Source organism: Acipenser ruthenus, chromosome 5, assembly GCF_902713425.1.
Source record: "Acipenser ruthenus chromosome 5, fAciRut3.2 maternal haplotype, whole genome shotgun sequence".
Taxonomy (NCBI): domain Eukaryota; kingdom Metazoa; phylum Chordata; class Actinopteri; order Acipenseriformes; family Acipenseridae; genus Acipenser; species Acipenser ruthenus.
In genome coordinates this window covers 32,450,850-32,522,938 of record NC_081193.1, presented here as the reverse complement: position 1 = coordinate 32,522,938, position 72,089 = coordinate 32,450,850, and the positions used below count along the sequence as shown (strand labels likewise).

The 72,089-nt window shown below is 36.6% G+C and overlaps 5 protein-coding genes across 6 annotated transcripts; all 5 read left to right on the top strand.

Annotated features, from left to right (window-relative positions):
• The first annotated feature begins 14,025 nt into the window (after positions 1–14,025).
• On the top strand, positions 14,026–15,103 carry LOC117972453 (trace amine-associated receptor 13c-like). The gene has a single exon (XM_059024779.1). The coding sequence runs from the start codon at positions 14,072–14,074 to the stop codon at positions 15,101–15,103; it is 1,032 nt and encodes a 343-aa protein (XP_058880762.1). The 5' UTR covers positions 14,026–14,071.
• Positions 15,104–24,741: 9,638 nt separating this feature from the next.
• Positions 24,742–25,955, top strand: LOC117403179 (trace amine-associated receptor 1-like). The gene is made up of 3 exons (XM_059024778.1): positions 24,742–24,982; positions 25,055–25,225; positions 25,313–25,955. The coding sequence occupies exons 1-3, from the start codon at positions 24,742–24,744 to the stop codon at positions 25,699–25,701; spliced, it is 801 nt and encodes a 266-aa protein (XP_058880761.1). The 3' UTR covers positions 25,702–25,955.
• Positions 25,956–29,686: 3,731 nt separating this feature from the next.
• Positions 29,687–30,721, top strand: LOC117403258 (trace amine-associated receptor 13c-like). The gene has a single exon (XM_059024771.1). The coding sequence runs from the start codon at positions 29,687–29,689 to the stop codon at positions 30,719–30,721; it is 1,035 nt and encodes a 344-aa protein (XP_058880754.1).
• A 10,848-nt stretch (positions 30,722–41,569) lies between these two features.
• Positions 41,570–42,607, top strand: LOC117403180 (trace amine-associated receptor 13c-like). The gene has a single exon (XM_034005183.3). It carries the CDS (start codon positions 41,570–41,572, stop codon positions 42,605–42,607), a length of 1,038 nt encoding a protein of 345 aa, XP_033861074.3.
• A 5,571-nt stretch (positions 42,608–48,178) lies between these two features.
• LOC117402401 (syntaxin-7-like) lies at positions 48,179–66,275 on the top strand. 2 transcript variants are annotated; one of them, XM_034003491.3, is made up of 10 exons: positions 48,179–48,274; positions 49,502–49,608; positions 55,783–55,852; positions 57,678–57,768; positions 58,667–58,804; positions 59,418–59,458; positions 61,935–62,031; positions 63,112–63,184; positions 64,278–64,360; positions 65,233–66,275. In XM_034003491.3, the coding sequence occupies exons 2-10, from the start codon at positions 49,524–49,526 to the stop codon at positions 65,326–65,328; spliced, it is 774 nt and encodes a 257-aa protein (XP_033859382.1). In that variant the 5' UTR covers positions 48,179–48,274; positions 49,502–49,523; the 3' UTR covers positions 65,329–66,275. The 2 variants fall into 2 exon arrangements, with proteins under 2 accessions (XP_033859382.1, XP_058879988.1); XM_059024005.1 differs by lacking the exon at positions 48,179–48,274 and adding an exon at positions 48,849–48,930.
• Positions 66,276–72,089: the final 5,814 nt, after the last annotated feature.

Below are 72,089 nucleotides of genomic sequence, written 5' to 3'. Positions count from 1 at the left end.
GTGTTGCTTTTACGCCAAACATAACGTTTTGCATTGTTGCCAAAAAGTTCGATTTTGGTTTCATCTGCCCAGAACACCTTCTTCCACATGTTTGGTGTGTCTCCCAGGTGGCTTGTGGCAAACTGTAAACGACACTTTTTATGGATATCTTTAAGAAATGGCTTTCTTCTTGCCACTCTTCCATAAAGGCCAGATTTGTGCAGTATACGACTGATTGTTGTCCTATGGACAGAGTCTCCCACCTCAGCTGTAGATCTCTGCAGTTCATCCAGAGTGATCATGGGCCTCTTGGCTGCATCTCTGATCAGTCTTCTCCTTGTATGAGCTGAAAGTTTAGAGGGACGGCCAGGTCTTGGTAGATTTGCAGTGGTCTGATACTCCTTCCATTTCAATATTATCGCTTGCACAGTGCTCCTTGGGATGTTTAAAGCTTGGGAAATCTTTTTGTATCCAAATCCGGCTTTAAACTTCTCCACAACAGTATCTCGGACCTGCCTGGTGTGTTCCTTGTTCTTCATGATGCTCTCTGCGCTTTAAACGGACCTCTGAGACTATCACAGTGCAGGTGCATTTATACGGAGACTTGATTACACACAGGTGGATTCTATTTATCATCATTAGTCATTTAGGTCAACATTGGATCATTCAGAGATCCTCACTGAACTTCTGGAGAGAGTTTGCTGCACTGAAAGTAAAGGGGCTGAATAATTTTGCACGCCCAATTTTTCAGTTTTTTATTTGTTAAAAAAGTTTGAAATATCCAATAAATTTCGTTCCACTTCATGATTGTGTCCCACTTGTTGTTGATTCTTCACAAAAAATTACAGTTTCATATCTTTATGTTTGAAGCCTGAAATGTGGCAAAAGGTCGCAAAGTTCAAGGGGGCCGAATACTTTCGCAAGGCACTGTATATACAGGTATATATATATATATATTGTAAGGGATTGTCCGGAAGGATAATGTCTCTTGAAAAATCTGCTGCAAAAAAAAGTGTTTATTTTTTTAATTTACAGTTCCCAATTATTTTACCCCTGATTTTCTCACCATTCTAAACTGTCCAGTTATGTTCCCTCACCACAGAAATTCCCCACACAGCTCAGGAGAACTGAAGGTTCAGTGGGCATCCTTTGATCCTACGACCAAGTTTCCTCTTGTACACCCAGTAACTCAACAGTGGAATGCAAGGACAACAAGGGTCAGCCCTGTAGGTATCTGCTAGAGCTCCCCAGGCACCGGGTCAGTAGGGTCTGCTGTAGCACGATGATGAGCAACAGGCTCTGGCAGATTTGCCTCCATAACCCATGGGTGTGCTACAGCCAATGCGCCTATTCCTCCGAAATCCCCATTGAAGACCATCGACTTCACACAGCCAGGACGCGAACCTGCACTCTCCAGACCATGTGAATCACCGAGGACCCCTCAGACCTACATTACTAAAAGTAATTTAATTATACAACCACTGGAGATTAACCCACAACCTTTATATTGTACTCATGGGACCAGCTGGTTTGCCTTCTAACCTCTGCTTTCTTCTAATTAAAATGTGTTGTTTTGTTGATTTATTAATTAAGCTACAAGTTGCTTTTTGAATAACCACTAATCATGACAGGCTTATTTAATTTACCCTGGATGGAAATATGTCTTACTGTTCCACACAGTGGCATTGCTCCCCTTTCTTATTTATTGTATAACACTCCCCATTCTAACCAACCCGATCACTCCAGTGATTTTTGGTACGAAATACAAAATAAATAAATCATTCTGTCACTAAGGCACCATGGAGACGACTGCAGAACAGAGCAGTGGAAAAACTGTAACATTTCAAGATTTATTAGTGTCCAAGAATGAAGAGCAAACGAATGTGAACATCACACATTTTAAAGCCTTGTTGTTTATGAGATTTCTGAGAGATTACCCCCTTATACATTGTACATACAAAAATATGTTACTTAAGTATTCCACAGCTTTGTGTTCAAATCAAATTCAATTTTATGGTATGGTACATTTGCTATAGTTAAAATTCTAAGTGGAAATATCATTCATGGGTTTTGCCAGTTTATATTCATAATTTCAAAACAACTATTGTATTATGTTTTGTATTGATTTAATTTAACATATTACAATACCATGTTTGATATGAAAATCGCTGCTTGCTGTACCTCCTTTTTCATTGGAGGGAAGTAAAAAAAAAAAATCAAATAAACCTGGATGTGACATTGTGACTTTATTAACCTGATAAATCACTATTTTCTTTTAGTTTTTTGTTTCTAAAAATATAAATGTTTTGGGTGTGCAACTATTTTATTATCATGTATAACTCAATGTTCAAGGATACACGCTGAAACGTTGAAGCCTGACAAAGTATTTCTGTAATACAGTTTTCACATGCAAACTTTGAAGTCCATTGTCTCCACTTATCCATTTTCTTGCATTTATTTGTTGTTTATCTTGGCAATACAGAAAAATATTTCTCCATCAATATTACAATAATATAATGGAGCACATTCCTGTTTTGTTTATGAGTGCATATATTGCACAATTTCTGTATATATCCTATGTTTATCCTATGTTTATACATGCAAAGAAAGCTTGACAAATAACAAAGAACAAATAATAAAAATACACAACCACCCAGAAATATTTTTAAGGTACTTCCATATTCTCTTTTAAATGTACTGCCAAAAATATGTGTGTCTTAAACTAAACGTGTTATTCTTTCATTGTGAAATATATTGATGCCCTTATCAGCTTAGGGGAACACCAAAAATGCAGGGCATTTCAAAACAGGTATATTTTTATGACCATAATATTTAGAAATGTATAAAAATCTATATATTAGTCTATGCAGAAGACTATGTTAACAGTGACCATTTAAAGGGTAAAGTTTATTTTCTTTTATTTAATTGCCTGTTTTGCACAATTTGCTATTGGGTTGATGTAAAGTGGGATAGTTAATTGTTGTAATTATAGTATGAGTATATTTATAATGCCTGAGTCTACTGTATTTATATCTTTCTTTATTGATGCACAAAATGGCTTACTGTTTGTAAAATGAGCTGTGTTGCACAAACTATATGTTGGGAAAAGGACTAATTATCCAAGGAGCCGATTGTTGATAACCACCAGGTGAAACTTGTTTCTTCCTGCTAATTGGTCTCATTGAAAGTCTAGCATAAATAGTGAAGGGAGGAAACAGGAAGCAGAGCAGAGCAAAGGATATACAACAACTGAACACATATGGTAATCTGACTTGCATGAAAGCAACACAAGGAAATACAAAAAAAGGAGGAAATGCTAGTAACAAAAACACAGTTTATTCATTTCATGGTGGAGGTGATAAACTGCACAGCACAAACAAAAAGCAGAACAGATCAACTTAAAATAATTCTGAAAGCAGGAGAAAAATAACTAGAGACGACAGGAACAGAACAGATACATGCAAATACTGGACGTGGCAGTCAGGCGTCGACTGTATGATGGGTATAACAATATTGCAATGGAACGCAAGACGTCTCATTGCAAATGGGCAGGAATTTAAGAAATATATTGAGAAAGAAAAATACATGTATATTTTATGTATGCAAGAAACATAGTTGATTCCAAAGCTTATTTTTAAAATTCCAGGATTTGTACTAATTAGAAAGGATAGAGAAAGTGGGAAATGAGGGAGGTGCTGTCTTGGGATTAGAGAACATTTAACATTTATGGAAGTTAAGGTAGAGACGAGGTTTGAAGTTAATGTAGTAATAGTAAAGGTTGAAAAAATAGAGGTGAAAATAATACATTTCTATAATCCATGTAAAAAAAATTACTAAAGGAGATATATTAAAATTAACGGAAGGAGAAAGGCAAAAAATTGTGGTTTGTAGTGACTTTAGTAGTTTGTAGTTTGTAGTTGCGCGTCAAATATCTATTAATTTTCATGTAATCAGTACCACCCTCGGTTTGATTTATTCATATATATTTTTAGTATTTTACCATATCCTGTTTTTAGTATATATTTAATTTTAGTAATAACTTGTCAGTATTAATTGTTACCGACTCCCGGTATTGTGCTCAGTCTGTGTTTGGTGCACCTCCTAGGGGGGATAATTGGCCTTGACAAAATAAGGGAAGGAGAGGTTTGCCTCTGCTTTTGCAGTGGCAGCATGTCAGCCTTACACTACTGGGCACTGAATAAGGTAATTGGAGTCAGTTTATACTTATTGTTGGTCCCTTGTGTGGATTTTATCATATGCTTTTATATTATTGGCTTGTGTTAACTTAAATTGCTGCATGGAAAATAAACTGTTTAAACTTGATACTGTTGCCCTGGTTTGTTGCCTTGGTTTTCAACTGCTGCCCTTTGCACCATTATTCGAACATAATAGTATTATATAAATTTTTTGCACGTTCTGTGTGCTAACGGGGACCCGGTAGTCTGTACCTTTTCCCCCGTCTCATTCATACAAAACTGTAAAAACTAAAGCCGTTTTTAATTTAAAACTAAAGTAACATGTTTTCTCTTGTGAGTGTGTCACTCGGTGCAGCACAGAATCCAGGCTGAGCTGCTGCAGCCTACAGCTTTGCAGTTTTCTGATTGAAATGTTTCTGCCAAAGCACTGTGGCTAGCTTCAATATGAAATCCTTGTACAAAACAAAAGAATTGATGGCTGCCAGGTCCAGTAGCGGTAACAGGTTTGTATATAAAAATAAAATAGAATATTTTAGGTTTTATTCAAAATATTGCTCTGGCGGTTCTAGGTAGAGAGGATTATAACTTTTTTTTTTTTTTTTTTGTGATCTTGCCTTTCAAACGCCATCAGGGTATTTAATACATGTATTTAGGAAAAGTCAAGAACAGACAACCGCGTAATCTTTTACACACGCAGTGAAAACTGTCAAAAATGATTGCCGTGACGGTTCTAGTGTTAAATAGTTCAGTGAGATATGTTTAGCATGCACTTCGTTACTGCAATATGTCAGTAGGTGGAATTTTTTGTATTAAACTTTACACTTCCTTCTCTGCTTGGTTGTGGTTGGTTTTCTTTGCAAAGTATATTTATAATTGTTTCAAGTATTGTTAGTAAAGCACACTTTATGACTGCTTTTTTCTTCTTTTATTCCTACATGTTCCTTAAAATAATTCTACAGATGCCGAGACAGTAGCTAAAGTGTATTCTTAAATTCCCCTTACTGTGCAGCACAGTCTGTGCTCTTGAATTAAATAAAGATAGACAAGTGTAAAAGATGAAAATGATAAGGATCTCTGCTGCCACCCAGACCTATGCTGGCTTAAGTCTGAGGCAGTTTTCGAGCTTTCTAGAGTGAGCACATAATTTTGCCATCTGCAAACAAGTTTAACAACAACCAACTTGATTGACAACAACTGACTACCTTGACTTGCTAGTATGTCAGTGTAGCACCCGGGAGGGGCACTCGTTCTTTTCGATCAGGGTGGGATCAGTCAGGCAGAATACCAGAAGGAAACAAACTAAGATCACAACAATATACAGGGCAATGAATATAGTTTTATTAAATACAGGTGATTAACTATATTTAACAAACAGGACAAGTCTAGAATACACAGTCACGGCATGGGGTTTGCACTGTTCAATAAAAACAATACATGGTCAATTATAATTAAAAACAAAGTGCAGTGCTGCTCGAGACAATCACAGAGACGAGGCAAACAACAATAAAACCAATACCTTAAGACCTCCCCGTCTCCAGCATTCCTGTAAAACCCCAATGCCTTTTAAAAAATACTGTAATCTAAAACAGTTAAAAACATGCACACACACCACACACAGAGGGAGACAGGAAGCACAGCAGGAGCCTCGCTCTAAATGTCAGTAGCTGTTTTCACTCATTTTTCTCCCCAGTTTGTTAAAATAAAACTAACTAACTAATATCAAATCAAATGTGACAAATCAAAATGTGAATATACTACAATAACAAAATCAAACGTGCCTAAATAAAGTGGGTCACCCTGTTACATCAGTACTATCAGTACAGGAATAATGAAGACTACAAATCATTCTATGAGTACAGAGAAATAGCAAGCTAGCAATTCGCAGAACTAAACTAAATGGCATATATGTAAAGTATACAGTCACCAATAACAAGAAGGGTGGAGTGTCTATAATACCTCTTGGATTTAAAAGTAGTTACCCTTTAATGTGGAGGCTGTGTGGTCCAGTGGTTAAAGAAAAGGGCCTGTAACCAGAAGGTCCCCGGTTCAAATCCCGGTTCAGCCACTGACTCATTGTGTGACCCTTAGCAAGTCACTTAACCTCCTTGTGCTCTGTCTTTCGGGTGAGACGTAATTGTAAGTGACTCTGCAGCTGATGCATAGTTCACACACCCTAGTCTCTGTAAGTCGCCTTGGATAAAGGCGTCTGCTAAATAAACAAATAATAATAATATTGATTGGAATGTTCTGCTAGAGAATTTAAGGAATTACCTTTTGAAGCGCATTAATGAATTGTAGGTTTATCTTATATTTTACCATACTGTACCATGCTTGAAGTCACTATTTGCAACACAGTGTTTAACAACTACCAACATAGGTCCCACGTACATTTTGGGGAGTAAATCGCATTAGTTTATTGAGCAATAGTCTATACTTTTAATTTCTACTTGATGCAGTAAGAATTAAATAACAAAACAAACACCAGCAAAGTAAACATTTAAACAGGATAAATTTCTGAAAGCTTCACACAGTAAAAGAGGGTTAAGTTACTAACAATGACAGATAAGCAGGCCCATGGGTTAATATCAGTAACACCTGTCCAATGACACGCTCAGGAGGTTAACTGGGGAGTAACCTGATGTAATAGTTTTGGGAATAACTAAATAAATTTGACAGCCTCAACACACTATTTTTATATTCTAGGAAACAGATTAATGAAGCATTTGGATTTCAAATGTTACACAGTATGAATTGTGCAGGTAAAAAAGAAGCTGCAGTGGACATAACAGCAAAAAGGTTTTGGAAAAACAGTTTACAGTGACAATAAAGTGAGATTTACAATATGCTAACAAGCTATGAAGATGTTAGAATGACCATGTTAGAAAGATATATGCATTTATATTTGTATTAAAAGTGTCTGTCTACTGCACTTACACATTTTGTTTAGTTCTATTCAAATTCATGGATGTGTTTTCTGAATGAAGATACGTAGAGTGAGTTTTCTACTTCAGTGTTTATTCCACTCACGGAACAAGACTTGTATAGTGTGAAGATTGACTGATGATCAATTATTAAATTTCTGAATGTGCAAAAAGAATGTGCCTGTTTTTTATAGTAGATAAAGACTTCAGTTTCAAAGATCAAATAGCCTGATTTTGTGGTTTTGTGTTTTAGTCTTACATAATGTGTTATAACAGGCACACTGTGGGTTACATTCAACTGTGTGATCTTTCTGTACTCCAATCTGACTTTAATTACAATTAAACTATTGTATACCTTGCTTGAAACGTCAGGTGTGTCAAACGCCAGTCCTTGAGGGCTGCATGGTCTTCTGGTTTGCATTCCAACCCAATTAACATCATTTATCTAATTATTTGTTAAATTGGACATCTAATTTGATCAATTATGTTAATTGAGAGCTTAAGTTGGAATGAAAACCAGAATATGTGTCAAGGTCTTTTACAGTTCATGATTTTTTTTTTTAAATGCGCTTGATTCAAGAGAAGTGTTACATTTGTCAAACGAATCTTGAATTTAAGACGCGAATTTCCCACCCTCAATTTGAGGGCAAAATAAAACATCAAATAAAGATGCATTTACAAAGATACAATTATAAGAATTATAAGACAGCGACATATGCAGGCCGTTTTTGGCTGTCTGCTGTCACACAGAGCATTACAGTTATGTGCCGCTCATTTCCAGTCTACTTTACTCGCACCTGTTTTTCTCCCTTTTTGTGAATTGTGGTATTGCTTGGCATGTTGAAAAATACAGGGTCAGCATTTCCGATCTGTCCAAGCTGGTACTGTTTGTTAGACCTGAGCCTAATCACTTCCAGTTTCTCAGGAAGCTAATGACGCTTCTTTGAAAATGGCTGCTTGCATGTCATGGATGATTCGATATCGGGCAGTAATATTTTTGTTCATCTTTTCTCGGCAGTTAAGACTGCTAGACACCAAAAGTGATGCGGGAAGCAAAACTGTGCAGTGATGCGACAAAAAGAATAGAACCTATACTTTTGGTAAGTATCTTTCACACCACTGGCGATGCGACAAGCGGCACTGGAGCAACATGAAATAAATAGGATGAAATTGGACGCGTGTCAACTAGGGTACCGAGCAATCAGAGAACAGCTTAAATGCACGTGGTCCAGCAGGGTGAGCAGTATTCAAAATGATGGAGGAAACAATAATACTTGACATTAAAAAAAAGAAAGACAATATATGGGAGTCAATTTTGAAGGAGCTGGATAAGCCAGGTATGTATGATTTATTGCCATATGTGTTGAAATACTGTCAGAGAAGACATTCATAATTACTACATCATGTTGATGAATATGTACCAGTCTTGATCATAGTTTTGTCAATAGTAATTTTTAACAGTTGTATAGTTGTGGCAGTTTTCAAACCTGTCGCACCACCTCTGTCGCTTCTGGCGTGTGTAGTCATGTCGCTGCGAAAGTGTCTTGTCAACAATTAAAAAATTTCATTGCATCTGGTTTGTTTATGTACTTGGGCAGTCACGTCTTTTGTTGGCAATTTTAATACACGCATCACTATACTGGAATTTAAGACGCAGGTCATTTTTGATAAGAAAAAATTGGTTTAAACAGTGTGTCTTAAATGTGAAGGAATACGATAATTAGACCAGTTAAGTAATTTAGAGCTCGGGTGGAATGAAAACCAGAAGATACTGCAACCCTCCAGGAACTGAGTTTGACACCCCTGAGTTAAGGTGTGGTAAAAGCTGGTTCTTCCTGTTTTGGTCAAACCATGTCCTCAAATACTACACTGAACCAATTGAACCTTGACCAGCTCCTAAAGCCCTTACAAATATAATTATTAAACCAGTAATACAATGGGACAAAAGGATTGGAAGTCTGTGGTATGTGGTAGACACTTAAATAACATATACAGTGAATTTTGTTACAGTGTACCCCAATCCAATCAGTCATCTTTAACAAAAAGGGCAGGCAGCCAGAAATACAGTACCTTCATGTTTTTGCTTTTAGTGGCCTGTGTTAGATATATATATATATATCTATAGCTTTATTTTTTTCACAATGCATTCTTATACTTGTACTCCTGCACACATTAAAGAAAAGAGATGAATGTGATGTGAGAAATCAAAAGCCGTGGTCACACTTGTTATTCGGTTCTCATGTCATCAGTGCAATATACATGTATTCACCTAGGTGAAAAGCTTTATATAATATTTAGAGGTAGATTACAATTTGAGATTAGATCTGTGGAATACCCCATTCACTTCCCAATTGAAAACAACCGCCCAGTCCTGTTTGTTTGTATTGCATACTATGTGATGCCCAGTTGAGTAGTTTTCTTGTTACTCATTAAAGATAAATTAGACTATGAGGTGGCATTCCACTGGGGGTGCTAGACCACTGCTAACTGGTGTGTGCCTGATTTTTATTAACCCCACCCCTGTTTTCTTCCCGTTTAGTGGGGTATGGTTAGGTTGGTATAAAAAAGGTGGAGACGGCTTCGTGAACAAGTGGGAGGGTCGGGTACACCCAGCCAATAAAAAGAGGAATTCTCAAGCATTTTGAGGGTTGGGCTGTATAGGTTGTGTGGCAAAGTGGTTTGTAGTGCACAGGTGTAGAGGTGACACAGTGCTCAGTAACAACAATCCAAAAACTGAGCTTTATTATTTGCTTTTAAATAATAATACTGACTATACACAGCGATGTGTAAAGTCAGTAAAACCACGGGGTTCAGTCCCAAAATAATAATAACACACACTATAGACAGACACGGTCACGAATCCCAACAGTGAGTACTTCTTGTGTAAGTGGTGAATTCTACAGCAAGAGTGAAACAGTAGTGCAGTGTAGTCCGGGGTTGATTCTGGCTGATTAGCGACAGCTCCCAGATAGTTTAGCAGTCTAACAGTGACAAATACAATTATTAATAGACAGACAAAAACAAAACGAAAAACACTCACGGTTTAAATCACAGTATGTCCTTTACAGGTCTTTTCTGTAACCATAACAAAGGAACAGATTGCTTGGCTACATCCCCTGATATACCTTCATTCCCGCCCCCTTCGGTAGCGAGTGCAATCGCGTATCCTGCAATCCATAACAGATACCTCGCCTACCGGATTAGGACGATGACTTCTGGAATTGTGGCTCCGCCCCCTTCCTGGATGGCTGACTTCCAACTGACCCTGGAATGAACTGTCAAACCATCCTGTTACACAGCTGGAGGGAGATTGTTGACTCTGATTCATTCGCTCTCTGTCACAGTTGCCATGGCAATCTCAGTAAGGAAGCACTTTTCTTACCTTCTCTTTCCTTCTGCACTGTATTAGAACCTGTGGGTTTATCTACAATACTTTTTTCTTGGGTTGACATTCAGTAATATCTCATTAATACAATGAACATGAACTCACTCAGATACGTAGTGGTCCATGGATGACCTACTCTATTGTGGTGGGAAGATATCCATGTTTCTAATTAAAGACAAGACACTTCAAGACACAGCAAACAGTAACCATTTGTAAAGAAAAATGGGTGCATTCCATTTGAGACAAAAACACAAACCACATCTGAAAGAACATCTCAACTAAATTGGGTTGTGTTTTCACATCCCTCACATATAGAACAGTGCATGATGCACCATGTAAAACAGAAAGTGTACACAAACCAACAACTTTTTGAAAAATAACTGCTGTAATATTTATTTATGTAAAAGACACTGTATAATACAATACAATGAAAATGAAAAACAAAACAAAATATAGACAGAACCTTATAGTTAATTGTAACCAATAATATCAAGGCACTGGTAAAACCACCTTGAGATACTTGTCATGAAAGACACTATTGTATTAAAATACTTGACCACATGTTTTTTTTCTCCATATTTCAAAGTTAGATATAACACAGAAGCAAGCTGATGAAGATTTATTATTATGCTGTGATGGGCTGATGGTCCAATAGTCAAGCTTTGGCACATGAACAAAACAATTCTAGTATGATGGCCTGGGGTGCCGCTTTTTCTCATAGATCACTAGGGTCCGGTTTTTCAAAACTTTAAATCTGGACAACAGTGAGACGGATTCCATAGTCCTATATTTTGTGATCGAGATTACTTTTCTCTGGATCATAATTCACTTTTAATGTTACTGCACGTATAAACCATGCTAAATATTTATTTTATTTACTTAGTCGAAATTAAATAACTAAAATGAGATGCACAATGGAACGCATCAACGGGGTGCTTAAGAGATGATCCGCTTGTCTGAATTACCTGCGTATGGGACCGCTACGAGCATGCAACACAATTCTAGGAAAGAATGTGTCGGATGTCAAAGTGAATATGAGAATGGCAGTCAGTGATGAAGCTGCTTAAAAAAATTAAAAGCAGACCAGACATTTCCATTAATGAATTTAGGAAATCTGGAATTTATGATGCGATCAGAAACTCTGAGGCTGTAAACTGCACCTGCTACTGTGGTACCTGCAGGACTTTTCTTTTTTAGGTTAAGCAGTTTTGTGTTATTTTTTTAATTTATTTTTTACAAGGGGTTAATTAAGTAGCAGCCAAAATTGTTTTATGCCAGACTTGTTAGAAAATTTGTAACAATGGTGCAAATTTGTGGATTGTTATTGTCGATACGTGTAGATACTACTATCCACCGTGCAGGTATCGCAAAGTCCTTTATAGTAAAATACGGGTTACTTACATATATGCATGAGTGTATGTATAAACATTGCATATTTGAGTACATTTTAATTCAGTTTGTCTCTTTTTACCGACACACAACCAGTAGTGCCATAGTTTTTAACGTCTATCAATAACGTTTGTTAATATTTATTGGGGGGGGGGGGGGGGGGGGTATATATGTCATGATACAATGGTTGTAAAATAATTCTGACCATCACAAACGGGCTTTTCAGGCTCAGAAATTGTTTGTAAAAAAAAAAAAAAGAAAAAGAAAAAGCACAGACAGGATCGTCGCTTCAGAAATTGCATTGATTTACCACAGCATTACTCATCACCACAGCTACTTGTCTCAGGTAAGATTAGCCTCTAACCTACCATGATACAGCTACTATTTTCTGGCTTGCAAGTTCAATTGCTAGAAATATCAAGAGCACAATACTCTATATACTGCATGATTATTGATTTGTACCGAGACCTGGTGGTATTGTGTTAAACTTACAGTATACTGCAGTAATATGTCCGGGTTTGGTCTGTGGAAAAGGTGGCAACCCTACAAATGATACAGTGTGCAAATGTGTCCACGTTTGACCATAATAAAATAAATAAGACCTAAAGACATTTAAGTACACCAAACTAGCCTATTTATGATGTATTTATTGTTTCTGTTTTTTTTTTTAAATGATGTCAGTAAAAAAAAGGCCACTGTAAATTTGTATGTCAGTAAAAACAAAATTGGTTGGCAACCTGGTTGGCAACCTGATTTGACTACACAACAAGTATGTTTCTTTTTTCAATATATATTTTTGTAGACTATAAGGGACCTACAGTTAGTGGACAAAGGTTTGAGCACCCTCGAAGTATCTTTTTTTTTTTTTTAATTGGATAAAAATGAACATATGTTGTTCTTGTCCATATTCGAACTGTTGTATTTTTTCTATTTGGAATTGGCAAATAAAAAATAGCGGTCGGCAGTGGCATAGCCTGGATTCGAACTGCTGATCTCCAAGCTATAGGGCGCATCCTGCACTTTGCGCAGAGTGCCTTGACTGGATGTGCCACTCGGGAGACCCTGAACTGTTGTATTTTCATTCAGTAAATCAATGTGGAAAAAACATCTCAAACATTAATCTCCAGATAACTCCACTCTTCTTCAACCAATAGTTTTGAGAGAATCCCCTAGACACAGGGCTGTCCCCGAGCATCACAGGCCCTCTGCTCGTTTACAAAAGCATGACTAGATATAAGTCAACTTTTCAGAATGTGTTGATGATCAAGGGGAAGAAGAAACAAACTTATAATAGATCTTCATCTACGAAGGACTTGTGCAAGGTACAGTAAAAGTGTTTTGTTTTTTTTTAACATGCTACAAATTAGTGTTGCATTTGTCATTGGAAATTATATTTTAATAAACATGAATTGGTAACACAACATTTAATTTACAAATATAAAAGTATTCATTTGTAACTTATTAAAGTATTGTATTACAAATCAGACTTTTACAAATAAATAGTATAGATAGATGTACTGTATGACTGATTGAAATTTAAGACCATTACATTTATTCCATTTTTTTTAAAATACAGGATTAACAATTTAAACAATAGTTCACCTGCTATGATCATACATCTAAAAGATTGGTGGAATGCTGGAATTTCTTTGTAGGCGAGCTATTCATACCCACAGTGCTTTTGTAGGTGCTTTGCTCAGCAAATCAGTTCTGAAGATATTGGCATATGTAGGAGCAAAGGATATGTTTCTGTATTACAAATTCAATTAAAAACAGGATCACAGTTGTTCACTTGGTTACTCATTGTCACAAATAACTGCAAAATTGATATTTTGAAATTATAAATGAAAAAGTAATGCATAATATATAATTAATAACAACAGATTGTACTATATAAGAAACATTTATGTTGGGTTATTTTAATTGAAAATATGATATTAAAGGTAAACAGTGAAATATTATGAACATATAGTTTACTAAACAACAAAAAAGATACTTGTAATAGTTAATAATAATCGCTTCATTATAGTAACTACCATTAATGAGCTTCTGTTTTCAGTATGAATTGCAAAACAAAAATAAATAACATTTTCTCTGCTACTCCAGTGGATGATTTTGAACTTTGTGTTTGGTTTGTCTCTTTCAGATTCAGTGCTGACAGAAACTTGCAAGAACACAGTTTGAATTTTTTCCTTAAAACAATGAATTCAACTATAATGGAAATGGACTCTGTAGAGTACTGCTTTCAAAATGTGCACACATCTTGTGTAAAGATGTCTAGATCTGTTGGTGTGAGAACAGCCATGTATTTTGTGCTTGTTTTGACTGTTCTGATCACGATAGGTGGAAATCTAGTTGTGATCATTTCTATCTCACACTTCAAACAGCTTCACACACCAAATAATTTACTTGTCCTTTCACTGGCCACAGCAGACCTTCTCCTAGGGATATGTGTGCTTCCCTTTAGCATGATAAGAACAGTTGAAAACTGTTGGTATATGGGGCCTGTCTTTTGCACACTGCACACCTGTATAGACGTCTTGCTTTGTACAGCTTCAATTTTCAACTTGTGCTTCATTGCCATTGATCGTTATTATGCAGTGTGTGATCCACTTCGCTATGCAAGTAAAATTAGCTTCAGAGTGGCTTGGCTATTTATTGCTCTTGGTTGGGTGTTGCCAGCTATATACAGTTTTGGATTAATTTACACCAAATCCAATGACAAAGGTCTAGAAGATTTAGTTGCCATATTGTCATGTGAGGGTGGCTGTTTACTCCTGTTTAATAAATTATGGGCAATGTTAGATTCATTGGTTTTTTTTGTACCATGTTTTGCAATGATAGGTATATATGCACGCATTTTCACTGTTGCTAAAAAGCAGGCAAGGATGATACAGAGTATGGAAAGCAGAACACATTCCAAAGAAGACAAAAAAAGCAGAGCCAAGCGTAGTAGAGAACAAAAAGCTGCTAAAACATTAGGGATAGTAATGGGGGTCTTTCTTGTTTGCTGGGTACCTTACTTCACAGACACAATGATTGATGTCTATATCAATTTCACCACACCATTGGCTGTATTTGATGGTTTAATTTGGTTAGGTTACATTAATTCTACCTTTAATCCACTGATATATGCTTTCTTTTACCCATGGTTTCGAAAGGCACTGAAGCTTATTGTTACATTCCAGATATTCTGTTCTAACTCTTCAACAATGCAACTGTACGCTGAATAATGTATGTATGTATATATGGCTCATTTCAGATACTTACATGATTTTCAACAGGAAAACAGATTGTATAACCTGACATATCAATTTATTAATGTGTGCCTATTTTAAAATAGTAACTCAAAATATTTTATATGTGCCTTTTAAATCTTTCACTTCCAGAGGGCTAAATGAGGTCTGAAAAAAGAAACACCTTGTTACCTACAGTAGTTCTTATTGTGTGTCCTTTTAAAAAGATTGTTCACGTACCTTGGTAACATTTATTCAACGGATTGTTTTACATGACAGAAACATTCACTCTCAGTTAAAATTAGATTGTATGCATGTCATTATTTTGATCAGATCTTTACACTGGCGTATTACCTGACATTAACTTGTTATAGTGTCTGCTAAACAAATTCAAATTATGTATGTGTGGTAATACTTCCAAGTAGGTTTGATAGATTAAAATGAATACATCTTAAATCCTTAGGTAATTTTATTATCTTTTATGATTAACATACTGAAATTGTCCTTTTTGTTTTTTCTAATTTATCCATGTTTAATCATTATGTGTTGACATTTAGTACTGGAGTTATAATATAATTTTTATGTTGATGTAAACAGATCATTACAACAAGGCGGATGTGAAATTAAATTACTCTACCTCTTCTTTCTATATCCTACTATAATTAGTGCTGAAGGAATGAACCCAAATTGTCGCTGGCATATTACCTTTGTAGAATTCTACAATAGATGTTTGTAGAACATTAACATTTGCTTCGCACACTGTTCTGTGTTACCATGTGTGAATGGGAGAGAATGTATCTGAACTGTAAATTGACCTCCCGACCAGGAAGGGCGCTAAGTAAGGTTGGTGGTACACCTTCACAGGGATGGGCCGACTCGATGGTAGGATGGAACCGGAAGTCAGCCATCTTGTTGAAAGGGCGTAGCTATAAGACTGCTGAATAGCTCTATTGTGATCAGCTGTGTATTGGATAGAGCGTGGCACTGTATTGATCACAGGGACAAAGGACGCATCTACGTAAGTACGGTCCTTTATGCTGATACAGTGAGACACCGGAGCTGAAGAAACGGAGCCAGCACTAGCACCCGGAGCATCTACACTGCCACAGCACCTCAACCTATTCAAGCACTCTGTGCACCTGCACTTGCAAACCCCCTCATCTCATGCATCTTGGACTGTGATTATTGTTGTATTATTTTGAGATTATTTTTGTTTGGGACTGCAAGCCCAGTGTTTAATCCCCGATACAATTGCTGGTAGAGGGGATCATTTAGTGAATGAAACAGGACTTTTTTGTAAATATATTTTCCTTGTGGACATTTTATTATTACAGCACCACTCACATCCTGACACTTTGGAACTGCAAACACCATACAGTGCTGTTCCTTTTGTTCTGCTGGTCCAAATTCCCAGAACTCTTACTCTGTGGTCTACACAGAACTGCAGCTCCCTATTCTGGAATGTTATAATAATGATAAAAAAAACAATACCTAATGCATACATAATATACTGATAATGATAATCATACCTGTCAAGTCTCCCGTTTTGACCAGGAGACTCAGTTTTTCCCTCTCTGGACGCAAAAAAGACGAAATACGCTTCTAAATGTAATAAATGTTGGGCACAGGAGTATGAATGTATCAAAGCGAGCAGCAAAGGCAATTTATATGTCCTGTGTTCACTTTGTAACATAACAATGAGCTGTGCGCGGGGGGAGGGCAGATGGAGTGCAAGACTCATCTGTCCAATAAGAAGGCGCAGGAGGGGAACCAAAGTATAACGTTGTTTGTCGCTTTGGGGCACCAGGAAGTGTTATCGGTAAGTTAAGCATTTAATTTATTGTAATTTATTTGACATTATTTATTTTGTTTTGTTTGTTTCCCCATCATGAATCGCCTCTCAACATAACATGTTGTTCCCCTATCCATGTCAACATTAAAACAAACATTTAACACCATCATAAAGCCTTGGGTATAATTTTATTTAAATTCGAGTAGGCCGAATACTACTGTTGAAAGAACCATGTCACTGCACTTTTCTGACTGCAGTCAGAGTGAAGTTGAATTTAGGGTTGTGTAAGCTGTTAACTTAAAAACAAAAAAAAAACATGTCATGTTTAAAAGTAAAAAAAGTTGTAATTTAAAGAAAAAATATGATCAATTTGATTTGTTGAGAGCTGTGATTGTAATAATAGTAAAGCATTTATTATTATTTATCTCTGATGCAGATACTAAAATGTAGCAACTGTCCTAGTAATTTATTTCCAATTCCACCACTGGTTTCATGGTAACTATTGCAAGCAACTGAACGATAGGTTGCGGATGCAACCCTGGTTCCCTAAAAGTGAAAATAACCATCAAGGTATGGCTTGGGATATTGCCGTCAGGCAGTAGGGATTGGCTGAGTTTTTATAGCAAAGCTCCTCTTTTGCTCTTCAGGCCGTGAAGGCTTCCGGAGCGACCTCGCGGCTTGATGGTTATTTTCTCTTTCAGGGAACCGGGGTTGCATCCGCAACCTATCGTTCCCTTTCAAGTCGAAAATAACCATCAAGGTATGGGAACAGTGTACCCAAGCCATCGCGAGGGAGGATTCTCGGCAGTACGACAGACTTAAGTCATAACGCAACCGCGTAGGCAATACATCTACGGATATGTGGAGCCGCACCTCAGCGTCTATGCTCGCAATGACACCTGTCCTAAGGTGGAATAGTCAACACCATATTGTCAACCACTCTATATGTCCGCATCCTGAGGTGTCAATGTATAAAACTAAATATACAAGTCTTTCTGATCATATGAAAGACAAGCTGGGCATATCAGAGTCTCCTGTTAACAGCAGTGTGCCCTTTAATGTTTTATGTCATTTTTCCATTTTGCTCCCCAACATTCCGCCCTTCCAGAAGTATGTTCCACTGTACTTAATGCTGCATATTTCAAAACACAAACACATTGAAAGAAAGTATGAAGAACAAAAATGATCTTCAAAGTTAAGCTTTCTGACCCTGTATTTGATATTACCATTTTATGCTTTTTACAGAAGCTTAATTTAAAACTATTAACATTGATATTAAATTATATTTTATTATATTATGCTTATTCCTAAAATACTAAATAGTGTAAACTAAGCTTGAATTCAGCAGTGAACTATTTTAACTTTTTTTCATCTCAATCACCATCTCTTCTGACAGGTAACATGCAATTTTATTTGGAAATACATTTAAAACAACTGCCTTAAAAATGAGTTTAATACAACAATATATGTGACTCGCGACCATTGGCTTATAATTTTAGAAGTGTATATATATTTATAACAGCAGTGAACATTCCTACACTGTATGCTTCGTTCAGTCTCAGCAACCTGAAGGTGGATGCTCAAATGTTACAGTTCATTATTAAAATAGTGAGGTATCTATTCATTCCTTTGAATAATTATATATGACTTTTTAAGAGACTACAGGCAAAACTATTTAATTAAGCATTGTATTTAAAAATATAAATAATACATTTAAAATATACATGTATTTAACTAAATAACAGGATGATACTTCTGAGGAAGACTGTTGATTTATTTAGACCCCATGTTCAATATTCGGTATGTCCACCTATAATGGGCATGCAGTAGTTAGTGAATTTAGTATTATCAAAATTCCCTAGTAATTAATTGCATTTATTTTTTCAGTCATCCAAATTAGGTTCACATATAATGGCTATTCCTGATATATCCATGAACCCTATAAAGCTAGACCCCAAGACAAAAAGACAGAAACTCCCTACTGACTTTGAGAAATGTATTATTTGATAGAAGATGACATCAGATCAATTTACAAGAGCCACAAAACTTGGAATTGATAGCCTTCTGCGTGCTTCAAAAATCAGACAGGACAATGTGTACATGTTCTTTATGAGGAGTTTAAGTGTTTATCATTCATTTATATTACCTTATATAAATGATCAATACATAGAGAAACTATGTGAATGATTAAATAATAATAATACAACATAAATTAGTTCATTTTCAATTTCAGCTCCACATAAAATAAAATTTCTGACACAAAGAAGAAAGACATTTGTCTATTATTTTACTTTTTTTAGTATTAACTTGTTGAATTCGGATTTTGTTGAATTGGCGATTTGGGTTTTAGTATGTGAATCAAATAAGGGGATTAAAACATAAAAGCCAAAGATTTCAGGGGTTGAGTGATCTAATAGATTTTACGTTTTTAAAATAACAGTGTGACAGGACAAGGCGTGCACCTGCAAGGGGTGGTGACACATGCACCGTGCTGCAAGCACTCATTACCCAATAAGCATCAGCTGTTTCAGTGCTCGAGCAGCCTGGTGTGGGAGAGAGAGAGAGCGAAGCGTTGTCAGAAGAGCTTAGAGTGAGAGACTGTATGAAGCCAGTGCACGCTTAAACTGTTGTTTTTTTTTAAATTTATTTAGTTTAGTTTCCGTATTGTGGACTTTTCCCATTGCCCATATGCCTATGAAGGATTTTACAACAAGCCCAGGCACCCCGGCGACCCTGGGTTTGATGAATTTTAAATCCTGAAAACCCCGTCCTGGAATTTTATCCCGGGTTTAGAAACCCTAGTCTGAACCTCTATGGACAGTGTCTTCAGATAGACTGACAGGATTTAAAGGCTTAACAAAAATTAAGTTTCTTTTGCTACTGTAAGACTACTGTATGCACTTTCTGTGGTGGTGAATGAAGATAGATTTATTACGCCCTCTAGTCCCGCGGGCGGAACACGGAACTGCACGTAAATATTATATTTCATAATTCATTTTTAATATTATTACAAAATAAAAAAATAAAAAAGCTGACTCGATATCAAAATCGTTGTTTTCCTACCGTCAAACAGCGAAGGAATTTTTCGAATCCGTCATTTCACCGCTGAGATATCCCATTCACAATGTGTCTAGTACCCCCATGCATTCAAAACAAAAGCAATCGACTAGCTTGCGTTTTGCTGCTCTGGTCTTACAACCTTGATGACGGTAAAGTCTCCCTGATCACGTTGTGAGGTCACAAGCGTTCCATTCATGCCTTTACTGTGTTTGTAACAATACATCACAGAGTAATCGATGTGCAAACAAACACGCCCACCTCTTGAATGAGATAAGGGGGAAAAAAAAAAAAGCCTTTCAAAGGCAAATGCATGTGGCAATGGCTAGCCTGTGAGGTGCCAGAAGATAACATCCCTTTTAGAACTTAGTATATCAATTGACATAAAGATTTACACAATGTTTATTTTTGGAGAGGTTTGGGGACCCTTGGGCTTAGCTTTGTAAAAACTCCTGTAGAATTTGATCCCTTTGTTCAAACAGTTCCAAATTTTTACCCAGTATATTAGACATCTGGCTCTTTTCATATGCTACAAGTTGAAAAAATGACTATAGAACATAAAAAAATGAAAAGCGTTTGTTGTTTTTTTATGTATTTTTTCTGGATATCTCCTTCCAGTGTGGTATTGAGTAAGACTTTTATCACACCTGAGGGTTTAGTCTTGATGCCCAAAGGGTTACCTTGAATTCAAGCCCTGAACCATGCCTGTGCTGTCTATACTTTGGAAGATATTGTGATTTATTTAAGGGCACAGCCCCCCAGGCGGAAATTGTCTGTGAGGGGCTGGGGTTTTGAGAGGTTAAATGAACAAATAAACAAAGAAAAATCTGCCAAATACTAATAAGTCCAGTAACCAGTTCAATTGCATGTTAACAAGTAGCCTGCTTCAATAACATAAACAACTTAAATACATAGGCCTAATATAAAACTGCAAAGTTGTCCAGTAAACTTCTTTTGCAAGTTTAGGTGAAAATAAAGCTAACTAAATTTTACCATTGAAACAGTTATTTTATCATTTATAGGCTATGCTTTTGAGAGCACGTACCATTTAAACAAACAAAGTAGCCTTTCTTTCTTTCATTAAAGAGAAAAATAAAACATCTGCAACTACTAGTACAAGATCAGAATGATGAAACCATGCTTCTCCGAATTGCAGGTAAAGACCTGTAGTACAAAAACCTATGTACCAGTCTTCTTGTATGGCAACTTAAAAATCAAATCAAATCCAACCAATAGTGTTGATGCTGTGATATGTACACACTCATACCACAAGGAGGCATTCCACCAACTAATACAAGAAATACACACTGAAACAGAAAAGTATTCTTGTTAGCAGTCTGCAGAGCAGGTATCAGGCTCTTTTATCTGACAAGGTCGAAGCAGAATGCTACACCACTAGCAAACTTCAGAGAAGGCTTAAAAATTATTAAAATTATTATAGTTATTGAGGCTCAGCATGGCCAGGGGACAATCCAACTTAGTCATGAGTAGCAAAATCACAGTTGGGGATGCTATAAAAGCTGCTAATGAATTGAAGCAGAAAGTACAGACATTTCAACTTGAGCATGGCAGATTGTCAACATTGTCTGTTGATAGAAATCCAGAAGAGATATTGCATGCTGCAGCACTAGTGCTTAGGAGTTAAATAGCCAAGATCACAATACCAAAGGCATAAGCTATTTCACTGACTGAATGCATAATATTTAACAGTCACAAAGTCAACACACCGTTACATCTGGGACTAGCTGTACAATTACATGATGACTAAGGCTCCCGTTCTCTCATAGATACTCTTCATGCCTATGGATACTTGGAGATTTTATTACCAAAAATGATGTTTGCTTTACGTGGAGTAACTATAATAAATCCATCTGGTCTCACATTGATTACTGGTTAGTATCCATAAGCCTTCTATCCTATGTTAAAGTTTCAAGCAATATATGTTCTCCACTTACTGACCGTTCAAGAATTTTTATAATATGAAATAATCCTGAAGCTAACGAGTCCACCAAAAAGTTACTGGAAATTGAATAACTCATTTATTTCAAGAAACGACTTCTGTATAAATGTTAAACTAATAATTGAAGAATGTAAAAATTATGAACAAATGAATTATTGTCAAAAATGGGACCTTTTAAAATTTAAGATAAGAAATTGCTCTATTAAATTTGTTAGGTCTCCACATAAACAAAGAAAAATAAACTCTTATACTTGAACTTAATACATTCCCCAAAAAATGTATCAGATATAGATAGGTGGCTAATGACTGATTTACAAAATAAATTGGATTATATATATATATATAATTAAAGCTAAAGGAGCATTTATAAGATGTCGAGCTAAATGGTTTGAAAAAGGAGAAAAAAACACTGCTTATTTTTTTTAGTTTAGAGAAAATAAATCAAACAAATAATAGCATTACACGTCTTAATGTTAATGGTTCTTCAACCTCAGATCCCTCTCAAATTAATACATTTATTTCTAAAATTGTATACTAATTATGATGTAGACAGTCTTAATTTATTCAAGAAAAAATTGAACATATCCCAAAAATAGATCTAGAAGATAAAATGCTGGGCGATGCAGACATCACTTTAGCTGATGTAGAGGCAGTTCATATATAAATCTTTGGATACATTTGGCTTTTGTAATAAATTCATAAATGTTGTAAAAATGTTTTCAATGGGATAAATAGGTCTGTGAGACTGGACAATGGAACATCATCTAGATTTACATTGCACAGAGGAATTAGACAAGGATGCCCAATTTCACCATTTCTTTTTATTATTGGAGTAGAATTACTGTCAATCTTCATAAAAAAACAATCCTAATATTTCAGATCTAAATGTTGTAAATGATAACATTATCATTAGTTAGTTAGCTGATGACACCACCTTGTTAAAGGATAGGTACCAAATCTCTAAAGCTCTTGAGGAAATGTCATACTTTTCCAAAGCATCACACTTAAATTTAAGGTCATTATACAGTGTTGATACAGCCAACACTTTCATTGTTTTAAAAAAATTGCTACTTAACGCACCCACTATGTAACCACCCAACCACCCAGGAAGTGCGGCAAGAACTGACTTACTGCAGTCCCTGTGGTGGGTTACTTTGCTTATAAAATGGTGAACATATTGAACATCTGGCTCATGGTGGGTCTCAATCAACAGAAATATGGCTAAATAGAATAAACAGAAATGGTGCTACAGAAGTGAAACCGTCACACAGGTGTTACTTCCTTACTTCATTACATGGAAAAATCTGCAATCAAAACAGTTACATTTCTTTTTTGTTCCATATGTTAAGGGATCCCTCTGGCTCAGGCCCCCTAGCTTCAATGAGCATAGAAGTGGCCATTCTTTGGCTGTTGCAGCCTGTAGATGACTACATAGAAAAATTAATTTGAAAGGGTTTTCCTGATTGGAAAGATATTATTTCTGATGTCCCTTGTGTGAACATTTGTTGGCTTATATTACAGACTGTGTGTGTGTGTGAAAGCAACTTTAAACACTCTCATGAAACATTCCTCCTGAAAATGTGAAAGGCATTTAAAAAACTGCACTGACAATGTGGAAAAAACATCTCAAACTGATTAATCTCCAGATAACTGCACCAAACGTCATCTGAGTCATAGTTAAAACTCTTCTTCAAACCAATAGTTTTGAGAGAATCCCCTAGACACAGGGCTGTTCCCGAGCATCACAGGCCCTCTGCTCGTTTACAAAAGCATGACTAGATATAAGTCAACTTTTCAGAATGTGTTGATGATCAAGGGGAAGAAGAAACAAACTTATAATAGATCTTCATCTACGAAGGACTTGTGCAAGGTACAGTAAAAGTGTTTTTTTTTTTTTTTTTTTAACATGCTACAAATTAGTGTTGCATTTGTCATTGGAAATTATATTTTAATAAACATGAATTGGTAACACAACATTTAATTTACAAATGTAAAAGTATTCATTTGTAACTTATTAAAGTATTGTATTACAAATCAGACTTTTACAAATAAATAGTATAGATAGATGTACTGTATGACTGATTGAAATTTAAGACCATTACATTTATTCCATTTTTTTTAAAATACAGGATTAACAATTTAAACAATAGTTCACCTGCTATGATCATACATCTAAAAGATTGGTGGAATGCTGGAATTTCTTTGTAGGCGAGCTATTCATACCCACAGTGCTTTTGTAGGTGCTTTGCTCAGCAAATCAGTTCTGAAGATATTGGCATATGTAGGAGCAAAGGATATGTTTCTGTATTACAAATTCAATTAAAAACAGGATCACAGTTGTTCACTTGGTTACTCATTGTCACAAATAACTGCAAAATTGATATTTTGAAATTATAAATGAAAAAGTAATGCATAATATATCATTAATAACAACAGATTGTACTATATAAGAAACATATATGTTGGGTTCTTTTAATTGAAAATATGATATTAAAGGTAAACAGTGAAATATTATGAACATATAGTTTACTAAACAACAAAAAAGATACTTGTAATAGTTAATAATAATCGCTTCATTATAGTAACTACCATTAATGAGCTTCTGTTTTCAGTATGAATTGCAAAACAAAAATAAATAACATTTTCTCTGCTACTCCAGTGGATGATTTTGAACTTTGTGTTTGGTTTGTCTCTTTCAGATTCAGTGCTGACAGAAACTTGCAAGAACACAGTTTGAATTCTTTCCTTAAAACAATGAATTCAACTATAATGGAAATGGACTCTGTAGAGTACTGCTTTCAAAATGTGCACACATCTTGTGTAAAGATGTCTAGATCTGTTGGTGTGAGAACAGCCATGTATTTTGTGCTTGTTTTGACTGTTCTGATCACGATAGGTGGAAATCTAGTTGTGATCATTTCTATCTCACACTTCAAACAGCTTCACACACCAAATAATTTACTTGTCCTTTCACTGGCCACAGCAGACCTTCTCCTAGGGATATGTGTGCTTCCCTTTAGCATGATAAGAACAGTTGAAAACTGTTGGTATATGGGGCCTGTCTTTTGCACACTGCACACCTGTATAGACGTCTTGCTTTGTACAGCTTCAATTTTCAACTTGTGCTTCATTGCCATTGATCGTTATTATGCAGTGTGTGATCCACTTCGCTATGCAAGTAAAATTAGCTTCAGAGTGGCTTGGCTATTTATTGCTCTTGGTTGGGTGTTGCCAGCTATATACAGTTTTGGATTAATTTACACCAAATCCAATGACAAAGGTCTAGAAGATTTAGTTGCCATATTGTCATGTGAGGGTGGCTGTTTACTCCTGTTTAATAAATTATGGGCAATGTTGGATGCAGTGACTTTTTTTGTACCATGTTTTGCAATGATAGGTATATATGCACGCATTTTCACTGTTGCTAAAAAGCAGGCAAGGATGATACAGAGTATGGAAAGCAGAACACATTCCAAAGAAGACAAAAAAAGCAGAGCCAAGCGTAGTAGAGAACAAAAAGCTGCTAAAACATTAGGGATAGTAATGGGGGTCTTTCTTGTTTGCTGGGTACCTTACTTCACAGACACAATGATTGATGTCTATATCAATTTCACCACACCATCAGTTGTATTTGATGGTTTAATTTGGTTAGGTTACATTAATTCTACCTTTAATCCACTGATATATGCTTTCTTTTACCCATGGTTTCGAAAGGCACTGAAGCTTATTGTTACATTCCAGATATTCTGCACTAACTCTTCAACAATGCAACTGTACGCTGAATAATGTATGTATGTATATATGGCTCATTTAAGATACTTACATGATTTTCAACAGGAAAACAGATTGTATAACCTGACATATCAATTTATTAATGTGTGCCTATTTTAAAAGTTGTAACTCAAAATATTTTATATGTGCCTTTTAAATCTTTCACTTCCAGAGGGCTAAATGAGGTCTGAAAAAAGAAACACCTTGTTACCTACAGTAGTTCTTATTGTGTGTCCTTTTAAAAAGATTGTTCACGTACCTTGGTAACATTTATTCAACGGATTGTTTTACATGACAGAAACTTTCGCTCTCAGTTAAAATTAGATTATATGCATGTCATTATTTTGATCAGATTTTTATGTAAGACTTGTATATAATAAATAGTATTGTTTTATCAATTATTTACACTGGCTGTATTTACTGGCATTAACTTTCTTGGTGTCTGCTGAACACATTCAAATTATGTATGTGTAGTAATATATATTCCAAATAGATTTGATAGATTGAAATGAATAGATCATACATCCTTAGCTCATTTTCTGATTATTATATATATATATATATATTCAAATGATCATGATCAAAAATATTTAGTGCCTTTGCTCACAAACTATATCTACTATATTGAATTAAACCATGGAGTAATAAATATCTTGTATGATAAACATACTAAAATTGTCCTTTTTGGTTTTCTTTCTGATTTATCCATGTTTAATGTATCATTGTTTTGCCATTTAGTATTGCAGTTATAATATAATTTTTATGTTGATGTAAACAGATGATTACAACAAGGCGGATGTGAAATTAAATTACTCTACCTCTTCTTTCTACATCCTACTGTAAACATTGTTCTGAAGGAATTAACCCACTTTTGCAAAGTCTTTCAAATTGTCACTGGCATATTACCTTTGTAGAATGCTACAATAGATGTTTATAGAACATTAACATTTGCTACCTACAGATGTTAGTTTCTTTGCATACTTTTGTATCTTTTGTGTGAATGTATTTGTCGCTTCCCCAAAGATGTGCTGTGTTATTGCAATTGCAAAACCATCTCCAACAGAGTTTGTAGCAAGCCATGGAGCTAGTGTGGCCTGTGTTCAGCTTCTCAAAAATACAGTACTATCAGGTTTTATTAACCCACTCCCAGTAGAATAATGATCCTAATCCCCCCACTGTTCTGTGTTACTGTGAAACTGCAAACACCATACAGTGCTGTTCTAACACTCTGGCTCCCTTCCTTGTATGCTGCTGGTCCAAACTCTTACTATGTGCTCCTATCTATCTATTTAAATTTATCAAAGCAAATAAAGTTAAAAAAAAATAGAATAGTGTTTGTTGTCAGTGGCAATACAGTAACCACAATAGCAACTAGTCTGGTTTGAATGATGAGTTGAAGAAATCAAACAACTGGATGTAGATGTTATTTTTTTTTATTTTTCTAATAGCTATAGAACCATCTTAAAAGGCTTTTACCATCTGGTAAGGCCTGCTTGATGTCGTTAAATGTCCCGAGCCGAAGGCCCTCTTCTTCGGGTTCTATTGGTTAAATAAAAACAATACCTAGCTCACAAATAATGATTATACTTCTAAAAGTAAATATAATTTACTGTATTTTTTTTTTGTATTTTTTTGTATAACTCATTGTTTGTATATCAACTCCAATCAACTGATCTAATGAATAATTCAATAATTGACACATTTTATTAATTCAAAAGTATTACCCAATAATGAGGGACAAATACGGCCATTATGCCACTACTGTGTAGTGCAGACGATTCATAAGTCCCCTTATGTACCCCAGGCTACGCCTCTGTCCACCTGTCACAGCCAACCGCTACTCGGTTATGCTTGTGACATAACCCAGTTTTCATATCAGCACAACCTGAAACACCTTCCCAATATCACCACCGCAACCGGACCCTATGCTTAAGGCATGCTCCACCTTTAGTGCCTCCACCTGTCGGGAGGCCAGATGTCTGTCCTGCGTAAAACGCTCTTCATGTAGCCTTCAGTTCAACAATAATTTTTGCTGGAATGGTTGCAAATAATAATTTAAGCAGAAACCAAAATAGGGAATTAAACACAACACATAACATACAATATTAAACAGGTAAGGGATTAAATATTATGAAAATGTAGGCAAAAATAGGGCATCCCATCCCTTTAATATATTTCTGCATGTGATAACGTTGGTGAATGTACAGAAAGCATATAGCACTCAAAACAGGCAATGAAATGACAAGGCAGTCACAACACATTACAGTATTTGAAAGACCCACAAAAGGGGAGATTAAGTCCACATTCAGTTATTGTGACCCATTTAGAAATGCATCCATTACCTCCATAAAAGATAACAATTTAAATAATAACCCCCCACTGCAATGTGATGTGTGCAGTCACAGATTTTCTCCTAATGTTTTCAGCAGCAACTACCATACTTCATTGCATCTCCCAGCTTCCACAACAGATTAGCTGAGACTCTTGGGAGAGTTATTTACAGGGAATTACCTAAACAAGGGAATCAATTACCATCATTTTCCAGATATCACAGGTTTTAATGTGGCTTTTTATGCCATGATAGGGCCCAGTGCACTAATGAGTAAGCAATAACAATTAAGGGTTGTGGCATTTCCTTGGGACAGTGGCCTGCCATGCTGGACGGTTATTAATTCCCATGGAAATGCCTTGGTATAATGCTATTATAGGCTGTTTTTAAAATAAAAATATGTTGAAAACAGTTTTACCTCCGTCTGTTTCATGAGCTCACACTTTGAATATTTTGTTCTGTAGAGGCATTCGTAGATGATTAAAGATATGTGTAGTAAGCAACCAAATTGCTTGTTTTTGTATCCAGTTCTAGGCTTATAATGTTGAAATGTATTTATGTATTATTTATTTTTTTAACTGAAATGGTATCCCAATGACAAATTACACCTTCGCCAATTAACAGATTATTGTTTAACTTTACTGAAAAATATAATTTTATATTTTAATCAAATTGCTCAAATGTCAAATCTTTTTATAAAGTACACATGCTGATGCAGACATGTGTTTAACAATGTATTTGTCAGAGGCACTAAACTGGTTCAGCGGTGCACATCAGTAATGGATATTGGAGTCAAACAGAAATAGGTTTGACACAGTGACTATGTTTTCAGAGACTCAGTCCAAGCAAAACTTTAGTAAACGTCTGTAATGTACTGTATATATTACAGTTTAATGTTCAAAGTTATTCTAGTGTGTTTGTTTGCATGTGAGAAGTCTTGAAACTCTCCTGATATTTAAATCAATATAAATCAATATGTTTACTTATAAATATTTCATCAGGTGGATCAAGCACATGTAATTACATGTGCTTAAATATAGTGAGAGAGAGAGAGAGAGAGAGAGAGAGAGAGAGAGAGAGAGAGAGAGAGAGAGAAAACAGTCAAAACAGAGGTGCACTTCCTGCTGTCCTGCTCCAAATACTGCCAAATAAGGGACACATACCTCCCTAAATTCTTGAGTCAGTTGACCCAGTTTCCACACCTGCCTGACCCTGAGAAACTGCGGATCCTGCTGGGAGAGGAGGCTCTGACAACAGAGCTGGCAGCCCAGTATGTGTGTGCCTGCCACAGCCTGAGGGACAGTGTGTAGACACTCAATAGAAATTCACTGTTTATTGTTAAATTAGACGGGGGGGAGGGGGGGATATTGTGTGTTATTAACATTATATTTTATTTTATGTAACATTTATGTTGAAATGTTTTGGCAACATTGGATCACTCCTGACATGCTAATAAAGCCAGTTTGAATTTGAGAGAGAGAGAGAGAGAGAGAGAGAGAGAGAGAGAGAGAGAGAGAGAGAGAGAGAGAGAGAGAGAGAGAGTGGGAGTGGCAAACACTTATCAGTATTCTATAAATACAGCAACTCCGCAGATGTAAAGCAAAGGACCTGGGCTACCTTCTAGAGTTTCAAGGAATCAAACTTTTACCATTCAGTCAGCAACATAAAACAATGGATTTATCAAAACTGAAGGAGATAGAAAATGTACAGTATTGTTTTCCATCTGATAACACTACTTGTCCCAAAGAGAAACGCTCCACAGAAATACATGCAATTCTTTACATTATTTTTTTAAGTGGAATACTGATTACAGTGTGTGGAAACCTGCTAGTGATCATTTCCATCTCTCATTTCAAACAGCTCCATACACCAACTAACATCCTTGTGCTTTCACTGGCTGTAGCAGATTTTGTTCTAGGACTGTTTGTGATGCCATTCAGTATGGTTAGGTCTATTGAAACCTGTTGGTATTTTGGGGATACATTCTGCCTTTTCCACTCCAATATTGACATGGCTTTGTCAACTATTTCTGTTTTCCATTTGATATTCATTGCTGTTGATCGTTATTTTGCAGTGTGTGATCCATTGCTGTACACTGCCAAAATAACAATGCGTGTGGCATGGCTGTTTGTTGCAATTAGTTGGATAGTTGGAATACTTTACATATGTGCAATCATTTATTTTAAAGGCAATACTGAAGGTCTGGAAGGTTTTGATCCTTGTCCAGGAGACTGTATAATTGTTTTTAATGCTGTATGGGGTACATTAGATACAATGGTCACATTTTTCCTACCATGTTCTGTGATGCTGTGCCTTTACGCAAAGATCCTTACTGTGGCAAAAAGGCATGAAAGAGTAATCAACACAATTGAAGACCAAATGCAGCCAATAGAAGAAAGGAAAGTCAAAGCACCGCGAAGTAAGGAAGGAAAAGCGACTAAGACATTAACTATTGTAATAGGTGTATTTGTTGTTTGCTGGTTACCATTCTTTGTTAACAGTCTAATTGATCCATTTCTAAACTTCTCCACTCCCCCAATAGTAGTTGATGCACTGCAATGGCTGGGATATTTCAATTCTGGCTTTAACCCAATTATTTATGCTTTATTTTATCCTTGGTTTCAGAAAGCGCTAAATGTTATTGTGACATGCAAAATATTTAGCCCAGATTCCTCCTTCATAAATTTGTTTCCAGAAAGCAACTGATATATTTTTTTTTTTACTTATATATATATATATATATATATATATATATATATATATATATATATATATATATATATATATATATTGAATATTACTTGTATGGTAATATATACAACTTATTTAAAAAACAAAGCTGTATAAAGTTATATATTGAAAAGACTCTTATACAATTAGATGGTTTAAGATTTCAGTTTTCATCTTTTATACTTTTTGTATTTAATTATATTTCTCTGAAATTAATTATCTTATTCTATGAGCATTAACAATTCTGATATGTTTTAGAAATGTATTCCTACAATGTGACCATAACCTGTAATATTGTTATATTTGTACTGATTTAAATACTTAAATTGGAACTGTATGTTTTTATTTTTTAAGGTTTGAAGAATTCTGTTCAACATTTTAGCATTATTTTTTTCTAAATGAATAAAGCAATACATAGGAATTGTCCACCTTTTTATAAAATTGTCTAGAATTTGCACCCTACCATACATTTCCTTAATTGTCAGAGCACAGGGTGCAATCCAGGAAACTGGAGGACAGAAGCACTCAGGGTTAGACCCCAAATCTACTAATATTGCCCCCATCGACAGTAGGGCTCATTCAACATTTTAAAAAAGCGTTGTATTTAAGATTAGTCAAATCCAGGTTTTAATGGTAACCAAACCAGTCCTTTCAAACACTCAGTTTTATAAAATTTAATCATGGATGATACCTTAGTGCTTATGTTGGGATATTTAAAGTACAATTAATGTTTTGTTTATACCTCATTCATGTATTTTCATTTAAAAAATATAGTAGAGAAAACCTCTTGATTCATTACCTTAAGGTAGTCTGTTGTAGGGCTGGACGATAATGACATTTTCCGTTATCAATTATCGGCTGTAAATTATCACGATAATCATGATTATCGGCTGAAAAAATAACATATGTAAAATGTCTTGGAATTTACCAAATTTAAAGCTGTATATACTTGAGCAATATGACAACTGCCTCTACGAGTTTAGAAGAAATAAAACTAGACAATTTTCAAAAAGACCAGCATCTTTAATAAAAGTTATGAAACAATGGCTGGTTATAAAAAAGCACAAATAATATAACCAAATGTTTGTTTGGTAGCTTTTCAACTTTTGAAATATAGGCTACTTATTAAAAAAAGTGTTTAAAAAAAAAAAAAAAAATTATAAATTGCGATTAAAAAATATCAGCTTTTCCATACTACCTACAGACGGGCTTATTACCTTGCGGATCACTTTCTGTCACTCCAAAAAACTGCCACACAGGACTGATGCTGATTCTTTTTTCTAAAATATTTTCGGAAGGTTTGGTAGTTTCTGTAGTTGCCATCGCCATTAGCTCAAACGTTTGACTTTACTCAGTGAATCTTACGTCACATGTTACAACTTCCCACTACGCAGCGCGCACAGATCACGTGTTGCGTCTCACGCAGACAGTTAAGTCCTGTCTTAATGCTTCAATGCAGAGTCACTGTTACACACAAGCATATCATAGTGGGTAACGGATGATAAAATGATTATCAATAATTATTTTTCAACGCAATACAATTATCGATGCAAAAACATTATCGATAATATCACGATTATCGATTATTGTTCCAACCCTAGTCTGTTGCTCTAATAAAAAGAGATTTTAAAATAAAAAAAATCTCTATCTTTTGAGCTCCACATTGCTCATATTGTATTTTGTATTGTTTTCAGAAGTTACGTAATAATAATTTTAAAATGAAAGGGTGAACACTTTTGTGTTGCATCCAAGGTGGTGCTAGAGGGGGAGTTGGGGTAAGAAAACAAGATGTTGGTACCATACAGGTGTTTATGTACCATTAAAAAATACTAATTTAAGACGGTTGGTAATTGTAAAGTATAACACAGCCTGCAAATCATGCGTACCTCTGAAAACGACAGACTTCAAAGGTAATTTGGGAATTACCATTGCATTTAAACAGCAACATTATTATATTTAAATGCAATATAAAACCAATAATAGTATTTTCTTAGTTAAGTCCCATTCAACCTAATACCTTTGACTATATACTGTATTTTACAGCAGTTGCAGAAAATGATGAATTTCTCAAGTGATTAAAATGATGTTCTAAACTTTGAAAACTTCGATTTTATCAGCACAAATACCAATGAACATACCAAGGCTGAAAGCAGAGATCTGTTAATGTTGTTGGCGCTATAACCCATTCACAGACACTCACAGTTCTAGTACTATAATATACTGCTTGATAACTAACATACAAGTTTAAACATCCAGCTATATTTGTTTTCTATTCATGTTTATATACCAATGTTTACTTAGTCAATTGTGATATTTATTGAAAAGAGGTTGTTGATGAATAGAAATACCACCAAGTGGCTGAGTCAGGTGCCTCAACTATGATTTTTTAAAGCAGGTGACATTAACTTTAACGATATCCAGAATAAATCATGGTAAAAACGAAATATGGTAAGGTCGATGTCATAAAGAACATGTGTCTGTGATGTGATTTATTCTGGAATACATCAGTACTCAAAACAAAAAGCTTTGCAAAAGTTGTGCTAATGTGCTTCCGCTACTATTAATTCCATTGCTTATTTGTTGAACTCTGTGCTATTGCTGTGTGTGTTTTGTCTCTTCATTCAGCAATGTGACCATCAGTAGCTTCAATATAGTGTGAATTTCAAGTTAAAACAAAATATGTCAATAAAAGATATACAATTCTTAACTCAAACCAACTCAATTTTCAAAAAAAGGCTATAATGGCTGTGACAAGATGTAAGTGGTATGGGGAATAATTGAATGTCCACGCAGTATTTTCCAGTACAAAAACAACAGTGTTTGTTCCTTTAAATAATAATCCGCCCCTCTACCAACTATGGTGTCGGGGGGTACACGATGGGCAGTCCCAAATAATACATTTACAGTACAATAGTAATCCAATAATTGCACACGGAAAGTGTGCGGTGTCCCAAACTGTTGGTGCTGTGCTGTGTTGTGCTGTGCAGTGAATCACAAGTGCTCCAGGTGGTTATGCTGGCTGGTTAGTGGCAGCTCCCTGGTGGTCAATCCTCTGCAGACATAGACAAAACAAAACAAACAAACAGCGCTCCGTTTTAGGTTTACCTAGTCAGTGTAAGGGGCCGTACTCACACAACTGCATCCCCCTTGTACCACCAAACTCCTCCCTGCAATCAGCCCAGCGCCATGGTTTATCCAATCATTGCCTGACCCGTATCTGCTCGCAATGGAATTGTTTACTTGCAGTACTTGCAGTTACGTGTTTTTCCCAAGATGGCCGACTTCCAGTTTCCACCTACTGCCGAGTTCACCAGTTGATGGAGAAAACATACGACCAACCTTACACAGCACCTGTTCTGGTCGGGAGGGAGAATTACAGCTCAAATACCTTCACTCTCTCTGTCACATGGCTTATAGTTATTATAAGAGAACCTTTGTGTTAAACTGCATCTATCTTGACTTTATATTGCATTTGTAATTTATATTTATAAAATAAATACATTATAAACAGATTAACGTGTTTAGAGACTATTCAGAAAAGCCTGTTAGAAAATTCCAGAAACTCTACTTTTGAGTTTCATTGGCCCTTACATTATTTATTCTGAAATTACAGGAGATAAGAAAGTGTATTTCTGTCTCAGTAATATGATGATTCTTCAAATTGTCCCTAGAATTTGATGTATTTTGACCCATGGAACGATGTAAATTGAATCAAAATGACACTGGCCTACACCCTCCAGGCACTCAACACTTGGTACGATGGCAGTATGATGAAATTCCATGTTCAGAAAAAAGAACATTTCATTATGGGAGCCAAAAGTCATCATAAGTTTTATACAACAGGCCCTATTTAGCAACGGGCATATTTACAGAGAAATACACAATTTGGTCATATGTTACTTTAAGAGATACCTTTTTAGTTTATTAACTGTTAACAACAAGTTTACTAATATGTGAACAGAAACCACAATGTGCATATACATTACTTGTACTTGGAAAGCAATATAATGCAGTGCCGTAAAATGCATTTCTGGTCCTTATTTTCTCACAAAGTGACCATTTACATTTGCATGTAAGCATTGAGCGATTTTAATGACGCCGCAGAGAGTGACAACTGTTTCTCAAACTAACCAGGTAAGGAGAGGTTTATTTCAAACGCAGGCACAGCCGATCCCATTACAAATCGGGAACATCAATAGCAAGTGAGCAAGCAAGCGACAGAGAGAACATACTTTTTTAAAACAATATTCTAATTTATATATATATATTTTCTAATTGAAATAATGTAGATTTGCAAACAGTGTAGAACATTCCATCAATAACTGTAGGGCTGCTCTATAAACTATAGATTTATTTATTTTTGAAATGCATACACATACTTTGGAAGTAATATATTTAAAAATGTTTTGTATTTTATTATGCACGTAATCATTTGCTGTGTGGGTCTTTCCGAATCTGCATATTTCAAACCCGACACAGCAGACACGATTGTCTTAAAAACAAACATGATCTGGAATACCTTATTTATATTATTTATTCTTGTTTAATCTAATACAAATGGTGTGACTGTACACTTAGACTGTAAGATTTGAGTATGAATAAGGTTACAAAGGAGGGTACAAAATAAAAAAAATCAGTTATGTACATATATATTTTTTACATAGCACTCACACATAATGTATGTAAGTGCAAGGTAGAAACTGCTCTCAGTCACCCTGTCACACTCATTCAGGAGTTGTTCTGCAAAAAAATGAACTTGCCTACTATCCTCAGTTAGTCTTTACTGCAGTCAGTATAGTGGGGGATGTCATCTGCCTGTTTTTAATTCTAAAAGGACATTTTGTACTGCCATCTTCTTGGCTATACAATTCACATGTTATGTATTTATCTAGCGCTATCCCAGCACAATAGAGTTATGCAAAACATTTGTGTCATTTTGTTTTATTGTTTTTACATACAGTACACTGTAACTCAGATATACAGAGCTGTTGTAATGTGATACACAGTACACTGTAACTCAGATATACAGAGCTGTTGTAATGTGATACACAGTACAGTGTAACTCAGATATACAGAGCTGTTGTAATGTGATACACAGTACACTGTAACTCAGATATACAGAGCTGTTGTAATGTGATACACAGTAGACTGTAACTCAGATATACAGAGCTGTTGTAATGTGATACACAGTACACTGTAACTCAGATATACAGAGCTGTTGTAATGTGATACACAGTACAGTGTAACTCAGATATACAGAGCTGTTGTAATGTGATACACAGTACACTGTAACTCAGATATACAGAGCTGTTGTAATGTGATACACAGTACACTGTAACTCAGATATACAGAGCTGTTGTAATGTGATACACAGTACACTGTAACTCAGATATACAGAGCTGTTGTAATGTGATACACAGTACACTGTGCACTCAGATATACAGAGCTGTTGTAATGTGATACACAGTACACTGTAACTCAGATATACAGAGCTGTTGTAATGTGATACACAGTACAGTGTAACTCAGATATACAGAGCTGTTGTAATGTGATACACAGTACACTGTAACTCAGATATACAGAGCTGTTGTAATGTGATACACAGTACACTGTGCACTCAGATATACAGAGCTGTTGTAATGTGATACACAGTACACTGTAACTCAGATATACAGAGCTGTTGTAATGTGATACACAGTACACTGTAACTCAGATATACAGAGCTGTTGTAATGTGATACACAGTACACTGTAACTCAGATATACAGAGCTGTTGTAATGTGATACACAGTACAGTGTAACTCAGATATACAGAGCTGTTGTAATGTGATACACAGTACACTGTAACTCAGATATACAGAGCTGTTGTAATGTGATACACAGTACACTGTAACTCAGATATACAGAGCTGTTGTAATGTGATACACAGTACACTGTAACTCAGATATACAGAGCTGTTGTAATGTGATACACAGTACAGTGTAACTCAGATATACAGAGCTGTTGTAATGTGATACACAGTACACTGTAACTCAGATATACAGAGCTGTTGTAATGTGATACACAGTACACTGTAACTCAGATATACAGAGCTGTTGTAATGTGATACACAGTACACTGTAACTCAGATATACAGAGCTGTTGTAATGTGATACACAGTACACTGTGCACTCAGATATACAGAGCTGTTGTAATGTGATACACAGTACAGTGTAACTCAGATATACAGAGCTGTTGTAATGTGATACACAGTACACTGTAACTCAGATATACAGAGCTGTTGTAATGTGATACACAGTACACTGTGCACTCAGATATACAGAGCTGTTGTAATGTGATACACAGTACACTGTAACTCAGATATACAGAGCTGTTGTAATGTGATACACAGTACACTGTAACTCAGATATACAGAGCTGTTGTAATGTGATACACAGTACACTGTGCACTCAGATATACAGAGCTGTTGTAATGTGATACACAGTAGACTGTAACTCAGATATACAGAGCTGTTGTAATGTGATACACAGTACACTGTGCACTCAGATATACAGAGCTGTTGTAATGTGATACACAGTACACTGTAACTCAGATATACAGAGCTGTTGTAATGTGATACACAGTACACTGTAACTCAGATATACAGAGCTGTTGTAATATGATATACAGTACACTGTAACTCAGATATACAGTACACTGTAGCTCAGATATACAGAGCTGTTGTAATGTGATATACAGTACACTGTAACTCAGTGTGGCGGAGTGTCCCGCCCCTATGTATTATTATTAGCTGACAGTCATGCATCCTTACCAAACGCATGCAGACTGTGGCCGAGGGGTAGTAAGTTAATTAACAGCTAGTCAACCCCTCGGCCAGAGTATAAGAACTGGCAGCTGTCCGTTCTGCAGGTGGAGTGTACAGAGGAGAGTACAGGGAGCAGAGAGAGCGAGGAGAAAGAGGAGGACTAACGACATTTAAAAACAATTGCTAAAACGTGCTGGATTAGCCAGCACGACACTTACTTGTTTGTCTGTTTAGTCGTTTGGCCCTCGTGTCCTTTGGTTTCTGTTTTGTTTGTTTAAATCTTTTGTTTTGTTTGTTTATTAATAAATCCACGCTGGATGCCATTGCATTCAGCTTCACCCGCCCATCCATTGCTTTGATTCAGTTATTTCCTGGTCCGTGACGTCACCACACCTCACCACTGCGAGCCAGCCTGTCACATGTCCTGCGTGGGACAAACAATGACTCCAACACTCCGGACCAGGAAAGGAAAGGACTTTTTTTTTTGTTTTTTTCAAATAGTGGAAGACCGAGAGGTGAAGGACAGGGAGGAGGAGTGTCGCCTAATGGCCAGACACCGAGGGAGATATAGCCAGCCATCGGAGCTGTGCCCCCTCTGCGACCAGAAGCATCAATTTGCCAACTGTCCCTTCTGCTATTATGAAGAGGAGCATCCAGCGCCCAGAGGGGGGGAGCGCGAGCATCCAGCGCCCAGAGGGGGGGAGCCCGTGCATCCAGCGCCCAGAGGGGGGGAGCCCGTGCATCCAGCGCCCAGAGCGGGGGAGCCCGTGCATCCAGCGCCCAGGCCTCCAGCAGCAGAGGAAGAATACCTGCTGCCTCTGCCTCCACCACCAGGAGCAGAGCAGCAAGAGCTGCCTCTGCCTCCGCCACCTCCACCGCTTCCACCACCAGGAGCAGACCAGCGGGAGCTGCCTCTGCCTCCACCACCGCTAGGGGCAGAGCAGCAGGAGCTGCCTCTGCCTCATCCACCGCCAGGAGCAGAGCAGCAGGAGCTGCCTCTGCCTCCGCCACCTCCACCAGCAGAGGGTGAATGCCTGCTGGTTCTGCCTCAACCGCTGTGGGAGGACTGCTTGCCCCTCCCACCTCCACCAGCAGAGGGTGAATGTCTGCTGGTTCCGTCTCAGCCGCCGTGGGAGGACTGCTTACCACTCCCAGCTCCACCAGCAGAGGGTGAATGCCTGCTGGTTCCGCCTCAGCCGTCGTGGGAGGACTGCTTGCCCCTCCCACCTCCACCAGCAGAGGGTGAATACCTGCTGGTTCTATCTCCACCTCCACCAGCAGAGGGTGAATACCTGCTGGTTTCACATCCACTGTTATGGGAAGGACTGCTCCTGCCCTGCCACATACCGCCCAAGGATGCCTGCTTCGCACCGCCCAAGGATGCCTGCTTCGCACCGCAAAAGGATGCCTGCTTCGCATCGCCTGGGGCTGCCTGTTGCTCCGCATCGCCTGGGGCTGCCTATTGCTCCGCATAGCCTGGGGCTGCCTGTTGCTCCGCATCGCCTGGAGAGCCACCAGTTACAGGGAATGAGGGAGAAGTGGAGCTCCCACTGCCGCCTCCATGGACAGGGGCTCCCCTCCCGAGTTTGCCTCCCGAGGGTCTGCTGCTGCTGCTGCTGCCGTCGCCTCCCGAGGGTCCGCTGCTGCTGCTGCCGTCGCCTCCCGAGGGTCTGCTGCGGCTGCCGTCGCCTCCTGAGGGTCTGCTGCAGCTGCCGTCGCCTCCCGAGGGTCTGCTGCGGCTACCGTTGCCCCCCTAGGGTCCGCTGCCGTTGCCTGCCGAAGGTCTGCAGCTGCTACCTTCGCCTCCCGCGGGTCCTGTTTTGCCTGGGGTCGCTACCAGTCCTGTCATGCGGCAGGAAATACTGTGGGTGGAGCCCCATGAAGGGGAGCTGCCGACCACAAAGAAGGGGGGGAGGTCAGGAGACCAGCTCCCCCAGCCGCACTTTCGCGGCAGGAAATACTGTGGCTGGAGCCCCATGAAGGGGAGCTGCTGGCCACGGAAAAGGGGGGGAGGTCAGAAGACCAGCTTCCCCAGCCGCACTTTCGCGGCAGGAAATACTGTGGCTGGAGACCCATGAAGGGCAGCTGCCAGCCATGAAGAAGGGAGGGGAGGTCAGGAGACCAGCTCCCCCAGCAGCAATTTCGCTGCAGAAGAAAGGGTGGCCGGAGCCCCACGGAGGGGAGCTGCCGGCCATGAAGAAGGGGGGGCAGGTCTGGAGACCACCCCCAAAAATTTTTTGGCCAGAGGAGCCGGCCTGTGCGCCTGCCATTGGAACGCTACGGCTGTTTGGGTGGGAGGAGGACATCCCACCGTGGCCGCCACCTTTGGTCCGTTGCTGCCCCTGTTCCTGTGCCGGGACTCCTAACTGGGACTTTGGGGACTAAGGGGGGAGGTGGCCGAAAAGGCCATGTGTGCTGCACACAAGGGGGGGCATGTGTGGCGGAGTGTCCCGCCCCTATGTATTATTATTTGTATTTTTGTTTGCGGCGCGGGTAAAAGCGCCGCGTCTTTTATTATTTATATGATGATTTAACTAGCTGACAGTGTCCTTACCAAATGCGTGCAGACTGTGTACAGAGTATAAGAACCGGCAGCTGTCCGTTCTGCAGGTGGAGTGTACAGAGGAGAGTACGGGGAGCGGAGAGAGCGAGGAGAAAGAGGAGAAATAACAACATTTAAAAACAATTGCTAAAACGTGCTGGATTAGCCAGCACGACACTTACTTGTTTGTCTGTTTAGTCGTTTGGCCCTCGTGCCCTTTGGTTTCTGTTTTGTTTGTTTAAATCTTTTGTTTTGTTTGTTTATTAATAAATCCACGCTGAATGCCGTTGCATTCAGCTTCACCCGCCCATCCATTGCTTTGATTCAGTTATTTCCTGGTCCGTGACGTCACCACACCTCACCACTGCGAGCCAGCCTGTCACACTCGGATATACAGAGCTGTTGTAATATGATATACAGTACACTGTAACTCAGATATACAGAGCTGTTGTAATGTGATATACAGTACACTGCTCTTCTTATTCTAACCCTTGTTGGCACAACAAGGTAAACTAGGACAATATTTCTTAAAAGCAGCCACCAGTGTGATTTTTGTGCAGCCAGAGAAGACTCCCAGAAGCTCCTCTCTTAATCAACCTTAAGGCCTAACTGTATTCTCATTACTTTAAACACATAGGTGCGCAACCAAACTTTTATCATGGGCTTCATATTCAGAAATCTAGTTTAGGCCATTATTCACCTTAACTAGACGAAATAAAGGGCACATTAAAAAGGTCTCTAATTAAAAACAAATTATCAAAAATGGATTGTCTTGGCACAAAGTAGGACTGGTCCCTGTGCACCACTGAGTCCTCAGCCAGTTAGGGGTTAGTGGGGTTGAGGCTCTGCTCCCAGTTGGTTAAGAAGCAAGAATGTCAAATTCAATATGAAAATAAACCTTTACATATTTATTAAAATAAATAAACTAATGAATGAATGAATTAATTAATTAATAAATAATAATAATAATAATAATAATAATAATAATAATAATAATAATAATAATAATAATAATTCATCCCCAGCGAGTGGGTAATACAAATACATGTAAGACATGCAATTACAAGTTTCAGTCCATTTAGTGGTCATCTTAGATGTTAGATGACAAGACGTTAGCAACAAAATGATTAAACACTGTATGCGGTGATCTCATATGTCAGCACCTGGACAATTAAAAGTTATTTTCATTTACTCTTTTTTATGTTTTAGATCATTGCTGAAAAGGTTCCAGCAACAAGTTAAACAGCACATAATTATCCAAGTGAATTACAGGGCTGAATAAAGCATATTGATGCAAATTCATCTGGAGAGAGTGGGGAGTGGGAGGATCTAACTGTACTCGAACTGTGTGTCTACATATACATATATATATATATATATATATATATATATATATATATATATATATATATATATATACACAGCCATCACTTCAGTGAGATCACTTTACTTTCTGTTTTTCTCAGCAATACTGTACAATGGATTTGAACTCAACAGGATTAATTGAGCTACAAGTGCAGTATTGTTTCCAATCTGGCAATGCATCCTGCCCTAAAGAAATCCATCCAACAGCAATCCGTGTGACCCTGTACATTTTTTGGACTGGCATTGTTATGCTTACAGTGTGTGGAAACCTGGTGGTTATTATTTCTATCTCTCATTTCAAGCAGCTCCACACACCAACCAACCTCTTTTTGCTTTCACTGGCTGTAGCAGATTTTCTCATCGGAGTATTTGTGATGCCTTTCACCATGATTCAATACATAGAAACCTGTTGGTATTTTGGGGACATATTGTGTTCAATCTATACCATGTTTATTCTGGTGCTGACTTCAGTTTCTATCAGTAATTTGGTATTTATTGCTGTTGATCGTTACTTTGTTGTGTGCAATCCATTTATTTACTCTACTAAAATAACAATTCCTTTAACATGGATGTTTATTGCATTAAGCTGGATGTTATCAGTAGTTTACACATATTTATTATTTTATTTTAAGGGAAATATCAATGATGTTGAAGGAATTGATCCTTGTCTTGGAGATTGTTTTCTGGAATTCAATGCAACCTGGACGGTAGTAGATCTGATAGTTACTTTTCTCTTGCCTTGTTCTACAATGGTAACTGTATATACAAAAGTGTTTATAGTTGCAAAAAGACATGCAAGAGTAATAAATGCTATAGCACGACAAATTAGTTCTGCTGATGGAAACAAAAGCAACATACCAAAAAGGTCTGAAAGAAAAGCAACAAAAACATTAGGGATAGTAGTAGCTGTTTTTCTTCTTTGTTGGGTGCCATACTACATTTCTACTGTTGTTGACGCATATATCAATTTTTCTGTCCCTCCTGTAGTGATGGGTACTCTCACATGGGTAGTTTATTTTAACTCCAGCATGAATCCAATTATCTATGCCTTGTTTTATCCCTGGTTTCAGAAGTCACTGAAACTTATACTAACTTTTAAGATATTTAGCCCGGCATCCTGTATGACTAATTTGTTTCCAGAAAATCAGTAGAATTGATATTCTGTAACTGTAGGTATTGCAGTTTATTCTCCAGGTCTGCTGCAAAATTACTTTATAATTCTTACTGTAAACAGGAGAAATTGTTTAAGTTTTCACACCCCTTCTGTCTTTTAAAATACTAAACCTATTGAAAATCCATTTAAAGGTTTAAAGAGACAAGTGGTTATGTTCCAAAGGACATTACTCTACCTTATACCATTGTGGGGTTATTAATGGTTGAAAATCTGAATTTAACATGGAAACAAAGATAAAACTATAACTATAGCGCCACGGTACTGCCGTTATAATACAGTCTTTAAACATTTATTATACCAAACTACTTGACAACATAAGCCTGCTCCATCACAAGACATGCAAATGTAATAAGCTACCCTTAAATATCTTTGTAGTCCAGTAAGTTCTTTAGAAGACAGGTCATTTAGAAATAAGTGAAATATATGTGTATTGTAAGTGGCTAGAATTAATTGCAATTCTTATTATCTGATATATGAAATGTCTGTAATATGATGTAAACACTGTCTATTTTATAGTACTATTATGTGTTATGGAAACCCAGAATGTATCATATACAAGTACATTTTGTTCATTCTTCATTCATTTAAAAAAAATGGGCAGCAGTGTGGAGTAGTGGTTAGGGCTCTGGACTCTTGACCAGAGGGTCGTGGATTCAATCCCAGGTGGGGAGACACTGCTGCTGTACCCTTAAGCAAGGTACTTAACTACATTGCTCCAGTAAAAACCCAACTGTGTAAATGGGTAATTGTATGTAAAAAATAATGTGATATCTTGTAACAATTGTAAGTTGCCCTGGATAAGGGTGTCTGCTAAGAAATACAAAATAATAATAAAAGCAAGTTATAATATTTTCTACTGGTATTGAAATAGATTATTATTGTACTATTACTAAACTGTTAATAACAAGGTGTAATTTACCATGTGTTGCCAGCAAACTATTGAGCAAAGTGGTAAAAAAAAAACATTTATTAAATCAATTAAAAGCAGCCATTTCTTGTTGCTGCAACTATGTACTTAACAGAAATATCTGAGTGAAAAACTAAAGGATGTCATTCAGACAACATGCCAAATGATTTCGGAAAATTAGGGAATCACTGGTAACACAACAGAGCTTTGGTATACTTTAGGTGTTGATAGTTTGCTTTTGACTGCTATAATTCAATAGGAAATGTCCAAAAACATATAATAATGCAAATGGTATTATAGTTGTACAAATTGTCTTCAGTGCAGTGCTACTACAGTAGCAATGCTTTGTAATAAGTGAAGTGGTAAGAAAGAAAACTGCAAAGGAATGAACTATTGGTTGAATTGAGTCAAAATGTTCATATATTTTGAGTGTATTATTATTTGACCCAATACACACTTTTGTGATGCTGTATCAACACCACTTTCTTTAAGGTGAGAAAAGGTGTGGAAATTTAAATGAGATGGTGGAATTGATAGAGTGAAAGGGACTGAAATAAACATGACCCAAGGTATTCATCTTGATGGGTATGATTTCACAGAATTCACAAGTGTATATTTTGTCTAAATTATTTTTAAAAGTGCTGCCATAAAATTATAAAAAAAAATACACAAACAAACCAGTTCATACTACAGGACTCTGATTTTAATATTTAAACAACAGCAGATATTATTTCAACCACCTAATGTTTTGCAGACCTCTTTCTATTGTAAAGATACATACCATATATTAGTTTGTTTTTTGTATTATTCCCAATCCATCTTAAAAACATTTCTGTACAAACTGTTACTTTTCCTGTACAGTAAAAAAAGTAAATAAATAATTTTTGTACTATTTTTGTACTATTTAACATGAGCAAATGCAGATTTTTTCCAAAAGGAATCACAATTTTCGGAAAGGAATAAACAGAGCAACACTCGTTTTTACCTTATTAAGCATTTACATCCCCCAATAAAGGCCTCGAAGCGAATCAAGGGAGTCCCCTAAAATATTTTCCCATAATCCTTAGCACCCTACATTTGTATATTCCCATAAATTGTGACATATTAACGGGCAGCAGTGTGGAGTAGTGGTTAGGGCTCTGGACTGTTGACCGGAGGGTTGTGGGTTCAATCCCAGGTGGGGGACACTGCTGCTGTACCCTTGAGCAAGGTACTTTACCTAGATTGCTCCAGTAAAAACCCAACTGTATAAATGGGTAATTGTATGTAAAAATAATGTGTAAAAAAATAATGTAATTGTATGTAAAAATAATGTGATATCTTGTAACAATTATAAGTCGCCCTGGATAAGGGCGTCTGCTAAGAAATAAATAATAATAATAACGCAAGGGAGGGCCAAAACCGCAATACTGCCTCCTCCTTTGAAATATTAACTCATCCCTGAATGAAGTACATTAACACCACCCCCGGGTCCCCAAGAAATAACACAAATAAATCAAAAGGCAATATTTACACAGGGATTTCGGTGGTGTTGGTTCTTCAGCAGCAGTGTGGCTTATAAAACTGTTCACAAAAAAGCAAAGCAAACACTGTGTACACAAATCTACAACGAAAAGGTGTTCTAGATTGGCAGTGCACTTCTCCCCATAAATCATCTTCCACTGTTAGGATACTGAAGTGTGAAGACTACCAGACCACAGATGGAAATCTGAGCAAACCACATTACTCTCGGAATACTGAGGAAAACATTTGTATACATTATCAACAAAAACTGTTGCTGCATAAAATCACAAAAAAAAAAAAAACAGAAAAACTTTAAATGTTTTTTTTTTGTTTGTTTTGTTTGTTTTACGTAAGCATTTTATAATAGCAATAGAAACCCTCAAAAGAGGGCTTTACCATCTGGTAAGGCCCTTGTCGTTATGTTAACTGCACGAGGTGGGCCTTACCAGACGGTGAAGCCCTCTTCTTCAGGTTCTATGGCTAAATAAACTTACATTAATGCATACAGAAAGTGACACTGCACATAAGGCGGGCATCCATGCATAACACCCTTGACTCTGTGAGCGACATAATCAGTAACCACCAGTTAAAAAACTATGATGAAGCGGAAAAGACAAAACAACACTCTATCCCCCAATAACACCAGCAGACCTGGAGAAGCAAACAAAATCTGAAGGCACAAAGAGCATCCTCACGCTGACACTGGCTGTACAACAGTCAATACAGTTAATTCAGAGCATGTTTTTTCAAATTGCACAATATCTGACAATGTTCTAAAAATCACTGATCTATAATTAAAGTTATAGTTTTATCAGATGTATTTATGTAATTTACATAAATATGTACCATATACAAATAAAAGAAAACAAAAACTCTCAAAGAGATTTTTCATGAAACATTGTGTTCAGAACTTTTTTATTAATTTATTAATAATATGGCACTCCTTGCAAGCAATTTCTCTTCATTAATCAGTTTTGTCCGGAAGCTGCGTTTACTGCCTTTGTCTTGCATGCAAAAAAACTTGTGCTCAGCTGTTAAAGAAAAAAAAATCTCACCAATACATTTGTTTTCTAAACAAGGATTCACATTCTAATAGGGTGACTAAATGTGGCTAACGCATGTTAATCCACATCCCTGAGTTACCAAAATGCTTTCATGCATCATTTTGAAACATTAATTATTATTTTACTTTTTTATTTTTATTTTGTTGGAATTAAGCCTAGTGATTTGATGTTCATTCCAAACTTTATATAATTCTTGATTACATGCACTGTGTTTTGCTAGGGGTTGTACGGCAGTTAGTTAATCTTTGGTTTGATCCTTCTAGCTCATCAAAACCTTTTTCTTTAGGTAGATATATGGGAAAATTAGACAATATGTTAGTAAACGTTAAACTTCCATCTGAAATAACGCCTACACCTCGTTCCTTACAGCAAAGAACATTTTGGAAAGCATCTGAGTGGAGAGCATCTTTACTTTTTATTCAATTCCCTTGCTGTCACAGTTTCTACACAAACATTGTTTGTGTCATTGGTTCCTCCTTGTTTATGCCATCCATTTGGTATTGGCAGATAAAATGACAGACAGTACAATTGTGTCAGTAAAGCATGCTCTTAAAAATGTGTTAAAAAAATGGAAATGCTCTATGACTTAGAAAATGTGCCTTTCAATATACACCTGCTTTTGCACCTGTCAGCATGGTGTGTGTCTGCATTTCATTATGAAGGTAACAACAGAGGACTTCTTCATTAGTTTAGTATCTCCCTCATCAGATTTGCAGTGCATATCTTATTCCTCGGAAAGCAGAAAAGTGTATGTATAAGGCCTCTGCAAATATTCTAAGAGCATTCAATAGGATACATCCAGATTTTAAATTAGATCCAAATTTTAAATTAGCTGCCCGCCTGGTGTTCTCTCTGCCTCGCTTCACCCACGCTACTCCACTACTCCACTCGCTCCACTGGCTCCCGATCACCGCTCGCATCCAGTTCAAGACTCTTGTACTAGCCTACAGATGCCTTGACCAGACTGCACCCAGCTACCTCCAGACCCTCATCTCTCCCTACACCCCCACTCGACCTCTCCGCTCCGCCTGCACTAGAAGACTAGCTATACCTCCGCTACGCTCCCCTGCCTCCAGAGCCCGCTCCTTCTCCACCCTTGCTCCGCAGTGGTGGAATGACCTTCCTACAGATGTCAGGACTGCCCAGTCCCTGACCACATTCCGGCGCCTACTTAAGACTCACCTCTTCAAACAGCACCTGTAGAACTCCTCTGTTTGTATCCTGGGACACTATCACCCTTCATGTAAATGTGCTTTATTTTGCTCTTATCTGCCCCCTATTTTACTGCATTTAATCCTGTACTTCAGAATACTGTAATCTGCCAAGTGTTTAACCTGTAGTACTTTGTATTTAATCATATCCTGATGTAACTATCACTATTTAATCATATCCTGATGTAACTATCACTATTATCTGCTGTATTATTGAATTGTGGTTTGTCACACTTGTACTTTGCTTGAACAAAAGTTATTGTATTTCTTGATCTTATTGTATTACTTGTATTGTAACACTTGAAATGTATTTGCTTACGATTGTAAATCGCCCTGGATAAGGGCGTCTGCTAAGAAATAAATAATAATAATAATAATAATAATAACTATCACAGGTCATAAAATCATGCCTCTGGGAAGTGGTTTTAACAGTGGTACAACTGGTTCTGACTGCGCTGCCCTGAACGGTGCTGCTGCCACGCTGTTTGAAACAGAAATCTGTTTTGTTTGTTTGTTTGTTTGTTTTGTTTTTTTAATGAGCAAGGGTTAGATTGTAGTTAGCAATGCATTTCTAACTCCCAATTCTGGAGAATGGAATTTGCTGGGGATTAAGCAATACACTTGTCACAGTTATTACATATCTGGAAATTCTCTGAATGTCTCTAATTTCTCTGCCTAAAGTAGATATAATTCCTAGATCCCCAAAATATAATAATAATAATAATAATAATAATAATAATAATAATAATAATAATAATTAACTGAAACGGTTAATGTAGGCATATATACTATTCATATCATAGCAAGAATAAAGTTTCTGTTACAATGGAAAATTTAAACTACTGTAATTTGAATACTGTGTGGCTTGACAAACGGTGCGCATGCGTACACACCAATCAGCTGACGGGCATGATTCAGTAAGCAGGAAGCTGACAGCTGAGAGAATCTACAGAACCGAGGTAAGGAAATGTTAACACCGATGCGATTTTATATGTGATTGTAAAATAAAATATTAGACTAACAATTTAAAATCGTTTTGCACAGCAAAAAACCAAACGAACATACAAACATATACATTTGAAATGTTTCCACTTATGCATTTGTGCTGTGACTGACCTAGTTATAGATATCGTACATCTGTGCTTTGCTGTTTTGTTTTTTATCAATGTACTTGTCAGTACAGAATCAAAGATAAAAGGTTCGTTTCTTTTTTTTTCTTTTTTATTCTTATCGTGTTTTGTTCTCAATTTAGCTACGTATAGGAACGCATGACGTGGTAAACTTTGTGTTAATTACAGCCTTGCCTAACAGCTATGTCTTAGGCGTGTCATTTGATGTTTTAGGTGTGTCATTTGGTACAGTGTTTTCAGTTTTGTTTAAGTATACACATCAAGGTTTAATCGACCATATAGTGTGCGTTAGAAATATATGTGCCTTTTATTACCTTTGCCTTACTACACACATGTAATTGAAGAAATGCATCAGATTAGCTTTACGAAATTTAAAGAGGGTTAACGCCGCCTACCCCCTTCACGTTGACGACTTTTGCCATTGGTGCTCGTATGTGCAATGCACATTGTATAACCTCTGATTTAAAAGTTATTTCTCAAGATACGTGAGTATGAAGGAACCCCAGACATTACGACGTTAGTTGGACTATGTCAAGCAGACAGTCATTTTTACATTCTAAATGTGAACACAATAATATGATGTTGTATTTGTATTGCGTTTCATCTGTGTGGGGGGTGTCCATGTAGTGCTAGTTTGTAAAAATCTGTTTAAAGGGAACTAAAAAGTAAAAGTTAAAAAAAAAAAAATCAGTCCACCAAAAGCTGCTAGATTAATAGCTGAGAATCCATCTGTATGTGTCAAGTGAGAACTCCGACACTGGATTTCTGTAAGATTACTCAATGTTACAGGAAATTAAGTAAAAAATGTGTTCTAAGTAAGCGCATAGTAAGTAAGTAAGGTCTGTACTCTGTCCTGTCATGAAGAAACCCTCCCACCCATAAATGTTAAAAAAATGTTTTTATAAAATGAGTTCAAAATTATTAGGCTTAACGTAATACAAAAGAAAAAGGGTCATTAGTGTGATAGTTGCTTTGTCTTTTTACTCACAGAATAATATTTTGTCAGTAATGACTTTGGTGAAAAGGGCTCACACATGTTACATTTTTGTTTTTCAGGTGGAACTTCTAATGCTTCAACATGTCTTACCAATCAGGGACAGATAGTGATGCAAACCGCCTTGCGCAGACCATAGGTTCAAACATTCAGAAGATTACACAGCACAGTAAGTAATCGTCAGTATTCATATGAGAAAACCCAGCATTCTGTGATGGTCACTGCTGGCACTGGGAATTTGCAACCTATTTTTAAAATGTTGTTGCAACAACATACCAACCGACCTTTCACAGTTTCAGAAATCAAAGCTACGTTTGGTTCCAAAACTATAAGCAGAAGTTTGGCATGTCATTTCTTTAAGAAAATCAGGGTTTGTAAGTACATAACAAAAATCAGAAATAACTGTTTTAGTTGACAGTGAATGTGAACAAGCTATGGCTGCGTTGTTTTATTAATCTGTGCACTGCATCTCTGAGTTGAAAGTGACATCACTCTGTGCTCTTCGGCATGGGGGAATTAACAACAGTTTGGTGAATCAACATGATCCTAGGAGTCCGTTTGCTATGGAATAACACGGAAAAACATGGATTTTTTAGTTTTACACTTGGGGAGGGGCAAAAAACATGCAAGGCTTTTTTTGTTTGTTTGATAATAACCAAATCAGTACATTTTTATATATAAACATTAACACAGGCAACTTTGCTTTAAATTTACGTAAACATACCTGTCTAATAAAACTGCTTCCGGTATTCAAGTTCAGTTTACTTCAGTGTGCAGAGCTGTTCAAAGATGCCGAAAACATAAAAAAATCACCCCTAAGGATCGGATCAACGAGTTTGGCAAGGACGAATTTCATGTCACTGGTAATGTGCTGTTTTGTACTTCATGCAGCAAGGCTGTAGATTACATTCGTAGGCACACCATTAATAGAACATATGGGAAGCGGTAAACATAAATTGAATGCAAGGAAACGTAAACAAGATGAGGCCGAAACAGCAGGGTCATCGAAAACACTGAAACAGACCTCTGTGTTTGGATCATTTCAGCGTCTTACAACTGCCAAAGAACACTGTGAAACTGTTGTTTCAGATTTTGTCAAAATGTGTGTAAAAGCCGACATTTCTCTGTACAAAGTGGATCAATCAGGAGTTCAAGATTTTTTCAGCCAGCACATTAGGGAGGTGGTGCCATTCCAAAGTCAGACCAATTGTAGCTGGAATGCTTCAGCTCTATTTTAACAATAGCCGTCCGGATGACGACAACTAACTCAGAGTTGAACTAGCATTTATTTATTTATTTATTTATTTATTTATTTATTTACAACAGGGAACTATTTGTAATATTTGAAGTAAAAAAAAAAAAAAAAAAAAAGTGTTTGTTTTATTGATTAATGGCACTGGTCAGCTTGTAACTTGCTTAGAATTTTGAAATTGTAACCATTATTATTTTATTTATTTCTTTAGCAGACACATTTATCCAAAGTTACTTACACATGTTACACTGTAATACAAGGTTACAGTTCAAGAATAATGATATACTATAAACTAAAATACAACATAGAGACAGAACAAGTGTAACAAGAACAACAATAAATACTTCCTGTATTAACTGTTAACCAATAGTACTGTTTATGTGTCTTATAATGTGGCAGGGAAAAGTCATTTTATTGTACTCCCAGAATAATGCAGATTCTTTTTTTTTATCGGAGAATTTCATTTTTTTTATTGTGGAAAACTAGGATCCCTGCTGATGAGATTACTGCTGCTGCTGCTGCTTGCAAGGCTGTGGTTGACTTGTGTGAGAATGATCGCATGCTATTAGACTGGTGGGAAGGTGATGATGGCGTTGACAGCCAATAACAAAGTACAATGAAATTAAATTGTGCAAGAAACCAAGTCCAAAGATATGTTCAAGACATTGTGACTCGGTACAGCGACTTGGATTTCAAAAGCCATTTCAGGCTATGGAGGGCTTCAGTCCAGTGAAATGCTTTGTGTTATTAATAAATGCTTGCAAAAATAGCATTAATACGTGTTACTTTTTTGGTGCCACTGATCCTTAACCCTTATACTGGCTCATCGATTCACAGCTGCACCTACCACTGCTCTCTGACTGACCTGCCTCACTTGATGGGCTGCTCTTTCTGCAGCTGGGTGTGTCATGTTGGCGAAAACGGCACTGATATATCGTCTTGCATAAGCAGCGTCTACAAAATAAACAAAGCTTATTGGGACAAACTAAGAACTTAAAACCTTATTATCTCTGTTAAGGTTTAGTTATCTTTAACCGACTAATATTATAGGGATATTAGGGCTAGGTTGTTACATTAAAGTCAAATGCAGAAAGCAGCTAGCCTGCAATTGTAAATATTTATAAATATGAATATATTAATAGATACACATTCAAATACAGTTAGCCCTGATTTCGCAACTTCATAATATATTTGTTTAAAGTATAAAAGAACAAATAACATACATGGTAAAAAAAAAAAAAACATCTTGTTCTCTCTCATCTGATATCTAATTCTTGTACACCAGTGCCAAGTCGAGGTACAAAAGGCAGGATCTAACGGCATAGGCAGTTTTTCAAATACAATACAAGATAAGATTGTTGACTAATATTTATATAAGTATTTTTATTAGTGCTACATATTTATTAAATACACAACTCCATGCCCATTTTCAAAAGATTTGCCGAATCTACAATTAAATTGATAGAAGTGTCTACGTACTGGAGACTGACTTCTTCCATGATTGTGGCCATATTGGTTCTGCTGAAATTCACAGACTCTCAACCTTGTTGAATCCGCTGCTTCAGTGATGACGCATCGGTGAATTTAACAACAGTTCGTTGAGAGACTCCCGGTGAATTAAACAACTGTTTGGTGAATCCGCTTTACATCGGTGCTTGCAGCGGTGAATAAAATAACGCGCCCTATGTTAAACCAGTTAAAGACAGCATGTACTGGATGACATGCTAATATTAAGAAATGAACACAGGGTTAAGAAAAGAATCTCTTTAGTTGAGAGTGTAATGTTGGTGAGTTACTCATTTAAATAACAACTTTCCTAATGAAATTGTAAGCTATACAGTTCTACATCACTGTACTTCTGTGTGTGTGTTTACCATGTGCAGCATGTGTTTGTCATTGTTATAAGGAACATTTTCATTTTAATAACTGAAATTAAACCACTCGCACAGATTTTTCCTCTTGTGTACGGTTGTGTAAATTGTACTCCTAAAACTAGTTAGTTACAGTCTTTTCTCCTTTGTCTAATTAATGCATTCAGCTTACTCTTTTATGTCCTGTCTTATCAGCTTTTTTGCATGCTTTATGGGTTAGTGATAGTCAGTAGAGACCTAATGTAAAACAAACTGCTGTCTTGTGTCAGTGTAGGTTGCAGGCCAGTGCCGTTATCTTGTAAATATAAAGATTTTAAATGAAATGCAACATATGTGTCCCAGGGCAGTAGTTACCAGTGAGGGGACATGGGCAATCTGAAATGACAGAAGTGCAGTACCAATAGGATATCTTTCTTAACCTTTTTTTTTATTTATCTAAAACTATTGTTGCAACAACACATTGTTTAAATTCAATGTTACACTTAATTCAGATAATATGGGCCAGTATATATCTTTCACCTACCGCATTTCACTTGCTGCAGTCAGGCACAGTGCCTGAATGCACTTGCAAGGGTGGAAATAAGACTTCTATTGCATAGCAGGTTCGTCGAGTCAAGATTTTAATACTAGCTTGATTAGCCACAGTGTATAGTTAACAGGCTGAGGTCTGTCTTGCTAATCTCATAGTAAAACCAGGCATGGATCAAATTGCTATACAATGGGAGTCTTATTTCCATCTGTGAAGGATTGACTGGCTGGGCAAAAGCAGAATTTAATTAATTAGTCATTTAGCAGACGCTTTAATTCAAAGCGATTTACAGTTTTGAGGGGCGTGAACTATGCATTAACAACTGCTGCTGCAGAGTCACTTACAATAGGGCCTTGGTTTTACGTGTCATCTGAAGGACGGAAACATCTCTCTGGAAACTGCACCCTCGGAATGGGATCAACGTAGTATACGATAAATAATTAAATCAAAGTCGTGGCTTAAAATACCACTATTGTTTTTTTGGGTTTTTTTTTTAATTTAGTCGTTGCCAATTAGTTTTTATTGTTTTCTCCCCAATTTGAAATGCCCAATTATTTTTAGGCTCAGCTCACCGCTACCACCCCTGCGCTGACTCGGGAGGGGCGAAGATGAACACACGCTGTCCTCCGAAGCGTGTGCCGTCAGCCGCCCGCTTCTTTACGTTCTGCAGACTCGCCGTGCAGCCGCCTCAGAGCTACAGGGTCGGAGGACAACGCAGCTCTGGGCAGCTTACAGGCAAGCCCGCAGGCACCCGGCCAGACTACAGGGGTCGCTGGTGCGCGGTGAGCCGAGGACACCCTGGCCGACCTAACCCTCCCTCCCCCCGGACGACGCTCGGCCAATTGAGCGCCGCCCCCTGGGAGCTCCCCTCCACGGTCGGCTGTGGAATAGCCTGGACTCGAACCGGCGACGTCCAGGCTATAGAGCGCATCCTGCACCCTAGCGAGTGCTTTTACTGGATGCACCACTCGGGAGCCCCAAATACCACTATTGTTTTAAAAATCCATTAAAAAAAAAAAAAATGACGACTATTGACAGGTATATTGTTCTAATTGTATAAAAGCCTACCTCTGTCATGCACCAAACTTTCAATAACGTATAGCTTTCAATACCGATATCTGTTTTTTTTTTCTTTCACTCTGAATAAGAATGAACAAAGGCTCCACGATAGAAAAGGTCATGTCTTCAAAACATATAAAATGTAATGTCAACTTTTGAAGTGCTGAAGGTTAAACATTCTAGTGAAAAGTGTCAGGAATAGGAGAGAATGGTAGCGACTGGAGTCAGAGGATGCAATTCAAGCACAAGGTTGCAGGATTTTATTAAATGAAATAAAAATAGAACATAATTTTAAGTATACACAAACAAAAGCTGCCAAGCAGGCTTCTAGCAAAGTAGCAGCAAAGTAGGAGACAATCCAAAACAGAGCTACCTGCTAGCACAGAGCTGTGCTTAAGTACAGTAGGGCCAGGCTAAATTGCCAGTCAATTATGTTATTTAGCTTGACCATTCACATGTATAAGTTTACCCTCCAGTCAGGTCAAGCTCAGCCACATATTCACATGGCTGCCTGGTTTGCCTCAACTGAACCCCAAGCTGGCAAACAGACACACACTGGATGTACAGTACTAACAAGAGGAATAATAATTGTATACGCAATTTCCCCATGACATTGTCTTCATACTGTCACAACTTCCCTGACTTGGCAAGCTTCGCCTCAGAACTCCTCAAGCACACTGCGCACCACAAATTAAAACTGATGGAAAGCCCAAGTCGGAGCTTATCATGAGTGATATTAAACATTGTTTAGTACTGGTTAAAAAAAATATTTATCAATAGATTTATACATTCTTTTAATCTGGATGCAATGCTGAAAACACCTTTTTAGAATTCAGAAGTTTTAAGTACAGAAAATGTAAATTCTAAATGGAGATTAAAAGGCCTGTCGCCATCATAACAGTTAAGTACACTGATCAGGGCTTGGATCATTGCTTGGTGGGGGTTGGAAAGTCAGTCAGTCATAAATCTTGTGATTTGTACATATTTCTGTATAGTTCCCATTGTCCCAAGCTGACATATGTTCCTTCTCCACTGAACATAACAGGGGTGTTAATAGCATAGAGCAGCTGCAAATATGCAATTAGAATGGTTAACACCTTCAGAACTCTGAAGACGAGCATCATCATTTAGATCCTTTTCAACCTGTTGTCATCTTTTAACAGTGTAATCTGAGGTCTATTAACACCATGTACAGTGCTGCTTAATGGGCATACTCGGGTGACTTTTGGTCTCAAAGGCAGGACTGGACTGTATTATTATTATTGTTATTATTATTATTATTATTATTATTATTATTATTATTACTTTAACTACTACTACTACTAATATAATCAAAATAATACATATATGTTGAACCGTTTACAAGACATTGGCCTTATACTCAATACACATGTATGCTGAGATTCCATAGACCAAGTTCGATCAAGGGAGTCGTACAAGAACAGATTTGCAAAGAATGGAATGTCTGAATTAAAACTTGTTATACAATGTAGCACAATCAAAAGCATAGAAATGTATTTAGAATTTGCATACCCGCATAGGTTGCTGTGAAAGACAATTTTCAACAATTTTTCAAAATCAGGTTGTACTCTTGGATGTATTCTTAATATTGTTTTCCATATATTTAATCAGCTGCTGAAATCCAAAGGATTGTAAACCAGCTTGGAACACCACAGGACAGCGCAGAACTGCGGCAACAGCTGTAAGTTAAAGTCTGTTCGATTTGTTCCTTGACAGCAGGTGGCAGTATTAACCAATTCAAAAAGTGATACAGCATAAAACAAGAGAACAGTTTCTTTGTTCGTGCATAGCATTTAACATCTATAAGGAAGTGCCGTTATAATGTTCTGTAGAGGATACCTATTCCTGTAGTGTGATGTATAGTCCTTTGATGATTCAGAGGTATTGAATTTAGGTCATGGTGACCTACTTGCTATCTTCTGATAGACTGAAATAATTAAAGTTTGATATCTTAAACCATTTGTTTCAGTATCTGTACTACTGTTTGGTTTTTTTTTTTTAAACATGACTTCTGGTAGGCTGAAGCTATATATTTGTGTAAGCTGTGAAATCAAAATGTTCAATGAGCCCTACTAAAAGGAAAATAATTGTAAACCACATTAGATAGGGTTTGAATTTTTCAATACATATTTTACTTTTTGCAAGTGCCTAAAATTTGTATTATTTTAGTGTGTTGTTCAAAAGTTTTGGAAGCTTTGCTGCTTAATGTGATAACTTTCAAGATATTCTTTTCTGATCTGTTGCAATAAACTGTGTCTAACTGGGTGGGCAGAGGTAAACAATGCTAAGTGCTCACAAGTTGGATATCAATCCTAAACTACAAACCTGCCTTATTGGCACAAATCTCCAATGAGGACCTAGGAGGACTCAACTTAATTGTAAATTGGTGAGACTAGGACTTGGGGCCCTATTCATAAAACCAGGGTTGGTGTCAATTCTTCTTGTTCAATTCCAATTACTTTTTAAAATCAATTCCAAATTCCAATTCCTATTCCTGTTCCCTTTTTTATCAGTTCCAAAACATCATTGATAAAAATTGCAATTAACTGTATTCTCTTAAAATTAGCTTCTCACAGTGGCAACAAATTACTTAAATTGAAGTACTGTTAGTCGATTAAATTGGCTTCAAATGAAAGCAGTTAAACAATCACAACAATTATATCTCTAAAATATAAATTCCAATTCCTTCAAAGGAATTGGAATTGGGAATTGATTTTTAAAAATGCTGCTGACAGCTGACATGATTTAAATAATCAAAATGGTTTTTAAAATAACAGTCCTTAAAGACAAAACAAACAAAAAAAAAAACATAACAAGAAGTGCTCTGAATTTTCTGTTCTGTACCAGATCATGGATCGTTATTGCTGTGTTGCCTGTTTGACAATGTGGGCAATAATCCTTACACTATCAGAGCACTAGAGCGGACATTTTGAAAAGAGCTTTGAAACAGACTTTAAAGTTATATGTCTAAAACGTTGTCAGGATGTTAACAATGAAAATAAAAATGACAGGTACGTTATTTAAACAGTTGTAGCAACACTTGGGGACGTGTAGCGCTATATTATTCGGAACCCCGCTACTTACTCTTTAACGTGAATATGTAGGCTATAGGTGTGGAAGTTTAACAAAACAGAGCTTACCCTCGTTTTGTTTAACATTACTATTACTTTGATTCATTTCTTTTGGCTTGTATATGCAATTTTAGCATGAAAATCATTTTTCAAAGCATGGTTTAAACCAAGAGGATGTTTATAAAAACAATTTAAAAAAACAGCCCTTAAAAAAAACAATCCCTAATAAAAGTCTGTAACATTTTGTGAATAGGGCCCTAGATCATTCCAGAAGTTCTTATTTAATTATTGTCCCGAAAACAAACACGTCCCTCCAAAAGAAGTGGATTTTTTAAAGTAATTTTTGCACTTGTAAAAAATACATAGTACACTGGAAAAATGTAGTCCTGAAAACAGTGGAATTGAGATTTTTATTTTGTTTGTTTCAAATTTTAGCCTACAGAAACAGCAGAATGCTAATCGGCTAGCCAAAGAAACAGACAGGTATATGAAAGAGTTTGGATCACTTCCACCGAGAGCAGAACAGGTACTGTGCACTGCTTTCACTTACTTATGTTAAAAATGTGTGTATTCTTCTGTGCATTTTCAGGTTAAAGTTTTATTATTTGTCCGTGATTTTGTCATGTCCCATAAAATACAACATTCGGTATCATATATGTTTAATAATCCAGTCATGAAAAAATAAGGATTATTATTGTATAAAAAACGGGTCATTGGTTATTGAGTAAATCAACTTTAAATCTTCACTAATTGGGCATTCACTTCCAGAAATGTAAGCTGTCTTACTTGGGCGGATGAACTAAGAAATCACCTTTCCTTACAAGGCATCAATTCAGTGAAAAAAAGCAATATGCACTGTCTCGGGTCAAAGCCACTCACTACATAGCATGCAAATGTACAACAGAGGACCAAATCACAGAAACCTTTAACACTGGACAAGACACTTTTGTTTTCCATATAAAACACCATTTAAAAAAAGATGTGAACAAAAACTTGATCCTGAAAAAGTATTTTTTAATAGTGGGTTGCTTTAAACAAGTACCTGTTCGAAACTGGTTTGTTTTTCTATTAGATATGTGCTGTTTAAGTTTGTCTGTAAGTACAGTACACATTATTTAAAAGAGTGACATGTTTGTTTGTTTTATAGTTTTTTATTCCGTGGCCATTTTAAAGGGGAAATCTCCAGGCATACAACCTAAGAAATATTTCTTAGGAGCAAATGGCATGTATTGACATTTATTTCTTTGATAATGTTTAACAACCTACATTAATTTACCACTAGTATTTTTGGATGCCCAACACTTGAATTGATCCAAAGTAGTGTTTTGCAGTAAATATTTGACAGAACCCAAGTAAGCTTTCCAACAAAGCTCATCTTTGTTTTTTTTCTTTTGTTTTCTTTTGTTTGTTTTTTTTAATTGTAGCGCCAAAGAAAGATCCAGAAAGATCGTCTAGTTGGTGACTTTTCTAATGCATTGGCTGCTTTCCAAAAGATTCAAAGACAGGCTGCTCAGAAGGAAAAGGAATTTGTAGCCAGAGTGCGTGCCAGCTCAAGAGTGTCTGTAAGTAGAAAGATTCAAATGCTTGTTTATTTGTTGTGGGGTCTAGGAAGTTATATTTGCCCATAATTTAGTCTTAAAATATATATATTTTGGATAGGTCTAAAATACTGTGTTTGTAGTCTTTACTAGCACAATTATTTGTTTATATGTATTTTAGTTTCTGTATACAAGAAAACACTCAATTTGTAAACCACTACAATACCTAAAAATCTGTTTATTAAAAATGTATGTGTACAGGGAAGTAATGGTGGTTATATTACACAATAAATATTAGAGGGAAAAAAACACCAGAAAAAACATTGAAATGGATGCCTAGATTTGAAGTAATCAAATATATATATATATATATATATATATATATATATATATATATATATATTATAAAATGTCCAAGCATCACTTTACAAGCAGTAAACAGAATGCTTCAAAAACAAGTTAATGAGTTTTCCCACACATCATGGTAAATAAACCTTAGCCCAATGGGTGCTGCACTGAGATTTAAGACGGACAAAAAAAACAGATGGTTAGAGCTAATTGTTCCCCTAGGTAAACTATCTGACATTCAAAGCAAGAAAAAATTGCAGCAGTTTGTTTTTTCATTTCTCTGTTCTAGGGTGGTTTGCCAGATGATGGAGGCCTGCTGTCCTATGAAAGGTGAGAAAGAGAAGTAGTCTTAAGCCAGGTTCATGGTTTTTTTTTTTTTAAAACGTCATGTTTTAAAAAAACGTATTCAACGTCATGGTTATTTTTTGTTCAAAGTATTCAACGTCACAAAATGACTGCACTCTTTAAAATCAAAGTCAAATGAACAGTTCTTAATAGGCGCAGGTGTCCCACCAAATATTGTGAAAGAGTCTCAGTCGCCTTGCACACTAGTAAAAGAAGTCAGGTGAAAACACAACATTAAAAGGTATTATAAATACATATGAATAAACAATAAGAAAAATCAATTGATCACAAACAAACACATGTCACATAAAACATCTTACTAACAAAATAGAAATGTCACAAATATGACTTGATAAAGTTGTAACTGGCAACATTTTATTTCACATTTGGAGCTCTACAAATATAATTTTTACATGAAAAATAACTGGTTGGGTGAATTGTTTTTTGGGTGTATTGACAGGGTTCAGGGATTAATGTGTGTTACTTGCAGCTTTTTTTAATTTTTTTTTTTTTTTGCCTTTTTGTATTGTTTATTGATGTTTATTTATTTCTTAGCAGACGCCCTTATCCAGGGCGATTTACAATCGTAAGCAAATACATTTCAAGTGTTACAATACAAGTAATACAATAAGAGCAAGAAATACAATAACTGCCCAGTCCCTGACCACATTCCGGCGCCTCCTTAAGACTCACCTCTTCAAAGAGCACCTGTAGAACTCCTCTGTTTGTATCCTGGGACACTATCACCCTTCATGTAAATGTGCTTTATTTTGCTCTTATCTGCCCCCTATTTTACTGCATTTAATCCTGTACTTCAGAATACTGTAATCTGCCAAGTGTTTAACCTGTAGTACTTTGTATTTAATCACATCCTGATGTAACTATCACTATTTAATCATATCCTGATGTAACTATCACTATTACCTGCTGTATTATTGAATTGTGGTTTGTCAAACTTGTACTTTACTTGAACAAAAGTTATTGTATTTCTTGCTCTTATTGTATTACTTGTATTGTAACACTTGAAATGTTTTTGCTTACGATTGTAAGTCGCCCTGGATAAAGGCGTCTGCTAAGAAATAAATAATAATAATAATAATAATAACTTTTGTTCAAGCAAAGTACAAGTGTGACAAACCACAATTCAATAATACAGCAGATAATAGTGATAGTTACATCAGGATATGATTAAATACAAAATACTACAGGTTAAACACTTGGCAGATTACAGTATTCTGAAGTACAGGATTAAATGCAGTAAAATAGGGGGCAGATAAGAGCAAAATAAAGCACATTTAAATGAAGGGTGATAGTGTCCCAGGATACAAACAGAGGAGTTCTACAGGTGCTGTTTGAAGAGGTGAGTCTTAAGGAGGCGCTGGAATGTGGTCAGGGACTGGGCAGTCCTGACATCTGTAGGAAGGTCATTCCACCACTGCGGAGCAAGGGTGGAGAAGGAGCGGGCTCTGGAGGCAGGGGAGCGTAGCAGAGGTAGAGCCAGTCTTCTAGTGCAGGTGGAGCGGAGAGGTCGAGTGGGGGTGTAGGGAGAGATGAGGGTCTGGAGGTAGCTGGGTGCAGTCTGGTCAAGGCATCTGTAGGCTAGTACAAGAGTCTTGAACTGGATTCGAGCGGTGATCTGGAGCCAGTGGAGCGAGCGGAGTAGTGGAGTAGCGTGGGCGAAGCGAGGCAGAGAGAACACCAGGCGGGCAGCAGAGTTCTGGATGAGCTGGAGCGGATGGGTGGCGGACGCAGGGAGGCCAGCCAGGAGGGAGTTGCAGTAGTCTAGGCGGGAGAGTACCAGGGCCTGGACCAGGAGCTGGGTAGCGTAGTTGGTGAGGAAGGGTCGGATTCTTCGGATGTTGCTCAGGAAGAATCGGCAAGTGCGTGCCAGAGTGGAGATGTGCTGGGAATAAGAGAGGCAGGGGTCCAGGGTGACTCCGAGGTTCTTAGCGGAGGAAGAGGGAGAGAGTGTGGTAGATTCCAGAGGAACAGAGATAGAGAGATCAGAGGAGTGGGAGGAGGAGGGAAAGAAAAGGAGGTCAGATTTAGAGAGGTTGAGTTTGAGGTGATGCGAGTGCATCCAGGAGGAAATAGCAGACAGACAGGTAGAGATGCATTGCACCCAGATTTAGCTGTAAGCTCATTTTCATTGGCAGTCCCTGGACAAGCAAAAAAGAAAAAAAAAAGAAAATAATACAAATAAAGTACAATTTACAGAAGGGAATATGATCGAGCATCAGATAATTGTATAAGAAGGAAAAATAAAATAGAAAAAGAAAAATAAGGATACGTTCAATTGTATGTGTTATCTGTGATATTGGACGCTTGGATGTTATTGATCTCTAGATGTTTTAGTGTGTTTGTTATTATATTGTTATTTATTCAAATACAAGGACACACATTTATTGAACTTAGAACATATCAAATTAGAACTTATAACTTCTATTCTTTTCAATGACAGTGAAAGTCAGCCCCAAGCACAGGTACAAGATGATGCTATTAAGAAAGAAGACCTTATGCTCATCAAAGAAAGAGAAACTTCCATAAGGCAACTAGAGGTGATTATGATGTGCAATTTACATTTTTTTAAATATATCTAGCTTTTTTTTCAATTATTATCTCTTTATCCTAGACAGTGCTTCCAAATGGCACATGCATTATGTGCTTACATATATACTCAGGCGTTTGGGATTTATCAGTCAGCACACATACACAAGTCAACTCTTTTCACATTGGCCCTTTTTCATTCAATCTTACATTGAACCCTGCTTATATGTTACACTTTTCCTCATCACTTTCGTCTGGATTTCTTTCCCTCCTTCACCTGAATTCCACAGTTTGTAAGCTTTAGCTGACCTATGCCTATAGAAGGGGGTGAGTAGCCAAGTGCCTGTTAGTTTTCCTGTAAATGCATTATTCTGCCAATAGGAGCAGAGATGGTAGCATTTACCTGTTTGGTTTAAAATTATTCTCCATTTAGTGAAAACTTTTTCTAAAAAGAAAAAAATCCAAAAACTGCAATTAAATGATTGCTATTTTTTATTATTATTATTATTATTATTATTATTATTATTATTATTATTATTATTATTATTTTTATTTTTATTTTTATTATTATTATTATTATTATTATTATTATTATTATTATTTTTATTATTTACTGCATTTGTAATTTTGCACTATGCAATGAGACAATGATGTCTTTTTTATGCTTCATATTTCATTTATTGTATTGTGATTCTCGTATCCCAAAGACATTACCAATGCAAAGCTCTACATGCCAAATATTCATGAGTGCATAAACAATAATTAATCTGATTAAGAGCATATATCATGGGATTAAAAAAAGATACACATTATTATGCAAATTCAGAGGGTATAAATTATTAATTAAAGCTCATTGAAAAATACTTCTATGCAACAGGAGCCTTTCTCATTCCTAGTTGTGTATATGTTTAGGCTGTTATTAAACCTGGAAGGGTTCAAACAGGTCAGTTAAATAATCAATGCATCTTGGTTACAATAGACTGAAAGTCACAAGATGGAGACCCCTGAGTCAGATACTAAAACTCATTAAAATATCTTTATACATCTTTAACATGCTCACTAACATATTTGTGACCCTTTTATTTTATCAGTCTGATATTACAGATATCAATGAAATCTTCAAAGATTTGGGAATGATGATTCATGAGCAAGGGGACACAATTGGTAAGATTGTTTTTTTTGTTATTTCATTGGGGGGGGGGGGGTCGGATACATCCTGTCAATCTTTTTATGCACCAAAATAAACCTCACAAACACTCCATCCTAGGCTTGTAAGGGCTGGAAAAAGACTAAAAGGCTGCTGTAATAATTTGCACTTACATTATTTTTATATAAGAAGTGTGTAGTATACTTCAGGTTATAATATTATGTATAGTATGCTGTTTATTTTTTGCAAGGATACTTCTGTCTTGAAGGGCAGTTACCGTTCCAGGTTTAACAGGTACAGTGAAGTGATTCTCGGCTGGTTTTACAGAATACAATGAAGTGATTCTCGGCTGGTTTTACAGAATACCAGCGCCTGGATATTTAATTTCAACATTAGTGTGGAGCCATAGCCATTAAAAAGTGTAGTTATGGCAGCCCCTTAAACTTGGATTTCATTCAAGCCCTGGTCAGAGGAGTAATTTAATAATTAAGAACAGTTGGCTGCTCCTGATCTATCTTGGTAAACTTTTCATAATAGATCAATAATTAAAGAAACTTATGGAACAATCCCAAACCTCCCGAGTCGTTATTAGGCTTTGTTAGACTACACAGCACATTTAATTGCTGTATTTAGCACTTAGAGCTACATAGGCACAGTTGGTCTGGCACTTTTATTGTTTTTCAGCTTGACTGACTTCCCTTGACGGGTCATTTAAGGTAACAACAATATCGACTAAGAATTCTGTGTATTGTACTTATTTTTCTTTATTTTATTTTTTTAAAGGAAATATTTCTTTTTGACTCTACTATAATCACACACGGTAATACTGTATAGCTGATAAGATCGTAATGCTTTTATTTTATTAGATGTTGTGCATGATTGGACAAGAATGTACCCTAAATGTTTCTAAAATACTGCTTTAATGAATTCCTTGCAGAAAACAACTGGAAAACTTTACCAGAGGGAAACCCATGTATATATAATAGATAGGGCCATTTTAAACTTTGTCTTATCTCCAGACTGATGTTTTTAAGTGTACTTAATGTTTATGTAACATATGTTTTTGATTGTTGCTTGTTTTGTTTTTTTTGTTTGTTTTCCTTCATCCAGACAGCATAGAAGCCAATGTAGAAAATGCTGAAATACATGTGCAGTCAGCCGGCCAGCAGCTGTCCAGGGCTGCAGATTATCAGGTAAAGTCATTGTCTTAATCCACAGGATCCATGGTAAACTGGTCATTTCTGATAGCTTTTTCTGTTTTCTTTTAGATGAAACAAAAACACTTGCTTCTATTAAGATGGTTTTAACCTCAAGAACACTCATTAAACCCTCTATTCATTATAGCATTTTTTTTACATTTGAATATTCATCCAAGTTAACAGTACATACATGCAAGTCATATAATTCAGTACAACTTCTGTTTTCTTTTATTATACTACTGGTATAAATGTTTGACTTTCAGAATAAAAACATTTATGTTTTTAAAACTGTGTGCATGTAGTAAGCTTATCTTCATACTAGTAATTGATAAGTAGTTGATAAGATGAACATACTGGTACAGTAGGGTACATCTTACAATACAGGCTGATGCCATTGAACAGGTAGATTTTATACCAGTGCCATCCTAATTGTAATGTTAAGCAAAAACAGGGATCTACTTTATTTTTAATACAGGCCATAGTTTGCTGGCAAAGCAAGTTTAACAAATGAAGCTTACTTGGGCCTCACTTAAGAAACAGTGGATTCTATTAATTAAAAAAAATAATAATAATAATAATTCTGCACAGGACACAATCAAATATTTTGTTCTTGGCTAACTTGCCCCCTTACAAACTGTAACAGGCATTTTTTTTTTTTTTTTATCTTTCACTTTATTAACTTTTTGTATAATTATTTCCCAATCATTTTCCTCTTTGTGTGCTTCAGAGGTATTATCTTTTTGTTTTTAGATGTATTATTAACTTAGTAAATTGAAAGCTTTTCCTCAACCCTTTTAGTGATTGGATTAGAGGGATTCCACTGCAGTTTAATGGGTTTTTCTAATTTTGTTTTTGTTTACTGACAGCGCAAATCCCGCAAGAAGATCTGTATTCTGATTGTGGTTCTCACAGCACTAGCTGTTGTAATTGGACTAATCATCTGGGGTACTTTGAAAAACTAAAGATGCTACCAAGAAGTGCATTTCTAAATATTCTTAAGCTTATGTCACAAGCATGTTTTTACCAGTTTTTTCTTCTACTGTCATCTGTCTAAAAACTCAAGTTTGCCAAAAGAGTAGCCAAAGCTTGTAACAAAAAAAACAAAAATATATATAAATGATGAAAAGTGCTCTTTGCAGTTGTAATTTCTCTTTGTATTTGTTTTTAAGGATAATATATTTTATAACTTAAAATCATTTCTCAAGTACTTACATTCCATACGATAGTGCTTGACTTGAATTTGTAATTTGTGTGTTATTTGTGCCATCACCTAGCTGAATGTTGCCAAGAACATACTGTAGACTACTAGAATGTTTTAAATAATTCTCAACACTTTTATTATATTAATCATAATTGCACTAATAAGAATAGTACATACACTTGCACCTAATGTGCTGCTTTATAGAATGTAATATATTCATAACATGTTTAATGCTTTACATTTTGTAATAAGAACATTTCTGTGATTTGTAAAATTGCTCTGTGGTTTAAAATGTCAATTGCTACAATACAGATCTGTAAGTTAATTTTTGTTGTTTTGTCTGTCACAGTAACAATGAACTATTTGAGGTGTTTTTCTACACATGCCTCTGGGAAAAACTAGGGAGCAAGTTCACCTAAATCCTAAATTAATTAATCATACACCAAGGGTAGCTTTGATAGAGTTAATGAAGTAATAAATGATAAGTAATTATGAATGCCAGTGCACTGATTCTGTGTGGCACAGAATTTAACCAATCTAGCCGATTCTTGGCGATTTTCCATTTTCTTCTGTGTTGTCGTATTCTCATACTCACAGCTGTCTTTTCATTGTCTTCAGATATTATGCACCATAACAAACCATGTCCTTTATAAAAGTGTATTCCCTGGGTTTGGATTATGTGAAGAAATAAATCTTATTTAAAGTAAACTGGATGTTGGCATAATCAGCTTTATTTGAGCACACCATCACAGTAACTGCCTATGATCATTTGTGTAAACAACAGGCTATTAAATAAACTTTATACAAATAAGTTTATGAACAAATGTCATCATCAGCATCAACAAAGAAACAGCTTTTAGGTATACTGGCTTTTCAGAATATGTTAAAAGTTTTACTTTAGATATAGTGTATTTAATTTAGAATTACCTTCTATCTACTGAGTGGAAGGATTGGAAATTAAACTTAAAATCTCTCACACACACACACACAGATAGATAGAGAATACTAAATGATCTTTCGTGGTATACGGTTTTTATTCACCGCAGATGTCCCAGCAAATCACGAACCCCATCATACTCCTAAGGGGAATAAAAACTATACCACGAACGATCATCCAGTATTCTGTCTATACCACAAGTATATATTTAAAATAAATAGCAATCAAATGTGTATATTTTTATATTAAATCAATTAATTCAAGGATTATTTTACCTGGCAGATCTTTACTTTCATTGTCAACAGACTATGCTTTGACGCAGATTAATTTCGAACCATGCTTATGGCCTTTTCTCAGCCGTCTTTAGATAGACCCTTGAGCTCAGTCTGTCAATTTACACCCTCTCTGTTGTTTCCTACCTTTACCGGTTTTAATGAAGGGGCTACAGGCTGCTCAGATAATTCAGATGCAGCCAACTGGCATTTCTTGACTAAACTCGTTGTCAAGGAAGTCGGAGTCCAAATCAAGACAACAATAGAAATTTGAAATTATTTGAGACATTTTAAAGTTGTTATAAAACATGTATAGTTGGCAGTATTGTTTGAACCACTGACACGCAGCTCCGTCCTGAATTTCAACAGCACATCACTGGATTGGAATGTAAACAAATTCAAAACTAGTCTCGATAAGTATGTTATCCACACATATTATCCCACTCGAGTAAGATAACAAAAATATATCCCACGCTAGATATACCCACTCTTGTGGTATACATTTTTATATATATACAGTTACCTCCAAAATTATTGGCACCCTTGATAAAGATGAGCAAAAAAGCTGTATAAAATAAACAACACAGGTAATGAGCTATATTTTATGCTCAAATATATGGGAAAACCATATTCTTTTATTCTAATACAATTGCTCAGAGAAAAAGTTTTTTATTAACAAGTAATAAAACATTTTCTCAAAAAGATAGGTGTCAGAATTATTGGCACCCCTAAAGATTCTTATAAATAAAATCAAACAAAATTAAATCTGCATTAACATTCTACTTCAAGTTCATCTCAGTCTTAAGGAACTATATTGTGGCCTTCCATGGCTTCCTGTTTCACTGGGGTATAAAAATGAGGTAACAAGCATATGAAATCCATTTGTCATCCATCACCATGGGGAAAGGCAAAGAACTCACAAATGAAAAGAGACAAATGGTTGTTGACCTTCATAAATCAGGCAATGGGTATAAAACAATAGCTAAAAAACTAAATATACCACTTACCCCTATTAGGGCAATAATTAAGAAGTTCAAAACCACTGGAACAGTAGTAAACTTGCCTGGTAGAGGACGCAAGTGAGGCAGATGGTTCGGGAGGCAAAGGGAAATCCAAGGGCCACAGTTGGAGAATTACAGAACTTGGTTGCATCTTGGGGTCACCAAGTCTCCAAATCTACAATTAGACGCCACCTCCATGTCAATAGGCTATTTGGAAGGGATGCCAGAAAAAAGCCTTTATTGAGAGTAACCAACAAATGTAAGCGCCTGGAGATTGCTAAACGGCATTGGCACTTCGATTGGAACCGGGTGCTATGGTCAGATGAGACGAAAATAAGAGCACAGTAGGTATGAGGTTCTTTTCTGCACACACATCCTGGGTTTGGCGTTGAAAGAAGGATGCGTGTGCAGAAAAGAACCTCATACCTACTGTAAAATATGGTGGTGGATCTTTGATGTTATCGGGCTGTTTTGCTTCCACTGGTCCTGGGGCCCTTGTTAAGGTCAAATTAGATGCCGAATTAGCTTTGAATTTATGTCATTTCGGCATCTGCCCAGGCTGTTCATCAACTGCCCACAGCCACCCGGGCTGATGGCGAAGAAAGACTTTAGTGCGCCTTGTTGTGACAAATGAAAGGCTAATGGAAAGTAACACAGCAGTGTTTATCCTCTGGGTATCTATTGCAGTTCTCAATAATAGTTTCTTTATTTAATCATTAGACCGACTGAATCGTTTATATTTATTTTTATTTATTTATTTTAATGAAATGCTGAGGCAACTGTCTAATTGTCTGAGATCTAATGTTAGACATGAAATAATATTGTTTGAATGTGTAAAAAATATTTTCTACAAAACAAAAACTAAACTTTTTATAAGGAAACGTTTTCTTCTGAGTCAAATTGTCGTTCATATTTCAAAATAAGAAAAATACATTCTTCCTGAGTTTCAGGTAACTATTTAACTGGGTGGCTTTTACACCTTTAAACTTAACTGTGATTATTTATTGTGCGCTGGACGGATAGGAACGTGAAAATAAGCGTCCTTCAAGTCCACTGTTGTAAACCAATCGCCCAGCCGGACAGATTACCAGAAAGTATCTTGAGTAGAACCCCTCTCTTTGAGACAGATGGCTTGTTTGAGAAGCAGTTTCTCTACTTCTTGCCAAAGCCTGGTGAACATAAGAAAGGTTACAAACTAAAGGAGGTCATTCGGCCCATCTTGCTCGTTTGGTTGTTAGTAGCTTATTGATCCCATAATCTCATCAAGCAGCTTCTTGAAGGACCCCAGGGTGTCAGCTTCAACAACATTACTGGGGGGTTGGTTCCAGACAACCACAATTCTCTGTGTAAAAAAGTGCCTCCTATTTTTGAATACCCCTTTATCTAATCTCCATTTGTGACCCCTGGTCCTTCTTTCTTTTTTCAGGTCGAAAAAGTCCCATGGGTCGACATTGTCTATACCTTTTAGGATTTTGAATGCTTGAATCAGATCGCTGCGTAGTCTTCTTTGTTCAAGACTGAATAGATGGAGTTATTTTAGCCTGTCTGCATATGACATGGCTTTTAAACCAGGAATAATTCTGGTCGCTCTTCTTTGTACTCTTTCTAGAGCAGCAATACCCTTTTTGTAGCGAGGTGACCAGAACTGAACACAATATTCTAGATGTTGTCTTACTAATGCATTGTAAAGTTTTAGCATTACTTCCCTTGATTTAAATGTAAAGATTTTTATAGCTTCCCCACATTGTCTAGATGAAGACATTTCTAGGTCAACATAAACTCCTAGATCTTTTTCATAGATTCCATCTTCAATTTCAGTGTCTCTCATATGGTACTTATAATGGACATTTTTATTGCCTGCGTGTAGTACTTTTTTTATGTTTTTTGCCATGTGTCTGCCCAGTTCTGAATGCTGTCTAGATCATTTTGAATGACCTTTGCTGCTGCAACTGTGTTTGCCACTCCAACTATTTTTATGTTGTCTGCAAATTTAACAAGTTTGCTTACTATACCAGAATCTAAGTCATTAATATAGATTAGGAAGAGCAGAGGACCTACAACTGATCCTTGTGGTACTCCACTGGTTACCTCGCTCCATTTTGAGGTTTCTGCTCTAATCAGTACTTTCTGTTTTCTACATGTTCAGTTTGAGAATTAATCTTTTATGCGGCTGTGACAGAGATCGAATGATTCTTGGTGTTAGATCTCCCTCTCGACCTGTGAGGGCATGGTGCAAGAGGAACAGAGTACCCTTAATTAAATGGCACGACAATTTATTCCGTAGGGTAGGTGGAAGTCGGTCATTTAGGAGAGGAACGGAGCTACGGTATCCAAACTCAATGACCCCGACGGTAAACGGTGTGGCATCCGAGGACTGGAGGAGCGGATGTGCTCGTTAACTTAGGGGGCATGAGCGAGGATATAAATAGGGGGGTAGCGTACGTGATCGGTTCCTTTTTGCATATGGTTAGGAACAACCTAGAAAAGGAGCCTGTATATTGAATACCGTGAGTGTTATTTGTGAGTCTGTGTGTTAACACTGTTTGTCTTGTGTTTGTTGTATTCAAAGAATACTAACCTAAATACTAAATATTATTATTATTTGTTTATTTAGCAGACGCCTTTATCCAAGGCGACTTACAGAGACTAGGGTGTGTGAACTATGCATCAGCTGCAGAGTCACTTACAATTACGTCTCACCCGAAAGACGGGGCACAAGGAGGTTAAGTGACTTGCTCAGGGTCACACAATGAGTCAGTGGCTGAGGTGGGATTTGAACCGGGGACCTCCTGGTTACAAGCCCTTTTCTTTAACCACTGGACCACACAGCTTCCTACTGTTACCATATAGGTAATTTTCCATTTTGGATCTTATTATAGTTTCCATAAGTTTACATATAATAGAAGTCAGGCGCATTGGTCTGTAGTTACGTGGTTTGGTATTATCTTTGCAATTCTCCAGTCTGGCGGTACAACCCGTCTCATGAGACTGTTGCATGATCTTAGTTAGCGGTTTGTAAATAACTTCTTTCATTTCTTTGAGTACTATTGGGAGGATCTCATCCGTCCCAGGGGATTTGTTTATTTTAAGAGCTCCTAGTCCCTTTAACACTTCTGCCTCTGTAATGCTAAAGTTATTTAAAACTGGATAGGAATAGGTTGACATGTGGGGCATGTTGTCTGTATCCGCCTTTGTAAAAACTTGTGAAAAGTAAACATTTAATAAATTAGTGTTTTTTTCTCTTCGTCTATGATGTTGCTATTTGTATCTCTTAGACATTCACCGTCCTCCTTGAATGTTCTTTTGCTGTTATAATAGTGGAAAAAACTTTTTGGAATTGGTTTTAGCCTCTTTGGCAATGTTGATTTCTATCTCTCTCTTGGCCTTTCTAACTTCCTTTTTGACTTTTTGTTTACTTTGTTGTTGGTCCCTTTTAAACACTGCAAAGTTCCTTTTGTTCTCTGAATATTTTTTTAATTGATCTATTAAACCATTTTGGCCATTTTGTTTTAGATTTAGATTTGTCTACTTTTGGGATGTATTTGTTTTATGCCTCTAGTACCACATTTTTTAAAAATAGCCATCCTTTCTCTGTGGATGTTTTCTGTATTTTGCTCCAATCTACTTCTGTTAATCTCTGTTTCATTCCTTCTCAGTTTGCCTTAAAATTGTAAACCTTAATGCAATATGTCAAGTTGGTGCCTTGACATATTGCATTAGGAAGCAGTCATTTGTCATTTCTACCATTTCAATTTCAGCTGTTGTGCTTCCCATCAGGTTTTCCCATTTTATATGGGGGAAGTTGAAATCCTTCATTAGTATGGCTTCTCCTTTGCTATACACATTTCTAATGTCATTGTATAACAGATTATTTTGCTTGGTATCTGAATCACAGAAAACAGACATAAGGAAATTTCTGGGATATCCTTTGAATCATGCCTATTCTGTCATATAATTTGTATGCAAAAGATATATGTTTGCACTGCATTGTAGTTAAAAATAAATACATAACCCTACTTTTATTATTAACAATTGTTGATGCGGTTAATATATATACATTGGCTCTCAAAAGTATTCATCCCCTTCGGACTTTTCCACATTTTATTGTGTACAACATGGAATCAAAATTGATTTAATTAGGAGTTTTTGCCACTGATCAACACAAAAAAGTCCATAATGTCAAGGTGAAAAATAAAATCTACAAATTGTTCTAAATTAATTACAAATACAAAACAGAAAATAATTGATTGCATAAGTATTCACCCCCTTGAGTCAATATTTGGTAGAGGTACCTTTGGCAGCAATTACAGCC

Coding starts and splice junctions, on each gene's coding strand:
- LOC117972453 (XM_059024779.1), top strand. CDS start 14,072: ATGAATTCAACTATAATGGAAATGGACTCTGTAGAGTACTGCTTTCAA.
- LOC117403179 (XM_059024778.1), top strand. CDS start 24,742: ATGTCTAGATCTGTTGGTGTGAGAACAGCCATGTATTTTGTGCTTGTT. Junction 24,983..25,054: donor GTATATGGGGCCTGTCTTTT/GCACACTGCACA, acceptor TCATTGCCATTG/ATCGTTATTATGCAGTGTGT. Junction 25,226..25,312: donor TTTAGTTGCCATATTGTCAT/GTGAGGGTGGCT, acceptor TTGCAATGATAG/GTATATATGCACGCATTTTC.
- LOC117403258 (XM_059024771.1), top strand. CDS start 29,687: ATGGATTTATCAAAACTGAAGGAGATAGAAAATGTACAGTATTGTTTT.
- LOC117403180 (XM_034005183.3), top strand. CDS start 41,570: ATGGATTTGAACTCAACAGGATTAATTGAGCTACAAGTGCAGTATTGT.
- LOC117402401 (XM_034003491.3), top strand. CDS start 49,524: ATGTCTTACCAATCAGGGACAGATAGTGATGCAAACCGCCTTGCGCAG. Junction 59,459..61,934: donor GGCCTGCTGTCCTATGAAAG/GTGAGAAAGAGA, acceptor TTTCAATGACAG/TGAAAGTCAGCCCCAAGCAC. Junction 63,185..64,277: donor TGAGCAAGGGGACACAATTG/GTAAGATTGTTT, acceptor TCCTTCATCCAG/ACAGCATAGAAGCCAATGTA.